The sequence below is a fragment of the Pan troglodytes genome, chromosome 3 (genome assembly GCF_028858775.2).
Source record: "Pan troglodytes isolate AG18354 chromosome 3, NHGRI_mPanTro3-v2.0_pri, whole genome shotgun sequence".
NCBI lineage: Eukaryota > Metazoa > Chordata > Mammalia > Primates > Hominidae > Pan > Pan troglodytes.
Genome location: NC_072401.2, coordinates 71268996 through 71341084, shown reverse-complemented (window position 1 = coordinate 71341084; position 72089 = coordinate 71268996). Strand labels below are relative to the sequence as shown.

The 72089-nt window shown below is 33.7% G+C and overlaps 1 long non-coding RNA gene across 1 annotated transcript; it reads right to left on the bottom strand.

The window, feature by feature from the left end:
* Positions 1-15393: 15393 nt before the first annotated feature.
* LOC107974089 (uncharacterized) lies at positions 15394-56063 on the bottom strand. The gene is made up of 3 exons (XR_001716636.2): positions 55913-56063; positions 54355-54565; positions 15394-15703 (listed from the first exon to the last, which is right to left on the bottom strand). It is a non-coding gene; the product is annotated as an uncharacterized LOC107974089 (long non-coding RNA).
* Positions 56064-72089: the final 16026 nt, after the last annotated feature.

Below are 72089 nucleotides of genomic sequence, written 5' to 3'. Positions count from 1 at the left end.
ATGTTTAATATATAGAGTACAGGTATACATTTCATACAAATATATACATACATAATAGTTATCCCATGAGGATTTTGTGGAATTTAATTAATTAATTTACCTAGCATGCTCATTACAGTCTATAACACGTAGTGTGTGCTCAACAGGTTTTCTCTCTTAAGGCCTGATGGCTTCCTAATCAAGAGAGAGAACAGAGAAAATATCATAGACTTGATTGTGAAAGGCACTATTGCTTTTAAATGGCATAGTCAAATTATTAAAGATAAGTAAAATGAAACTTTAAAGTAAGTAATTTTAAGTAAAGTGAGATAGATAAAGTAAAACTTATGAACAGCAAAGAACTTGACAAGGGGACAGTAAATGTTTGGCTGTTTATCCAGCATAGTTTAGGCAAGAGGTACAATGAAGCCAGGGATATGAATGTTTTGCTGCGGGGTAATGATAGCACATCTGGCTTTTCCAGTGGACTGGAAAAAGCTTACATCCACATGACATTATGACATCCTTGATTCCTCCGTTTCCCGCACATGCCACATGCAAACCATCAGCAATCCGGTTTTCATCCCTTCTACCTGCATTATTCTAGTCCAAGCCAGTAGTATCATCACAACTTCTAGATTGGCTCAGGTTATTCTCAATGCAGCCACCGGAGCTGTCCTTTTAAAATGTATGTTAGATCGTATCGTTCCTCTGCAATAACCCTTCAGTGTTTTCTCATCTTACTCAGTAAAAAGGCAACATTCTTTACAGTAGCATACAAGCCCCTTTTAAACCTGGCTGCTTTGTCACCAATGTTTCCTCATTCTCTACCAGTTTCTTGTCCATTTTGCTTCAGCTGTGATGGTCTCCCTGCACACTCTTGCCCTAGAGTTTCTGCACTCGCTGTTCCTTTCATCTAAAACATTCTTCCCTGAATACCTCGTGGCTTCTCATTTACTACAGGTCTGAACTGAGATGTCATTTTGATAAGTCTCTATAAATAGCATCCAGCCTGCCCTGTTAATAGACACTGTAATTTCCTCCTCTGACTTTTTCCCCTCTGTTGTATTTATCTTCTTCTGACATAATACATATTTATTTATTTATTTTTTTTGTTATATGTATCTCTACCTGTCCCCCATGCATGCCTTCACAAGGTAAGTTCTATTATGCCAGGGACTTTGCATTGTTTATGATTATATACTTAATACCCAAAAGAGTTTTGGCTAAACATAGGTGTTTACTAAATGTTTGTAAAATTAATGAATTGAGATTATACAACCCTCTTTATTCTGATGACACGTTCTAAGAGCAATATTACAATTATTTTTTCCTTCTTTCCAAATACCATAATGTAGGAAAGGGGCACAGTATACTCCTGGCGCAATTAATCACAGGAAAAGAACACATCTTTTTTAAAAATATAAATTAGTACATTAACAAAAAGATTGCAAGAGGAGGGAAAACAAATGCAAAACATCCATTTGATGAATTGGTGGAGGAATTTCAAGATCAAGATCTGATGATATTTGACTAATGAAATTTTTTTCTTAAAATATAAAAAGGAACATCCAACACTTTCCCGTAAAGTTACTTGAGTAGAAAGTTCATAAATCAGATTTTCATAATGAATTCAGTCTATCCTTTCAACCTTAGCAAGGTTATATCTAATTATTCCTAGAGTGATTAGTATGTATTATTTTTAGGATTCTCTTATGTATCTTTTATATCTTATATATCTTTTCTAAAAGATGTAACCATTAGAATTTTAAAATTACATGTATGACGTCAGTATCCTTAGGAGGACATGTATTTGGATGCACAATGACTTTCATAAATCACGTAATAATAATCACTAAATGTGTTTCAGTCTTACCAAAGTTCTTAAATGTTTATTATTAGCACTTCCGATACCATCTGGCTTATTAACTCCCTGCTATATACCTTGCTTAATTTGTTTTTTGGATTATAGATATAATACTAAGTAGATAAGATGAGAATAATTGAGAACTGGTTCTTAATTATTTTCATGAATGACAGAATTTACCTTTGGTATGCCTATTTCATACAGCGAAAACTGATGGGAAGGACTGGAAAAAAAAATCTCAGGGGAGCTTGGCTTTTGTGTCAACTTCCCCAAGGGGTGACTACATCTCGATTAATTTTGTTGCTGCTACACTTCTGTGGAGTTCAGGAAATTACTGCCCCTAGAAACGAATATCTGAGATCAGGTAAGATATTGGCTACAGGATTTTCTAAAGAATAAAGGCCAAACTTTCTAATTTACTCAGTGCACAGGATTCGCACTTTTCTAGGTATTTTGTAAGAAACAAGTCAAATACATAAGCTACTATTTAAAGACATCTTCACTGTATAAAATTAAAAGCATCTGCTATTTATATTAGCAGACTTTTCATTGTTAAGGGGGCTTCATTTTCTTCAAGATTCTCTAACTACCTTTCAAATATATATTAAACAGATTTGCAATGTTTTAGTACTGCATACTTGCATGCCAAATACAGAAATATATTAAATGTAACCCATGTACTAGATAGTAGTTTAGGAATTTTATATCTATTAGTTCATTGAAAATACACACACACACACACACGTACACACACAAAAAGTAAAGAAGAGGGATTGAAGCTCAGAAATTAAATAGTATGCTCAAGGTCACAGAATCAGTGTGTTCAGAGAAGGTATTTGTGCTTTGATCTTCTGGCTCAAAAAATCCTGTAGTATTTCTCCTATATCATATAGATTTAGATCTTTTGATGATCTAAAATGGAATAAATACATTCACACTTATATTTCAATATTATGTTAATCTTGCTAGTATTTTCAGTTATTATTTACCTATGTCCTATCATGTCCTTGCAAACAGTATCCTTGCTTTACCTGGGGAAAAGTAATTGTCAAAGTTAGTTGCTAATGATATCATTTCTTGCTTGTTCTACTTCTGAGTTATTTTTATCTTGTGGTTTCTTTATTTTGGCACAGCAAGATTCACAGCTTCCTCCACAATTTCATAAAATGTTTCTTGCTTCATAACCTTGTTGGCTGCCCTAATTGCAATGTTCCTTTAAAATAAAGTTAATTTGGACCTTTATTTAAGTACTCGTAAAGGTTTTTGTTTAATCTCATATGCTTTAACCACATATAAAATAGAGTATATTTCTGAGTGTAATGCACAATCATTTTCATGGAGACTACTATATCCTAAGGTTTTGGCTTCAGGTAATGTCTAGTACATATTTTTGATTAGTTTCTACATTGGATTGAAATAATTTATTTTTATAATAGCAGAAAACATTTCACTTTATGAATTTCAATTTTCATTGCTTGTGTGTGTGTGTGTATATATATATATATATATATATTTTTTTTTTTTTTTTGAGACAGAGTTTCACTATTGTTGCCCAGGCTGGAGTGCAATGGTGTGATCTCGGCTTACCACAACCTCTGTCTCCCGGATTCAGGCAATTCTCCTGCCTCAGCCTCCTGAGTAGCTGGGATTACAGGCTTGCACCACCATGCCCAGCCAATTTTGTATTTTTATTACAGACCGGGTTTCTCCATGTTGGTGAGGCTGGTCTTGAACTCCCGACCTCAGGTGATCCACTTGCCTTGGCCTCCCAAAATGATGGGATTACAGGCGTGAACCACCATGCCTGGCCCATTGCTCTATTTTTGAAAATGCTAGTTAAGCAGAATTTATTACAGCAGCTATATGGTCATACTTGACATACCTGTTTAACACTTGTATTTTATACAAATGACTATCCACCTTTGGAGGATACTGCTCCATCATCCATTCAGCAAATGTTTGTTGAGTGTCTGCAATAATGAAAATTGTGGGAAGTTTTGGGAAAGTAAAGATAAATAATAAAGATCTACCCTCTCAAGGCTTATGGTATAATGAAGATGGATGTATGTTAAATATTGCAATGCGGTGTTAAGTCCATTTCAGGTCATCATACAGGGTGTTGTGGGTTTACAGAACAATTGAGAAGAACAGCAAATGCAGGAGAAAATTGATGTGTAGAATGCCAGATGTCTGAAACAGAATTTTGATGTCAGGAATCTGCAATTTCCTTTCACTACAGTGAAAGTTGCATGTGCGTAAATGGGAGACTTGACTAGAGCTCCAGAACCTAAAGCATAAAATTTAAATTTTTATAAAAGATAGAAAAAGCTAAATATACTATCTGTGGGTTTACTTGAAAACTTTTCTATGTATGGTAGAAGGGCTGATTTCCCAGTGTGGTTAGCTTTTTGATGATTAATCTATAATAAATATCTGAACTTTCCAATTCTCCCACTGTACACTTGGCTAGCTCTATCAACTCCATTGAGGCCTAATTAGAAATACAAAATTTATTTTAATACTAACTGCTGCAATTGGGATTTAAAATAAAAAATTGGAGACTTGAGCTCCAATAATTTGCTACTACATGGATTAAGGAAAGGATATGTGTCAGACACCATCTTGGGAATTTATAAACATTTTTATTTCATTCTTACCACCGTTCAGGATACTGGCACTATTATCTTCATTGTGTGGATATGGAGGTTTTCTCAAGCAATTAAGTGTAAGTATCTTCACCAGGTTTGCAAAAGTAATAGGTGACAGACGAGTCTTAATCCAGGTGTGCTTGATTCAGAGTCTGCACTTTCTATCCCTCTTTCCTTCCATCCTCAGTAAGCCTAATTACTTCTGCAAAGTCATAAATTTTATTACATCAATAGTTCTTCAAAATGTAATTCCTAGATCAGCATCATTTGGGGACATTTAGACATAGAAATCCCTGGGCCATATCTCAGACCTACAGAATAAAAAACTCTGGAAGTGGAATCTATCAATGAGAGTTTTACAAATCCCTCTAGCTTACTCTCGTGCAAAACAAAATTTGAGAACTACTGTATCAGGGTTTTACATTGTGTTTCTCAACCCTGACTATACATTGGAATCATCTCAAAGGCCTGAAAAATACCAGTACCATGGCAACCACCTCAGCGATTATGATTTATAATTATTCGGAAATGAGAAATGTGTGTGTGTGTGTGTGTGTATGTGGATAAACACACACAATACAAACATACACATATACATACATTTTCCAAGGTGATCTTAAATGTGTATTTAAAATTGAGAAACACTATGGTATATCAGTGTTTCTCAAGTTTAGTGTGTATTTAAAGCACCTGGGGATCTTGTTAAAATGCGTATTCTGGTTCAATGCGTCTGGCTGAAGCTGATATTCTGTAATTTTGATGCTGAAATTCCACAATTCTAAAAACCTACCAGATAATGGTCATTCTGCTGGTCCACAGTACACACTGAATAGTAAAGTATTATATTTAACATGCCACTCACTGTAACTGAAATATATGATTTTTGAAATCTTTCAATTCATTGCCAAAAGGAGGCAATATTGCTTTGTCTATGAGTGTGGGCTGTGTTGTTAAAATGGGTTTGAGATTTTGCTTCACTGGGGATTAGTTGTATAACCATAAGCAAATTTTTTACTCTCTCCATTTCTCAGTTTCTTTATTTTTAAAGTAATTTTCAAAGTTAGTTTTTAATGATAATAATGGTAACTACCATAATAATTTTCTGAATATTTAATACATAAATCAATAAAAATGATTATTACAGTGTCTGCCATTTCATAAGTGGTTAATAATTCATTATTATTTTTATTAATAGTATCATTATAAACTTTTCATTTCTAGTTTGACCTTCATCAGAGCAATTCAATACTGACATATGTTCTTATGACTTATATTAAGAACAAGATTATACTGAAAAATTACAAACATAATTGAATTAAAAAAAGGAGAAAGCCACAGAACATTTATTTATTCTCAGCACCAAAATGTTAGACACTCAAGTGGAAGTATAACATTCAACAATGGATATTTTGCAAAACAATGTAATTTGCTACTAGGTACAGCAATTTTAATCACCCTACTAGAGCTTTAACAAATTTAATATAACTCTTGTGACCTGTTTAGATATGTAATCTGTTCTAAAACTACTTAAGTCTGGAGACACATGGCTTTTAGCAGAACTGTTCTTTGATCCAAGTGCTTCCCTATTATAAAGGATTTCTTAAGCATTTCTCCACAACCAGTGGTCCAAAACAATATTAATAAAAGTTTGTTGAATATAATAACTAATTAAATTCATAGTTTCTGATTTTAACAGACCCCAAATTGCTTTATATTTTCTATTAGAGAGTTTGACCTACTTAGTAGATTAGAGAACTTTGTGATCTGAATGATATTCCTGCCTGACAGCAGGAATTCACATTCCTTGAGGACTTACCTTAAGTAGGACTCATTAGTCCTCTGTAGTCCAGTGCCCCAGCTGCCTATGCTGAAGACAAAAGGGTAGCCAATTTAATTAACCACAGCCTCGAGGAGCATAATTCATTATCAATTTTTCCAAGTAATTTAAGACTGTATCAATGCTCCCAACGAAAGGATAGATGGAGCCAAGTGGTCTAATAAAGAAAGAAATCCCTTAAATCTAATTGCTCTTTTGACTATTTAATTGAAGGTAAAATTAGAGGCCATGACAAGACCACAAAACATATCATCAGAGTAGAGAGACCTATATTTCTTTTATGTGATAAGAAGTCAATAAAGTACACAACCAAGCTTTGTGGGGAGAATTGTCTGTGACTCATTGTACAAAATACTGTAGCCTTTCTACTGCCCTTAGCTTATGTAACTAATTTCGTAGCAAATGAACAACAGTTGAAAAAAAAAATAAATACATAAATAAATAAAAATGAATTCTAAAAAAAATTTGAAACATTTATTTTCATGTTATTTACAATAATTGACACAAATCAATAGCTAGAAATAGCTTCTCAATGACTAATTTAATTTACTTACTCGAATATTAAGTGCCTACCTCGTGCTGTGTTAAACAAAGAAAAGGCTAAGTAAAATATTTTTATGCCTTTGAAATGCTGACACTTTACTAAGTGATGAGAGGTAATCATATATAAAATGATATGGTTAAAAATAAGAGAAATGATAAAGTTATAAGGATTGTGAGAATTGTAGGGTAGACAACTTATATAAAGTGAAAATTATTTGAGTTGGGCCTGAAACAAATATTTATAATTTACAAGGGAGAAGATATGTAAAAGAGATGGCTGAACACAGGGAATACAATGCCCCTAACTTTTCTTGTTCGAACGGCTGGAGAATGAATGGGAGTAAGATAGATAGAAAATTAGACTGTTGACACCAACTACACCCTGATTTTATGGATCATGTGCTTGAATATGTTCTTTCCATCAGTTAGTTCATTCTATTCCCTCAACAGATATTAAGGTATGCAATCTTATCTTCACCTTGATGAACTGAGAATTAATTTGAGAAGGTATGTGGAATGCCCAATGCCATTTTCTTGATCAGTGGAATCCCAAGGCTTAACTCACAGGACTTTCTGCTTCAAGCCTGCAAATCTTTTTATATACCATACTAGCAAGAACTTGTATGTCATATTAGGTGGAATGGAATTCATTCCATAGACTACTATTAATACATTTTAATTAGGAGATCCATGATTATACTTGATTTTAACCAACACACACACACACACACATAACAAAAATGACAAAACTAGAAATCTAGCAACAGATTAAATATTGAATGGAAACGGTGTTGATTTTTAAAGGTGTATGGTTTTTAAAAAATACATTGCTCCTGTCATCATGAAACCAGCATTGAATAAGCAAGAAAGACATAAAACAAAGAGATGCTCTAGTCAGTACATTTTCATATAAGTCTCATTGACTTAAGAGAGCAGTAACAATAACATGCTGTGTGTTACTCAACTAAGTAGAAGTATAACAACAGCTTTTGGAAATTCAAGCACAATTTTCAAACACCTCAAAAGAAAGTGCTAGGAATACATCAGAAGAAGGAATTAAGTTTTGCTGCTTGTTTTCTAATAAATAACAAACTCTGTCATTTTCCTAAAGTAACTAGTAAGTAAGATTTGAGGGCCTATATTGATTTTCATCTACATTTCACTAACTCTTTGAAACTAGATGTGATTATTTCAGATTGGGGCATCAAATCTCAAAAATGTCTGCGTGCATGGTCTGACAGAAACGTAATAATATAAACGATTAGGAAAAACTAGTTCTGACAAGCTCCTCAACTCAAGAAGTTCCAGTTTATTTATACTGAGCTCTGCTTCCTCCTCAATCCATATGCCACTGAAATGTGTGTTATCTCTCTCAACTCTCCAACCTAATGTACAAGCATCTGTTTCTATAATTACAAAAATTTAGCGGTAATCGTATAGAGTTGTATAGTCAATAATATTAAATTCTTGCTACAGTAACTTGAAGATTGATTAGATAATTGTATTATTGAATATACAGTGGCTATGGCTTCACTAGATAAAAAGAGAAGAAAACATGGGTTTAGAATTATAAAAGTAGAGGAAAATATTTAAATAACGTAGTTGAGTGGAGAACACTAAACAAAGGTGGAAATTCTAAATATTTTCAAAGATGGAATCTGAATTTAAAGGGGCCTTAGTTATCTATCGTTATACAGTAAATTACACCAAACTTAGCAGCTTAAAACTACCCATCTTTATTGTCTCATAATTTCTGTGTGTCAGGAATCTGGGTACTGTTTACCTAGGTCCTCTAGCTCAGGGTCTCTCACAGGCTGCCATCAGGTGGAGGCCAGGCCATAGTCATCTCAAGTCTCAACTGGAAAGGGCTCTGCTTCCAAGCGCCTGTGGCAGGATTAAGTTCCTCATGTATCTCTTCAACATAGCAGCCTGCCTTATTAAAACATGCCATCCATGAGTGCAATAAAGTCTCCAGCATTACAGAAGTCAGTAACCTAACCATGAAAGTGATGTTCTATTATTTTTGCTGTATTCCTTTGTTTAAAAGGAAGTCACTAAGTTTATCCTATGCTCAAGGTATGAATAAAATTAAGGAAGGGAACCAGCTTATAGTCTACCTACTACAGTGCTTTTGTGTATATCTATGTTGTAAGAACTCTCTAGAGACTATAAATACCCACTGGTATAATTTTGGTATTGAAAAGCAGAAATACTGTAAATTACCACTTATCAATAAAAAATCCAAATTGTTGTTTGAACTTTTAAATGTAAAAATATTTGCGTGTGTGTGTATTTTATATATATATATATTTAATCTGATACTTATCAATTATAAGAATTTAGAGTTTTTTTCATTTTTGTAATTTTAACAGCAATGAAAACATAGAATTACCTTAAAGTTGTAGTTATTTGAAAATTGCAAGGCCAGACGTGGTGGCTCGTGCCTGTAATCCCAACATTTTGGGAGGCTGAGGTGGGTAGATCACGAGGTGAGGAGTTCGAGACCAGCCTGGCCAAAATAGTTAAACCCCATCTCTACTAAAAATACAAAAATTAGCTGGGTGTGTTGACGTGTGCCTGTGCTCCCAGCTACTTGGGAGGCTGAGGCAGGAGAATTGCTTGAACCCGGGAGGTGGAGGTTGTGGTGAGCCGAGATTGTGCCACTGCATTCCAGCCTGGGCAACAGAGTGAGACTGTGTCTTAAAAAATAAATTAAAAAAAAGTAAAAAAAAGAAAATTGCAGAGATGGATATTTGTGATTATTTATTACGCCTTTATGCATTGCTATAAAAAATCTGTGACTGGATAATTTATAAAGAAAAGAGGTTTAATAGGCTCAAGATTCTGCAGGTTGTACAAGTATGGCACTGACCTCACTTGGCTTCTGGGGAGGCCTCAGGGAGTTTTCACTCATGGCAGAAGGTGAAGTGGGGCAAGCACATCACATGATGAGAGCATGAGCGAGAGAGAGAGAGAGAGACGGGTTGGAGGTCCTGCCCACTCTTAAAGGACCAGATCTCACAGGAACTCACAATTACAAAGACAGCACCAAGCTATAAGGGATCTCCCTCCATGATCCAAACACCTTCTACCAGACTCCACTTTCAGCATTGGGGATAATAATTCAACAGATTTGGGCAGGCACAGATATCCAAACTATATCATTTATCATTTTATCAAAGCAACTGCAAATGGGATCAAATCTCTTTAAAATTTCATGCATAGGTTAATTAATATTACTTTAAAACTACATATATATGTGGATGTGAGAAATATTCAGGGATACATAGTTAAATGTTTGCATGTATTAAACAGAAAATAAATACCATTGCCTATTACTATGTACCAGAAACTGTTTTATGTGTCTATCAGTAAATAAAACAGAAAAGGTCCCTGTTCTCATTTTACTTGTATCCCAGAGTGGTAATAAGACAAGTATTGAACAAGTAAAAAGTCAATTGTAGATAGTGATATGAAGAAAGTAAAATAGTCGATGAGGGTGACAGTGGTGGGCAATGCTACTGAAGGAAGTCTGGGTATTGCAGGTCTCTGGGGATAATGGCATTTGAATGGAAATCTGAATGATAGCACTGTTAATATCTGGAGGCTGAGCTTTCTAGAGAGAGGGAAAAACAAGTCCAATGATCCTTAAAGCAGAAACGCTACGAGCCTGCTTAAGGACATGAAAGAAGAGTAGTGTGGCTGTACATAGTGATAAGTAAGGGATGTGGAGTAGTCAAAATGAATTTGGAGAAGCCCCAGGGTGTACTTTATAGAGGTTATTGTAGGCTGTGTAAGTATTTTGAAATTTATTCGAATTCAAAGCGGAAGCTATTAGAAAGTTCTTAGGAGGAGAATGGCAAGAACTGGAGACAGCCTTTTAGGAAAATCTTGTTAGCAGAGCACTTGTGTTTTGAAGAGCTGTGAAGTAAAGTAGATATTTGTGAAGACAGAAAAGTCTAGAGCATTTTGTTTAATGATAGAAATGACTCAAGAGAAAACGATGTTCCAGAAGAGAGGTGGCCAACTGCAATTTTGAAGGATGCAGAAAGTAATTTCCTATTACAAGTGGAGAAGTTGGGCTTTAGAGACCCTGAAGGTCAAATCAGTCATTGAAACAAGAAGACAAGTAGAGTGGTGAGGGTGGATATGAGATATTGTTGTAAAATGATAAAATGATAAAATAACTTCTTTTTTTTAGCAAGCAAGCAAGATATTAGATTTTCAATATTTCCTTATAGGTTGAGATTCTATGATTCTCAGGTGAACATTTCTTTAATTATGCATTCATTGAGATTCTATGACTTGTAAGATTAACATTCCATTATGCCATACATTTTAAAAGGGAGGAATAATCTAAACCAGCCATTTGCAAATCTTAGTATACAGCTAGATGCACTATGAGAAATATGAAAATACTCTTTGGTGAATTTTTCATGCAGCAAATTTTTCATTTATTCTGAGATTATGCTCTTTTCACTACTTGTGTCTTAATGCCTTGTTTTTATTAAATGATGATGATAAAAGACAGGAGATATGTTCAAATGTCGTTAATTTGGAAAGGCTTAATAAAGCTGATGTTCATAGACAGAGGGCACAACCCTTCTTTTCTTTTTTATTTCTGAGCATCAAACATTTTTTGCCATAGTGCTTTTTTATTTGGGTTTTAAAGAAAAATAAAATTAAATATTTAACTTCTTTTGTAGAAAATAAAACATTTTGAGATAATATAAATTAAACAGAAAATAATTACTTCATGAGAGAACAAATGAAAAGTAAAAAGTTTAGTTGACTAATTTCAGTACTTCCATTATAACTTGGTTGTTCAGAGAGGCCATTCTAGGTTCTCATTTTTAAGCATTTAAAGCATCAGTCATTGAAGAAATAAGACAACTGTCACACTTTAGCTACCTTTTCCAGCACATGAAATTTATTTTACTACCTAAAACTGATTACTTGTCAATAATGTAATTCATCTGTGTCTCTGTTTAAAAATCAAGAAATGGAAACATGCTATCTTAAAAGGAAATGTTTTATTTTCCTTTTCTATGAAAAAAAATGCAGGGTAAGTAAATACCCTAGAAACGATTAGTATGTGTCTATGTATATTAGAATAGAAAACTATCAACTCAGGGTGTCCCATGTATTTAAAACACCCCACTAAGAAAAAAAAGACGTATGATTATTGATATAGTTTGGATTTTTGTTCCTTCTAAATGTCATGTGGAAATGAGATCCCCAATGTTGGAGGTGGGGCCTAATGGAAAGTGTTTAGCTCATGGGACAGATCCCTCATGAATAGCTTGGTGCCTTCCCTGTGGTAGTAAGTTCTCCTTCTATTAGTTCACGTGACAGCTGGTTGTTTAAAAGAGCATGGCACCTCCCCTCTCTCTCCTGCTGCCTCCTTTCTCTCCATGTGATATCTGCTTCCCTTGCATTCCACCATGATTGGAAGCTCCCTGAGGTGTTCACCAAAAGCAGATGCTAATGCCCTGCTTCTTGTACAGTCTACAAAACTGTAAGCAAACAAACCTCTTTTCTCTATAAATTACCCAGCATCAGGTATTCCTGTACAGCAACACAAAACAGACAGACATTATCTTTCTACTCATTTATCTTTGCAGCTGGATACCTAACATGTGCTATGTATGTATACATGTGTAAATGTATCCTCTCTCTCTCCTTCTGTCCCCCATATGTGTGTGCGTGTTATGTGTTTGTGTGTGTGTATATATAATATTGTGTGTACCAGGCACCATTTTAAGCACTCTCCAAATAATAATTTTCCAAATATGTAGGTTAAAATCTATAGTAACTTTATTGTAATAATTTCTGAAATTGTAATTAAGGAAATAACAATAGAAAAATGAAATATAAAATAATTGTAATGTCATGCTGGTGCTTTCACTTATAATTTACACATCACTTTTAATGATTACTGTGAGTCAAACCTCCTTTTTGGGAAAACTAATGAGATTATGCTGTAATCTCTTTAATAGTCTCCTAAACGTAAATAACATTTTCTGCAATTAAATCCAAGAATGTCCAACTACTCACTTGCATCTCAAGTCCAAACCATTTATTTATATAGTGACATCTGAAATTTTATTGCTGCTTCTCTACTTTTGTGAAAGCATTGCATTGTGACCAATCAATTAGGCTCAAGATGTCAGATTTATTTTAATTAATAATGGCCAACATTTATTGGAAATCTGTTATATCTCAGTCATTTTCCCCATCCATTATTTTAGTCAATCTTTATAACATCAAAGGTAATTACCATTATTTATTTGCTTTACTCAATTGAGAAAGTAAGACTGCAGAAGTTCAGGGACTAGGTAGAGGCATAGGGCTACCCCATGATGGAGTCAGGAGTTGAACTAGGTTCTTTTGGTTCCTAAGCCCCAAATTCATTTCAAAATAATACATGCTGCAGCTGAAGAGAAAATGGTTACTGGTATTTCGGAAAGCAAATGTTTTATGTTGTTCCCTCTTTTGGAAGTCAATAAAAACTTCTGCTAAACAAGAGTCATTGAGAACATATTATGGATAAAGATCCATGGCTTCTGAGTAATATTAAAATAAACATTTCCAACAAATTAACAAATATCTCTCAAAACCAACATATTTTTCCTTCACTTTTGTTACCTATCAGATGTTTCTCAGGCTTCCTTGGGGTACATGCAGGAAGAGATTCAGATTTTTTTAATATGTCAAAGAAAATCAGTTAATTCATTTCAAAACAGGTATTGTAAAATTTATCCCAGCCATTCATAAACTTTTTAATTTCTATTTTAAAATTATGACTAATTATTGTATTCCAGATTTGTATATCTTAAGTTTGATTTTCAGAGATCATGAGTAGATGATATTAAAAATAAAAAAATTATTTGTTTCTAAAAAGTCAGGAAATCATTTGATCTGACACATTTGTTTTACTAGTATTTCATTATTTAATACTGACTAGATTTCCTTTTATTATTTTCCATCCTAACAGTATTTCTTTCAAACTTTCTCATTTTCTCCCTTCCCTTCCCTTCCCTTCCCTTCCCTTCCCTTCCGTTCCCTCCCCTCCCCTCCCCTCCCCTCCCCTTCCTGTCCTTTTTCTTTCTTTCTCTCAACGTGAGTGCTACCATAAATATATATTTTGCTTACACATTTCACATTATATTTCTTCACCTTTTCCAGCAGAGAAGGTGGGCACATGAAAAAATAGAAAGGACACCATACTGGAAACCAAAATATCTAGGTTCTACACTTGTGTTAAATAAACAGTGCAAATTAAATTATAATCTTTAGTATCTTGGCCTCCATTTGGTCATTTCCTCAATGAAATAGTAATCTGTCCTTACTTCTGGAATGGTAAGGATGAAATTGTACAAATAAAAGACAGAAAGGTGGAAATACTGGCATTTGTAAATGTTGGAAGTGCATATATTTTAGAGGTATTATTAAGAAAACATTTCGTATGTCTGAAATTATTCCATCTGCTTGAATCACTCTGTAGGAAATGGTATTATAACTACAAACAGTAAATTCCTCCTTGTCCTTGTCCTCTTTCATAGAATATACCTCTCTTCAACTAAAGGAAATTACTTAGAAACTACATTTTTTGTCATGGTTTTACTCAAAATCTCTTTTCAATGTAATAGACTTAACATTTAAAATTCTTTAGAAATGTACAGATTCTAGTGATTCTGGAATAAATATAAATTGCAGTAGTACTGGGATATAATTTTCCCTTTGAACACAGATATTAACAATTCTTTTTAAAATAGTGATTTTCTTCAACAATGCAAGATTTTTTTCTTTTCTTTTCAAGGAAGAAAAGTGGTAGATAAGCATAGTATAATTTTTAAGACATAATGATGTGGACCATTACTGCCAATTTCTGTGCTTAGATAGTACGGCGACACTGATCTAAAAAGAAAAACCACCTAATAAAAAATACATGAATACATTTTATAGGTTTTCTTCCTACTTTCATTAAGGTTTTAGTATATTCATATAAAGTATTGAATTTCAGCAGTTTGCATAAGATAGCATGATTCTTGTTTTTGTTTTGCATATTTTGGTTTGGTTTGGTAAAGAAATATTTAATTTTAGTAAAGTTAATAGCATCATTTTTCTTTGGAATAAGTTAGAGTCAGCCAATTTTTTATCAGTGTTATTGAGCAATTTTTCTATACAAAGAACTGATTTAGGTGATTGAGATAAATCGGTGAACAAAACAGACAAAGATTTCTATATTTGTGGAATATACATTGGTCAGGGGAAGCAGATAAGAAAAACAAACACTAAAAAATATAAATGTCAGAACCTCGAAGGCACTGTTGATTAAAGGTTGTTTAGAGCAAAATAGGGAGATCAGGGATACCTGAAAAAGGGTGGAAAGGTGAAGATTTACACTGGCCTAAATTTCCTATTCAATCTGGCTGTTGGTAAATCAATATAATCTTCATCTATATTAGCTATGGTAACAATAGCTACTCTAACAGAAACATCTCTAATTTCAATGATAATGTTAGCATAATTGGATTTATTTCTTACTCATGCAAATTCCAAAATATATTTCTTGGTAAATAAGAGCTTCTCTTTCAAGTAGTAATTCATTCCAAACTTCTGCCATCTTGTGCTCTGCCATCTTCAAGCCTGTGGCTTCTTAGGTTGTGAGTTCCTCTGCTTCAAGTCAGAAGCAACATATGAGTATTTCCGAGTAGGAGCATTGAGGGCTACCTTGGGAGCACACATATCACTATAACTGCATTCCACTGGCTCAGACTCGCTGTAAGATGACTTCTATAGAGGCTTGAAAACTGCTCTGTATGCCTAGAAAAGAAGAGGAAAATAGCTGGGTAATCAGGTTGCCCTGTTTAAAATGATTATCACCTATCACTCCCTCTCTCTTACTTGAGCCATACTAACTTCTTTGTTGTTTTTAGTGTACTCAGATGCATTCCTGCAAGAACTTTGCATTGAGAATTCTAAATGCCAGATTACTTTTCTGTAAATATATATGTACATGGCTCCCTCCCTTGCTTCATTCCTGCCATAGATCAAGGGCTACTATACTACAGAGGTCTTCCCTCACACGTTATCATTTTACTCTCTCCTTTTTCTGTTTTACTGTTTTCCAAATATGTATACACACACACACACACATATACACACATACACACACACTTATGATACATAAATTATATAATGTGTATGTAATACATACATAATTAACATATAGTATTTTTTTTTAAATAAATAATGTGTCTCTGTTTTTATTTCTATCCAGTAATTTCTGCTTTGGAAAGTTAAATATTAGATTGAAAGGTTATATTCTGCTTAATTTGCCTGAATATGTGTATCTTCCTAGAATATTTATTTTCTGTGTCCTTTACTTAGCAAAAAGCTATATGAGTTTGGATTTTTACATTATTTCATCACAGTATCACCAGCATAAAAAATAAATGTCTGTACCACATCATAGGTGCTCATTAAGTATGTGTTGAATGAATGAATGTGTGAATATCTCTATAATGAAATTTATTCTATTTGTGTTTTTATATCTATGTCTCTCAATAGGCTTCCTGAAGGCAAAAAATTTATCCAACTGTTTTCTCCTATACTTCCAGAATACAGCTGTTTTCCTAATATGTGGAAGGTGCATGCTAAACATTGGATGAAGTGATGAAGGAATTAAAAAAAAATCACACAAGGAAAGTGATGCTGGGAGAGTTGAATACATTTTCCATCACAGCAATGCATAGAAACCATGTCTTTACTCATGTTGGTCTCACTTTAAAACTCATATATTGTATTCTCTATCAGATTGTTTCCAAGCACTTACAAGTCTCTTATCTTCGTGTTGCTAAATGCAATAAGGCTTCGCTCTTCATCAGTACAATAACCATAATTTGACATTCTTACTTTATGTATAATACATTCAATTGAACAATATGTATTGAGTTATAAAGTATGAGTGTGGCATATATCCTAAATGAGGATTTGAATGAAACTAGAATATCTTTATCTTTGAAAAGAAAATGTATTCATGTAAACCAATAAGTCATTATTTTTAGCCAACAAGAGAGAATGTGCCCATATTTTATGATATTCAAAAATATGCTAGCATTTCTTATCCAGTCTCATTATTTCCTTTATGATAAGGCATTCCACTTTCATTTACTTTATTAGAGTATTTTAAATTATTGCATAAAATGCCTTAGCCAACTTGTAACATAAATAGAATAGTTACATTTGATTATCACTGTTTGGGATTGGATTTTCTGGAGAATTGGAAAAACATCTGTGTCTTAATTTTTATCCCTAATTTATGTCATTTTGACCTTCACTGAACTTTTAATATCATCTTATCTTTCTAAATTACAAAATGCTGTGACCTTTTATTACAAAAGAAAAAAATAAAGTAACTTATTTGAAATGAAACAGAGAACCTCAATTTGTTAAATTCAATACCAAGAGAGCACATATGACTCATTCAGGGCATAAGAACTTTAAATTGCCCAAGAACAGGAATCATAATATAATACTTAATACTAATGAAGAGGGTATGATTGTGACTGGCTTTTATAAGTAATTCAGGATACTTTTAGTGTAAGTTCTTGAAAATGATATCTATCTTTAGAAAAATTAGCCCTTAAAAATCGAGTGTCTTAATTTTCTAAAATAAAAAAAAATTAAACACAACCTGGAAATAATCAAGGCAGTAGACAGTCCTTTTAAGCTTTGTGGATTTGGTGTCCCTATTTCTGTAACCTAAATTATTTTATCCATTTTATACCATTGTTCTGAGACTAATTTAATATAGTCATGTGCGCTGGCTAATTTTGTGTGTCAATTTGGCTGGGCTATGGTGCCTACATATATGGTTATTCTGTATGTTTATGTGAGGGTGTTTTTGGATAATATTTACATTTAAATCAGGGGACTCTGAGTTAAGCAAATTGCCTTCCATAACATGGGTAGGTATCATTCATTCAGTTGGAGTCTGACCTACCCTGAGGGAGAGTATGGAATACCACTAGCAGACTACTTTTGGACTTCACCTGCAACACTGGCTTTTCCTGGTTTGCTATGGGTCTGTATATGGGTCTGTAGACTTGGAGTGCAACTCTATCTTTATTCTCCAGCCTGCCAGTCTCCTTCTCCCATCAGATTTTGCATTTGCCAAGACTTCATGATTGTGTGACTCCATTCCTTAGAACAAATCTCTTTACATATTTATATACACCCTATTGATTCTGTTTCTCTTAAGAAACCTTACAAATATACCACATAAAGTACTAATTTTGAAATTTGTTAACATAATCTTTTCTCAATACTTAAATAACTGTTTGAAAAATTTTTAAAAATACATCAAACTCATCTAATGGAATCAAGCCAGGAATGGCGGCTCATGCTTATTATCCCAGTACTTTGGGAGGCTGAGGCAAGAGGATTAATTGAGGCCAGGAGTTTGCAACCAGCTTGGGCAACATAGTGAGACCTAGTCCCATTTACTAGGGAAGCTGAAGTGGAAGAATTGCTTAAGCCCAGAAGTTAGAGGCTGTAGTGAGCTTATCATGGTGCCACTGCACTCCAGACTTGGTGACAGAGCAAGACTCTGTTTCTAAATATATACATAAATGGCTATAAAAATTATTCTCTATTATCCAGAAATTAAACATTTCTTAAATTTTAATTCTTTTTCATTGTAAGTAATAGAGAGGAAGTACATTGTTTGCTTACACTGTGCTAGGCAAAATTATAGCCACATCAACTCTTAGTTTTTTTGGGTTTTTTTTTGAGACGGAGTCTCGCACTGTCGGCCAGGCTGGAGTGCAGTGGAGTGATCTCTGTTCACTGCAAGTTTCACCTCCCCGATTCATGCCATTCTCCTGCCTCAGCCTCCCGAGTTGCTGGGACTACAGGTGCCCGCCACCACGCCCAGCTAATTTTTTGTGTTTTTAATAGAGACAAGGTTTCACGGTGTTAGCCAGGATGGTCTCCATCTCCTGACCTGACCTCATGATCTGCCCGCTTCGGCATCCCAAAGTGCTGGGATTACAAGCGTGAGCCACCGCGCCAGGCTGGACTCTCAGTTTTAGCTTATATTCTCATTTCCCATCATAGGTAACCTCTTTAAAAGACAGTCGTGTTATTTAGTTGTTTCAGAACTACTGATTGTACTGCCACTATTAAAATAATTTTGTAAAAACACCTTAACACCTTCTTCATACTTACAAGTTGAGGTTTAACATTTGTATTGTATATTCAATTAATGACAAAGGGTGTAATTTCTATTCAATTTAAAATGTTAATATTTTTAAATAAAATAATTATATTTGTTGTTTAACATATTTTATAGGTGTAATTATAATTAGTGATTATAATCTTTTTGAGCTATTTTTTCCATACTTGTTGACTTAGAATTTTATTCTAATGTAATAAATTGTGTGCTTCCATTTATACATTTTCTCCAACAAATACATTTTTTCTTATTCTAAGCCTCTCTATGTTAACATTTACTCTTTTTGGATTGAGTTAATATTATATTAATTATTAATATATAATTTATCATTATTATATAGTTAATAAAAATAATAATGTGAATGTACTTGTTAATTTGGAATATATTTTTAATTTGATGAGTTTTTTTTCAATTAGTTCATGTATCAAACTAGATTATAAAGGTTTCACTGTTATTTTACTTTATTTTTAAAAAATTCATATGGGTACAGCAATGCAAGTCAATTATTTTTGTCGCCATCTGAGTTATATACCAAAAATAACACTGTTCTATCATCAAAAATTATTTTGTGATTTTTTAGCTGAAAATTTGATTATTTTTCCTTCAATTTTCTTGAAAGGAAAGAGTTAGAAACCTCCTGCTTTATAAAGTGATTTGTTACTCACTCATTAAAGTCATTCACTTTCTCACTACTGACACCAATATTTCAAAGTGTTACATTTTTGGCACTCCTGATTGTTTTGCATCCTGGGTAAAATCAAAATTAGGGAATGTGTTAGAGGCATATCTTCCTTTTAGAATCTGAGAGAAGGAAATTTGTGACAGTCAGATGTAAAGGACACAATCACCAATGTTTTCTTAGGAGAACTAGCGTTAACAGAGAGGAGCATTGGAAGTGGATATCTCAAAAGCAATGAATGTCTCTTGGAAAATTATTACATACACCCAGTGGAACACTCACCCCATGTTGAAGATGGCAGCTTGTTGACTGAAGTACCCAAAACATCTTAACACTGCTTGTCACTGCTCAATTTGAGAAAAGAATGTGTGACTAATAAAAAAATAAAATATAAATGAATAAATGAACAAAAAAACTATTTGAGATTGGTATTACGATTATCCTCATATTTCCAAAGAGGAAAATTAAATTGAAGTTGGGAATTCATCATATTTATTACCGTAGATTAGCTGCTCTAAAATGTTTTGCCATTGTTGTACAAAACATACTTGATTACACATAAATGATGGTTCCTCTGAGACCTCATGAAAGTGACTCCTGCTCTGGAGCTATTCACATAGAATCAACTCCCAATTGATTTGGATAATTAAGGTTACTAGAGGAAATTTCAAATTATAAAAATGTGGTTATTCCTGCACCCCCAGCACACTTGGTGTGAAACTATGATTTATACATGATAGCTATATAGGCAGAAATCTGTACATTGCTTCCATATATATTTTTCCGGTGCACATACACACAAATCAAAAATTTTGTTTTCTTTTCTATTAAATATGATGACTACTCATAACTTACACATATATGAATACTGATGTTTATATATCTCAAAATAACATTATATACTATGCAATCATTATATAATATATACACTAAAAAGTATTATTTGAGCCATTCTCTCTAGAATGTTGCATAGTATTACCATCTACTTTGTCTTCAAATATAAAATTCTGGAAGAGATTATACAATCTTCTTCCCATGAGCTTCTTTACTAATGATAGTAATTATTTATGTACTTTCTTCATGTTTCATTAAAAAATGTATTGGAAAGTATGCATACCAATTCATAATAAGGCAGTTGACTTCTAGTCTTTATATGGAGTGTAATTTTGGCCCACATTACATATGGAACATAAATTTAGGAATAAATGCAAATATAGATATGTATAGATATGTACTATGCAGGTAGATACATAGTTAGAAACATCATCATTTTGTTGTTGCTGTTTAGAGACTGGGTCTCTCTCTGTCATCCAGGGTGGAGTGCAGTGGTACAATCATAACTCACTGCAGCCTCAAATTACTGGCCTCAAGCAATCCTTACACCTCAGCCTCATAAATAGCTGGGATTACAGGCATGAGCCACCGTGCCTGGCTATCATCAGAATTTTTATTTTAATGCAGGATTTTTATACTGAAAAGCAAACGGGTGGTTTATGCAATATCACAGAAATTAATAAGATAGATATGAGGTTGAGGTGGAGATGAGTGAAAAACATTCAATACTCATTGTAATTTTGAATTTCTTCGCCCAATATATTCACAAACAGTAACTACAGCTCTATGTGACCAAGTTTATACAGAGATTATAGGAAATATTACCACACATTTCAGAGAAGAGCAAGAATAGCAAGATAACTTTCTTAATGTAGAATTAAAAAGTAAAAACAGAAATATTTTATTCTTAATCTACACTTTAGTGTATCATTCTATTTCTTAGACTATGAACTTGAGATCCAAAATAATGGCTTTAAAAATTTTATTCCACACATATACTCAGTATGTGGTGTTTGAATGAATATATACTGGATATGGTTAATGACTTATTTGCACTATATGGTCGATATAGTATGATTTTATTAACTACATATCGATTTTATTCAGTTAATTTTTATTTAGTTTTACTTGGTGTTTCTCATAATGCTGGAGGTTTATTCAGAAACAAAATTTGATTTAAGTATTTCATTTTTGGGCTTGGTGATATCCAGTCAGTTACACATGTAAGTCATCAGACCAATTAAGTTAAATACATAATCACAGTCTATCCTGCATTATATAAATTGTTTGTTTTACAGTAATATATTTTTTCTCTTGATCGCTACTTCAACTATACCTTTATTTCTCCTAAAAAGACAAGTTTGGTATTTTTTTTTTTTCTGGTACTCATGGATGTGCTTTAGGGAGATATTAAGATTGAGTCTATAAATTTTAGTAATGAGTTTATGGTAATGAAGTTTAAAGGCTCACCTGTTCTATATGTGTGTGTGCATGTGATTATATATATACATAAATACATAAACATAAAATATAAAAATATATGTCTTTAAGTATAACCATTTACTTTATATAAATATATGATACATGTATATATAAATATAAAAAGTATGTAATTATCTGGTAAATGCCTTCCTAACAAATATTTACTACCTGTAATCATGTTCTTCTCTTAGCGACTATAATCCTAAAATTATAGAAGTTTATTTCTCTCTGTGTTAACATAGTCTAAAACAGAGCTATCAAAGGTCAAATACTTATATGGTAGCTCTATGATCACAAAATTCAGGCATCTTTCTGTGACTGCTTTAGTATTTGACATGTAAGAATTGTGCCTCATGTTTTCAGATGCCTTTCTAAGTTCCAAACATAATGTCCACATTCCATTATTAGAAAGAGAAATATATAAATACATGTGTAACTTCTTCGTTTAAGAATACATGTGTATAACATTTTTACTTATATTCCACACAGCAGATGGTTCTGCTTGGCCACAGTGAAGGTTGGGATATGAGGTCTTTATTCCATGTATCTCTGTGCCAAGCTAAAATGTGAAGATTTTATTAGAAGAGTTTGCATATTGGTAAAAATGATCAATTTATGGTACTGATTTATAAAAACCAAGTGATCAAAGAATTAAAAAGGAAAATATTTGATATGGATTATAATAGTAGTTTACCATATCTATAATATATACATATCTGTAAACCTACTGGTGTGAAAATGATATTGAATAAGAAACTGTATTTTTATCTTTATTTTTCTAAATTTTTTTATTTTTAATTTTTGGGCACATAGCAGGCATCTATATTTTTGAGGTACATGACATATTTTGATACAGGCATGAAATGCATAATAATCACATAGTGGAAAATTAGGTATCCATCCCTAAAAGAACGTCTCATTTCTGTTAGAAATAATACAATTATATTATTTTAGTTATTTAAAAATGTACAACTAAATTATTATTGACTATAATCCCCCCATTGTGCTATTAAATATTATTTCCTATTTATTCTTTCTAAGACTTTCTTTTGTACCCATTAACCAGCCCACCTCTTCCACACCCTACCTCTGCACTTTCCAGCTTTTTTGGTAACTATTCTTCTATTCTCTTATCTTCAATTGTTTTGATTTTTGGATCTCACAAATAAGTGAGAACATGTGATGTTTGTCTTTCTGTGACTGGCTTATTTTACTTAACATTATGACCCCCAGTTCCATCCATGTTGTTTTGCAAATGACAGAATCTCATTCTTTCTTAGGGCTGAATAGTACTTCGTTGTGTATAAATCCCATATTTTCTTTATCCATTCATCTGTTGATGGTCACTTAGGTTGTTTCCAAATCTTGTCTATTGTGTACAATGCTGCAACAAACACGAGAGTGCAGATATTGCTTTGATTTTTCACTTCCCTTCTTTTGGGTATATACCCAGCTGTGGGATTGCTGGATAGTATAGTGGCTCTATTTTTAGTTTTTGAGGAAACTCCAAGCTATTTTTCATAGTGGTTGCACTAATTTACTTTCCCACCAACAGTGTATAAGAGTTATTTTCTCCAGTATTTGTTATTGCTTGACTTTTGGATAAAAGCCAGTTTAACTGGGGTGAGGTAATATCTCATTGTAGTTTTGATTCACATTTCTCTGATGATCTATTATGTTGAGGACCTTTTCATGTGCCTGTTTTCCATTTGTATATCTTCTTTTGAGACATGTTTATTCAAATCTTTTGCCCATTTTTAATTGGATTATTAGACTTTTTTTCCAGAGAGTCATTTGAGCTAGTTACATATTCTTGTTATGAATCCCTTGTCAGAAGGGTAGTTTGCAAATATTTTCTCCATTCTGTGGGTTGTCTGTTCACTTTGTTGATTGTTTCCTTTGCTGTGCAGAAGCTTTTTAACTTCATGTGATACCATTTTTCCATTTTAGTGTTGCTCAAGAAATTTTTGCCCAGACCAATGTCTTAAGAGATTTCCCCCAATGTTTCTTGTAGTATCTCATAGCCTGAGGTCTTAGATTTAAGTCTTTAATTGATCGTGGTTTATTTTTTGTATATGGCAAGATATAGGAGTCTAGTTTCATTCTTTTGCATATGAATATCCAGTTTCCCAGCACCATTTATTGAAGAGACTGTCTTTTCCCCAATGTATGTCCTTGTCAAAAATGAGTTCACTCTAGGTGTGTAGATATGTTTCTGGGTTCTCTATTCTGTTCCATTTATCTATGTGTTTGTTTTTATGCCAATATCATACTGTTTTGATTTCTATAGCTCTGTAGTAAAATTTGAAGTCAGGTAATGTGATTCCTCCAGTGCTGTCCTTTTTGCTTAGTGTAGCTTTGGCTATCCTGGGTCTTTTACAGTTCTGTATAAATTTTAGGATTATTTTTTCTATTTCTGTGAAGAATGTCATTGGTATTTTGATAGAGATTGCATTGAATTTGTAGAATTTGTAGATAGCTTTGGATAGTATGAACTTTTTTTTTTTTTTTTTTTTTTTTTTTGAGACAGAGTCTCTCTCTGTCACCCAGGCTGGAGTGCAATGGCACAATAGCGGCTCACTGCAACCTCCACCTCCTGGATTCAAGTGATTCTCCTACCTCAGCCTCCTGAGTAACTGGGATTACAGGTATCTATTATTATACCTGGCTAAGTTTTGTATTTTTGTAGAGAAGGGGTTTCACCATGTTGGCCTGGCTGGTCTTGAACTCCTGACCTCAGGTGATCCACTCACCTCAGCTTCCCAAAGTGCTGGAATTACAGGAGTGAGCCACCGTGCCCAGCCAGTATGGACATTTTAACAACATTGAAACTTCAAATCCATAAACATGGAATATCTTTCAATTTTTCTGTGTCCTCTTCAATTCTTTTCATCAGTGTTTTATAATTTTCATTGTAGAAATCTCACTTCTGGCTGGGTTCAGTGGCTCATGCCTGTAATTCTGGCATTTTGAGAGGCCAAGGTGGGCAGATCACGAGATCAGGAGTTTGAGACCAGTCTGCCAACATGGTGAAACCCCATCTCTACTAAAAATACAAAAATTAGCCAGGCGTGGTAGTGTGCACCTGTAATCCCAGCTACTTTGGAGACTGAGGCAGAAGAATTGCTTAAACCCTGGAGGTGGAGGTTGCAGTGAGCCAAGATCACACCATTGCACTCCAGCCTAAGAAATTTGGTTATTTCCTAGGTGTTTATTTAATTTTTGGCTAATGTAAATGTGATTACTTTTTAAATTTATTTTTTACATTGTTCACTGTTGACATATAGAAATGCCACCAATTTTTGTGTGCTAATTTTGTATACTGCAACTTTGCTAAATTTATTTATCAGTTTGAATAGTTTTTTGGAGGAATACTTAGGTTTTTCCAAATATAAGTTCCTATCCTCTGCAAAGAAGAATAATTCTTCTTCCTTTCCAATTTTGATGTTCTTTATTTATTTTTCTTGTCTGGCTGCTCTAGCAAGGACTTCTAGTACTATGTTGAATGACAGTGGTGACAGTGAATATCCTGTCATGTTCCAGATCTTAGAGAAAAGGCTTTCAGTTTTCCCCCGATTCAGTAGGATACTAGCTGTAGTTTGTCATATATGGCTTTTATTATGTTGAGGTATGTTCCTTCTATCCACAGTTTTTTGAGGATGTTTATCATGAAGATGTTGACTTTTATCAAATGGCTTTCCAACATCAATTGAAATAATCATACTGATTTTGTTCTTCATTCTGTTGATATGTTTCCCATTGATTGATTTTCATATGTTGAACCATCCTTGAATTCCTGGGATAAATGTCAGTTGGTCATGATGAATAATATTTTTAATGTATTGTTGAATTTGATTTGCTAATATTTTGTTGAGAATTTTTGCATTAAAATTCATCACAGATATTAGCGTGTGATTTTGTTTTGTATCTTTTTGTGGCTTTGATATCAGGGTAATACTGGCCTCATGAATCTGGAAGTATTTCCTCCTCTTATTTTTTTTAACAGTTTAAGTAGGATTGGTATTAGTTCTTCATTAAATATTTGGTAGAATTCAGCAGTGAAGCCATCAGGTCCCAGGCTTTTCTTTACTGGGAGACTTTCTATTACACCTTTGACCTGGTTACCTGTTACTGATCTCTTCAGGTTTTGGTTTTCTTTATGGTTCAATTTTTATTGGTTGTGTGTTTCTAGGAATTTATCCACTTATTCTAGATTTTCCAATGTATTGGCATATAGTAGCTCATAGTAGACTCTAATGATCCTTTGAATTTCTGTGGTATCAGTTATAATGTCACCTTTTTAATCTCTAATTTTGCAGGTTCCCCTTTGGGTGTGTCTAGAAATGTCATCTGGGAGCTAGGGCCTGGAATGGGGGCCTAATGATTCTGCCCAGTGCTGTATCCTACTTTGGCAAGTAGGATGCAAGACAAAGTCCTCTTTATTCTTCACTATCATCTCCTTAAGCAGAAGAAAGGAGTCACTTTTGTTGCTGCAAGTTACATTGCCTGGGGGGATGTATGGCTAACACACTTCCTTAGCCACCTCAGCTGGTGTCTCCCTAGGTCATGTTCCACCCTAGTTTACTGGCTGTAAGCATAGCCTAGCACTAGGAGTGGCCCAGGAATTACAGTCCTTGTGTCCTAGACTGCCTTTAAAATTTACCTAGGACCCCACAGCACTTCAGCTCATGGTGGTGTGGCTTGCTGAGAAACTCAAGTTTTGACCACTGAAAAGGGCAATACCCCTCTGGCAAGGGCTGCTCCAAATGCTCTCTTCATGTATGGATGCTGGCTGATCCCGGCAGAGATTTTTTCTTTACTGTGACAGGGCAGCATAGAGTTTAATGTAAATTTCCTCAGTTGCTGTACGGTCCCTTCCAAAGGCACACAGATTATCTCTCTGCATCACTCTGCTGCTGCCATGGGGATCGGGGAGGGGTGGCATCAGTGATTCAAGACTTTCTCTTCTGCCCTCCTCAATACCTCTTTCAGTGATATAAAGTTAAAACCTGGTACTGTGATCGCTCACCTGATTTTTGGTTCCTGTGACAGTGCTTTTCTGTGTGCAGACAGTTAAGATTTGGTGTTCCAGCAGGGGAGATGAAAAGTGTAGGCTTCTATTTCACCATCTTGCTCTGCCCCCAAAAACATATTTTTAAAAGAGTAAATACATATGTCTAACTTACAATGCTTCCTGTCTTATTTCCATTGAAATGAAAAGTTCAAAAATAGTTTTTATAAATATTGGAGAGCAGGCAAATATGGCGTAATAGCTCTTGACTAAGCAGGGTTTCTTTTAAGACATAAAGTTTAGATAAATGTTGCAAAATGTAAGATAATATAGCCAATTAATAACAGTTAATGTCTCCCGTGGACACCCAGCTTTAAAATTTCTCTCTTTTGTACTCTGTCCCTTTATTTCTCAAGTCAGCCGACGGTTAAGGAAAATAGAAAAGAACCTACGTGACTATCAGGGCAGGTTCCCCGATACATGTTTAGGGTTACTATATTTTCTTAGAGAAGAATTGACCTACTTATCATTAATGACCCACTTTATCTCTAATTATCTTCCTTGTTTTGAAGTCTATTTTGTCCAAAATTAATATAGTTACTCCAGCTTTTTAAATTAGTATTTACATAGTTTATCATCCTTTATTCCTTTTCTTTGAGCTTATCTAAGTCTTTATAGTTAAAGTCAATTTATTTTTTTGACAGCATAGATTTGGGCTTGCTTTTTGTATAAAATCTGATGATATTTTTTAACTGGTCAGTTTAGAGCAATCCCATTTAAAGCGATTACTAATATTGTTGAATTAAAATCTACCATCTTGCTGTTTGCTCTTTTTTACATTTGCTCTATTTTCTTCTCTTTTTCTGCCCTCTGTTTTTTTATCATTTATAATTTATAATTTTTTAAAAGTTTTTGTTTATATATTTTTTCTATGACTACCATAACCAATTACCACAGACTGCATGGCTTATAATAACAAAAATTTCTTATCTCACATTTCTGGAGGCTAGAAGTCAAGGTGTTGGCAGGGTCACTCTCAGAACTCTCTAGATAAGGACACTTCCTTTTGTCTTTTAGCTTCTGGTGGTTGCTGGCAATTCTTGATGTTCCTTGACTTGTATCTGCATAACTATAATCTCTAACTTAAACTTTACATGGTTTCCTGCCCTGTACATCTGTATCTTAATTTTCCTTTTCTTAAAAGGTCACCAGTAATATTGAATTTTGGACCCATCATAATCAAGCATGACCTAATCTTAACTTGATTACATCTGAAAAGATCTTATTTTTAGATAAAGTCACATTCATAGATAATGAAATGGGTGGACATGAATTTTAAGGCAGTCACTATTCAACCCAGTAAATTGTTCAAGAATTTACAATATACATTTTGTAATAATATAGGATCATATACAAATAATACAATACTGCACCATGTGTACTGAAGTTACATTATAACATAATATTCTTGTCTTCTCCCTCCTGTCTATTTGACTAGTTTTCACTTATTACACTTTTACATTTTCTTCAAATATCCAATACAATATTGTAATTATTTCTTTAAACAATCAGTTATGTGTTAGAGCCATTAAAAATAAGGAAAAGAAGCTTTTATGCTTTTCTTTTATTCATTCCTTTCTGACACATTTTTCTTCACTATGTAGATTCAGCTTTCTAAACTACAATAGTTTTCTTCTGGCTGAAGAATATGTATTAATACTTATTGTAGGGTAGATCCGCTGACAATGAAATAAATACTTTTTTCAATTTTTGTTTGTATGTTTATTTCTTCTTTACTTCTGAAGAATATTTGTTGAATATAGAATTCTGACTTGGCAAGTTTATTCATTTCAGCACGGTAAAGATCTTACCCTATTGTCTTTCTGCTTGCATAGCTTCTATACTAGTCAGGGTTCTCTAGAGAGACAGGACTAACAGGATAGATGTACATATGTAAAAGAGTTTATTAAGGAATATTGACTCACAGGATCACAAGGTGAAGTTCCAAAATAGGCAATCTGCAAGCTGAGGAGGAGCAAGGAAGCCAGTCCAAGTTCCAAAACCTCAAAAGTAAGGAAGTCAACAGTGCGGGCTTCAGTCTGTGGCCAAAGGCCCGAGAACCCCTGGCAAACCATTGGTGTAGGTCCATGAGTCCAAAAGCTGAAGAACCTGGAGTCAGATGCTTGAGGTCTGTAAGCGGCCACCATGGAAGAAAGATGGAGGACAGAAGACTCAGCCAGTCTAGTCCTTCCACATTCCTCTGCCTGTTTTTATTCTAGCCATGCTGGCAGCTGATTAGATGATGCCCACTCAGATTGAGGGTAGGTCTGCTTCTCCCAGTCCACTGACTCAAATGTTAATCTCCTTTGACAATACCCTCACAGACACACCCAAGAACAATATTTTGCATCCTTCAATCCAATCAAGTTGACACTCAATTTTAACCATCAAAGCTTCTGATAAGAAAACTACATTTCTTATCTTTCTTATATCTAGGTAAAGTGTCCCCTCATTCCTTGTTTTGGGTGCCCGAAAGACACTCTCTTTGTTTTTTTTATTTTCTTTAGTTTGACTATAATATGATGAGCTGCAGGCTTTGTTGTTGTTGTTGTTGTTGTTTGTTTTGTTTTGTTTTAATATTTATCCCACTTGGTGTTCTGAACGTTTTGGATCTATGTTTTGATATTTGTTAGTATTTTTGGAAAAAAAATAGAGGCCTTTATTTCTTTAAATATTATGTTTTCCTTGTTGATTTATTTATTCTCTTTTTGATATTGTAATTAGGTGTATGTTATACTGTTCGGTATTATTCCATAGTTCTTGAATGTTCTGTTCTGTTCTTTTATTTTTTTTTTTGTCTGCATTTTAGCTTGAATCATTTCCATTCATTTATATTCAAGTTAAATTAATTCTTTCTTATCCATGCTAAATTTACTGATGAACCCGCAGAAGGCATTCTTCATTTCTCCGCTTTTTATTTCTAGCACTTTCATTGGATTTTGACATTATCTATCTGGTTTTGTTATGTTTTCTGTTCATTTCAACTAAAGGCTCAACATATTAACGGTATTTATTCTTATTGACCCAAAGGAAGAGGCTGAGGCACAAAATATAATTTTAAAGAGTTTACTTCAACCAAAGTGAAGATAGCTGCCCACGACACACTTCCAGGTTGCTTTGGGGAGTGCTCTTTTCAGCCTTTTTTGCAAGCAGGTTTTTAAAGGCAAAAAGAAACCAGGAGTGGGCCGATACAAAGTTGTTTGACAGGGATTCTCATTGGCTTACAGAGGTAATATTGATTAGTGATTGGCTATACCCTGTTTTACTATAGGGTATGAGTTATGGTGTCTAGCACATGGCATTTTATGACTGCTTGGTATCAGTTAGTCTAGAGCCCATGTAGCAAGGGGCTTCAAGAGGTAATTACTTAGCTCAAGGTGGTTGTAGGACATCACTGCTGTCACATTTCAATGCTCCTCTGGGATGGATAATTTAAAGGGGCTTGCATTCTCCAGATAAAAAGTTGTCTTTTTTTCTTATTCTAAACTCCTTGGTAATTCCAATATATGTGTCATATTTGAACCTGGTTTGGTTTATTGCTTTGTTTCTTCAGACTGTTTGGTTTTTACTTTTTGGTATGTTTTGTGTGTTTCTTTCATTGGAAGTCAGTTGTGTTGTAGATAATTAAATTAATAGGACTTTAGTATGAGGAAATATGCTCATCTGGCTGTGAGTTGTGTTGTGTTTGATCTTATAACAATGAGAACAAGCGGCTTCAAACTCCCCTTGTTATTTTGTTTTCCTTTGTACTATTTTCTTTGGAGCTTCCCTATGAGCTGCACTTCAGGAGAAGTCTCTTACAACTCTCTTCTCACTATAATTCACTGTGACTATTACTAGAGTTTTATTTTTATTAATGTGGTAGTATGGTGTGAGGGAGGGTTGTTCTCTAGTCTTTGAATTGTGTGGCAATCTTTAACGCACAATGGGCCCACATGTTGAGATTATGGCCTTTTCAAGTGTTCTGGGGCTCCTCAAGGTTGAGCTTTATTTCCCTGCTCCTTGGTCTCTTCCCATACTGCAGCGGGTATGCTCCAACATCCCTAGCCTGTGTTAGTAAAGCCCTGTCTCTTGCATATTAATATTTTCCCCGCTAGATGAGATAAAGTTGGAAGTGGGAAGAGCAGAGTTTTTTCCTACAATTGAGAGAAGTTTCTACTACTATCCTCTAGGGATGTCCGAACCCTACAGATTTAGTCTTCTGCTACATAAGAGAGAAAATATTCTGAGTTTTCACAATGGCTACACTTTCCTTCCTCTTGCCAGGACCATGACGGGGAGGGAGTACAGGCTTTCTCCATATTTTTCCCTATTATCCTTGGGAAAGCCTGGCAGAATTCCTACAAACAACAACAAAACAAAAACCAAACAAAAACCCTGCAAAACTGCCCCTTGCCCCACTGCCCTGTGACTGTAGCCCCGCAGAGACTTTTACTCTCACTCTAGCCCACACTTGTCCTCCAGTAATTAATTAAAATATGTAGTTTAATGTTCCTACTGGCTTATATGACTTCTGGCTGCCTCTCTCAATGTAAGGAATGGCCCAGATCTTGGGTTTCCTGGAGATATTTGCTTCACAAGATGTCAGGATGATGGTTTTCTCTGTGACTTCACTTCTCTAAAGAAAAGTTGTTGCTTTTCAGTGTGTCTATCTTCTTCTTCTTGTGAGAATGGGAATGAGGATTCCCAAGTTCTTTCCTCTCTACACCGAAACCAGAACCTCTGTGTGATATTTCAATTAAACACCACCAACAAATGGATAATGATGAACTGTTTGGGCATTATCATCAAAAAAGGAGTAATTCTATCATATAATTTAACAGCTTTTCACTTTAGTTAATGGAACAAGAAGTGGTATTATTTTCTTCTTTCTACTGTTGGCCATTCTTTCTTAATTTCCCATAACAAACAGATAATTTCTAATGAATTTCATACAGAACATTTGAAAGCATAAGTATGTTTAACTAAATTTCAAAACCTTGTTGAAAATACACTGTAAAAACAATATAGATATTTAGATGACCCGAAAATGAAGAAATGAAGAAAGTCACATAGGCATTCAAAGTATAATTGTCAACCTAATAAATGAGACTGAAGTTTGCATTTGTCTCTAAACTTCCAGAAGGCAAGAAAATAACAAGTGAGGTAAACATGATCAATTATCTAGTGTTCTTCAGAAAGTCTTCAGAGAAACAAAAACTTTTCAGTACTAAATTGCACAAGTTTCTCAGTTGTAAATATTTATAAGAAAGATGATAAAATAAAGTGTCCTCAACAATGTGACAATGAATTTTACAGTTCTATTAATTCTTAAAACCTTAGAGAAATGTCAAAAACCAAATATAAATGATATTCACAGTCATAGATAATAATGAAGATACCTCCAAGTAAACTAATATGGGCCAAGTATATACAATTTTCATTATTCATTTTGATCGCAGAATAGAATTGATAAAATCTACAGAAGGAGGTGTTGCATATTGAATATTGCGGTAGCCCAGTTCCAGGATAACTCCCAAAGATCCCCTGCTTTTGGTATGCACAACATTGTGTAGTCCTCTTTCACTTGTATTAGGTTTGGTCTGTATGATCAATAGACTATGGCAGAAGTGTTGGTATGTGGCCTCTGAGACCCAAATATAAAAGGCCTTGTGACTTTCTCAATGTTTCTTTTCTTTTGGATGATTTGCTCTGAGGAAAAGCAGCTGTCACATCATAGAGCACTCAAGCATTCCTATGAAGACAGCCACATGGCAAGGAACTGGGGACTTCTGGCAACGACCCATCTTGGAAGAGACTCTTTTATCCCCAAATAAGTGTTCAGATGACTTCAGTAGCAGCCAACATCTTGACAACAACCTCATTAGAGTATCTGAGACAGAACCACCCAGCTAAGCCACTGCCAAATTCCAAACCCTCAAAAACAGTGTTGTTTTCAGCTAAGTTTTGGAGTAATCGGATATACAGTGATAGATAACTAACTCATCTTCCTTTTAGCAAGTCTTTCCTAAATTTCATTTCCAAATCATCTAGATTTGGAACAGGAACTGAAGAACAGCATATGGTGGGACTTCTGAGAAACTGCTTTTTGGCATTGTTTTTATTCTAAAATGTTGGTTAAATGCAGTATATTTTGCTTTCAAAACAAGATCTTATAACAGTTTAAAAACTTCACTAACTCTTGCTGAAACTAAAGATTATCCAAACAACCACACAAAGGTGAATTATGTTCATTAATTTAATATATATTTATTTATACCCTGCTCTTTCCAAGGCGTTGTGTAGGTCATATGGGCCTACAGACTTACCTTCCTCTTGTGTGGAATAGATCTGTGCCTGTTGTACCTTATATATACGTTCTCAGTTGAATAATTAGAGGCATTACTTCCAAAATATGGACAATAAAATATTGGGCTTAGAAATTTTTAGTTGCTTTTACAACATTGGAAAAACAAAATCAATACATCTTTCATGGAATATCTGATTTTAAATAACTTGGTTTCTTAGTGTTCCTGCCAGGATTAATTATGAACAAACTATTCCTCTTTATACCTGAATTAATTGACTTGTTATGAAGTAATTTGATATAAACCTGCTGATCTTAAAGAAGTACCTATCATGTTTATTTAAGAATAAAAATTCATTGATTAAGTCCCTATTGTTGGTCATGTAATTTATATAAAAATTTCAATTAAAAAAATGAGGAAGAGAGGCCAGGCGCGGTGGCTCATGCCTGTAATCCCAGCACTTTGGGAGGCCGAGGCAGGCGGATCACGAGGTCAGGAGATAGAGACCATCCTGGCTAACATGGTGAAACCCCGTCTTTACTAAAATTACAAAAAATTAGCCAGGCGTGGTGGCGGGCGCCTGTAGTCCCAGCTACTCGGGAGGCTGAGGCGGGAGAATGGCGTGAACCCAGGAGGCGGAGCTTGCAGTGAGCCGAGATCGCGCCACTGCCCTACAGCCTGGGCGACAAAGCGAGACTCCATCTCAAAAAAAAAAAAGAGGAAGAGAAAGAAAATGTGTTTGGAGACTTTTTAATGAACAAAAGTTAGCTATGTTCTGATTCTCAGAAATAGTTTATCAAATGAAAATGTGTAGTGGTAGTTTCTGATAGCCTCTATTATTTTTCAGGTAGAAGATATTACCTAATGGACGGGAATAAGTCATTATTTATTTTGAAAATCCATGTCAATATAGTCAAATATGCAAAGTCACACATTTTCAAAATTAAACACTGAAATTTCTGATATAATCATTGTTCTCCCAGTGTGCCCATGTGATTACATCCACACACTCATCTGCCCTAGCACCATCTCTAATGTCTGAAGCTGACTGAAAATTATTCATAATTACTTTGTCAAATCTGCCATGCTTCACCCAGATAGATGATAGCTACTTAAAAGGAACAGCATCAATGCAGAGAAAACTCAAAAGCACTTCCATAATTTGCCATTACTGGGGCATATGATGTTTTAGGTAAGCAAAATTTTTCTGATTATGGAAAATTGGCTTGTTTATCACTGAAAGGGCTACCACTATTTTTTTTTTCTTTGGAGGAGAACAGGGAAAAAGTAAAAATGGTGGCTCCCAAACTATTAAATAAAATACATTATATTATTTGCCCGAGAGTTAACTCGATAATTACAATTTGAAAAAAAAAATACTTCATGATTTTCTATCATTGAAAGTTGGCAGAATAACAAAGATTACTGAAGGTTATCATTGCACATGTCATGAGGGTTCTATTAATACTTCAGTAATGTTTGGACGAATACTAAAGATACATATGTAAGGAAATATTCCATATTTATCTTATAAAATGCACTTTCCTTGGTTTCGGTTTATCAAAATTGCTAATAATGTTTTTATACTCATTGTTTAGTCTTGAAGCTTTTTATTAGTTTTAATTTTTACAAATTTTGCTTTGTGGAGGCAATAGCAATCAGAATTCTTTTAAAATTTCTAAAGCATTCCTTAATTCATGGAAGTAAAGCATGGATTTTATAATCAATGTTAACATATTGCAATGTAGTTGCATAAATTACATTTTTAAAAAAATCACAGACAATAATGCTGTGAACATCTCAAAACACCATCATAAAAGTTGGCTTAATAGGCAAAGCAGATTATTAGAGTAATTAAATAAAGAAGAATATCACCTTGACTGAATTTTTGTGTCTCAAAAAGAGTTTAAGAAATATGTATTTATACTTATGTCCATATATAAATACATATTTTATCAAATATATATTTACATATTTTATGTAATACATATTTTATATGTGAATATATAAATACATATCTATATATGCACAGACGTAGGTATATATAGAGAGAGAAAAAATGAAAGAGAGAGAGAGACAGAGAGACAGAGAAAGAAACAGAGAATTTAGGACTGAACTCAATAGTGTAGAGAAAGTCAGTCAGGAGACTGATTCAGAAATTAGGCTGCTTTGTGACATGATAGATTCATATTTGTGGACATTGCAATGTCATAAGAGTAAACTGTCTATCTCAAAAATAGTTTGAACAGCAAAATTATGCACTAATTTACAGTTTTATCCTGTTAAAGAACATATTAGAATAAATAATCACATTGTGTTGCCATAGATGGTTGTTGGTATCATTACAAAATGTTTCAATGTAATTATATGTGACTATCACATAGATCATAAATCTCACCGTCTTATAAAAAATCTATCTATCTATCTATCTATCTATCTAGTCTATCTATCTATCATCTATCTATCTATCTATCTCTACTGGTTCTTCAATTATACTCTTAACATTTTTATTGCCAATTTTTTACAGCGAAAACTAATTTCTAGAATAAAACTATTGCAGAGTAATTTTGTGATTATTTTTACAGGAATCTTCCTCTTCATAGTCATGCAGATTGTTTTAGTGTTCTTGTAAATTATCACTTTTGTTGCATATATGTTATGCTCAGAGTTTTTTAATTAAGGGAAATGTCTTTAAATGTTTTAAAATTATGTTTTAATCATTTAAAGTTAAATAATAACTTTATTTATTCACAAATTTTCTAATAAACAGTGTGAGTAGAAAGTAAGTGTTGATACCAAACAACTACAACAGAGAAAATGTTAAATTAATTTCATGTTTTGGCGAAATACCACAATTAGGGTTAGCTCTTTGAGGATTTTCTGTGGGATTTGAATGGGATCTTCCCTCTCAACTTGTCTCGTGCATCTTATATCTAGTCTAAATGAAGCCTAATTGCTTGAACAGAATTTAGATAGGACTACCATAATGTTTCCAAGAATGATTATTATGTCAGATTCAATGCATGTTTTTTCAAGTTGTCTCACTTTTAAATACAAAGATGCAAGTTGAAATTAAAATTTGCAGTCTCTAAATAGTAAACAATTTTATTACTAAGTATAGATGAAGTACAAAAAAGTACTCTAGATTTTTTAGCAAACTTTGATGCTTATTGTTTTGTTTTGTTTTCTTTCTATTTTTCCTAGAACAACCACAGTAGTAACATTTTTATAAGTTTACTCTCAAAAACTTTTGTATTAATTTCAAAAATTAAGCGTTCTTGTTTCAGTTCTTCACTTGAGTCAAAACTTATACATTTTAAAACCTTATTTTCATATTTTCTTTTAATAGTTCAACAATCTACAAAATAAATATTTGCTGTTCAACAGGTTTTTACCCTGATATCATCTAATTAAAGTGAATAATATTATGTTTAAATTCTTATGGTTGACTTTTATCTTAGTATATGGACTGATAAATTAATAATATCATTTTGGTTTCAGCCTAGAAAGTGATTGTATTAAAATTTTCATGTTTATTCCATGTGTTCATTTATTCTAGTATCAATTTCAAAATTATTTTAAGTAAAGCCAATTTTTCTATTGTTTCTGTATACGTATATTGCTTCTAGTAACACAAAATATAAATATAAAAGAAACTGTATTTTAAAATAAAGTTACAATTATAATTTATAAGGGTACCACTCTGTCTTTGATAAATTCTGTTAATGGTTTGGAGTTTACATTAGCATTTTTTCAAACCTACAATTTCATGACTGCTGATTTGTATACAAGTAACATTTCATAATTAACAATTAAATCTTTTATAATTTGAAGTTACAGAAATTACATCTGACCTGTTTAAGTTGTGAATTTGATGAGAATAATTTTCTTACTAATTTTCTTTGTTTTGATCCATAATTAAATCTTCATTAAATCAAGGATTTATAATATCTTGATTGCAAATTTTATGTGAGTGATGTTGGAGAGAAATCTGCTCACTTTGTCTCCAGATTTTAAAATGTAAGCATACTGTGTTTCAAAGTTTCCTTTTTTAGCTTTGCAGTTTTTAAAAATAAACTAAATTTCTATCTTTCATTCCTTATCTTATTCTAACTTACACTAGCTCTGAATAACAATCTAAATAAAGTAAAAAATAAAAAAAATTGTATTCAGAGTACATAAAATTTAAATATCCACGTATCACTAAGGCAGTGCAAAATTAAATAGTAAAATCATTTTTCATACATTTCTAAAGCAACTTATTTCTTTTCTAAAATGTTAAAAATTTCTAAGATATCCAAATTTATACAAATTATGATTAATATCAAAACATTAAATAAAACTTTAAAAATCAGAAAATTCTAATTTACATAATAAAAAAATTAATGAAAATATATTATTTTTAGAAATTAAAATTATTGGGTTAATCTGCCACTAAATGGTACTTCATGAACTAAAAAAAAATGTAGTGCATTCTATATGTTATATCTAGCCTTCTATTATAAAAACTTCAAAGAAATATTAATTATTTATTAGAAAATGTTTCTTAGCTGCTATGTTCATCTAATATCAGTGTGGTGTGAATTCATGATCACCTCTCTTAGGACAAAGTGGAACAAAAAAAAGAAGCAAGAAAATGGACACAGCACCACTGACAAAAGATTCTTTCCTGTGCAAAAGTCCATTGCACTAACACATATCTGAAAAAAATTGATATGATAAAGAATTTTCTATAAATAAGTGCTTGTGCTGCTTAAGTCCTCCCTACGCTTCAAAGCAATGCTATCTCCAGCACCGGCAGTGCCACTGCACTCAGACTTTCATTCACTCTGTTGCTTTTAGTCCTAGGGAAGTTGAAGAAAACAAGCCTTTCCCTGAGGCTTGAACCTTGCTAATCACGAAAGTGAATGTCTAGGATGGGGGCTACAAGTGTCAGTGTTGAGACAGATGTCAAGGGACAGAAGTGCCAGAAGTTCCATAAAGGATTTTGTAGTAAGTCACATTGGAATTTGTAAAACCTGGGCCCAGGACGAGGGCTTTCTTGATGGAATCATACTGTGTCCTGCTACTAAAACTGCATTTAATTGTCAATAATATGCATTTTCATGGGAAAATATTTTAGAATATTTACTATAAAAATTCTTGTTAAGACACTTTTTTTTTGTGGCTGAAGTCTGGCTATGTATAAACCAGTTGAAATGAGTAAATTAATATAATTTTTCTTAAATTAAATATAATAAGATATATCAAGTGTAGAGAGACATGTGTTATAATAAAACAAAAATTGAAGATCTAAAATTAGATTTTTCTGAGTTTGTGTTTCCATACCAGCATTTCAGGACACTTGTACTTTTCCCTTCAACTAGACTGTCATGCTGGGCACACCTCCAGTGGGGGGCCACTGGGTTGCCTGTGGCGTTCTTCTCTTCTTCTCTCACTGACCTGAACTCCTGGGTTTGGGGACCTGTTCTTTTCTTCCCCCAGGAATCCTTTTCTTCATCTTGGCTTCTGGTTCAAGTTTTCAGACAACAGATTTAATCTAATGTTTTCTTCAAGAAACCTGGAGTACAGCAGCAAAAGATGCAGGAAAATCTCTTTTGGTTTAGCCCCACAGTAAAACAACTCCTGGCTGTTTATTTTTATTGCACTGAAGCAATACATATTATTTCAAATTTCTATTATTATTTGTAAAGGGTTGCATTATAAAGACTCCTTAAAGAGTCTTCAATTCTTCTGTGATATCGAAGAATCTTTCCTATTATCTTGGCTGATTTTAGACCAGAGTCCTTGGAAACTAATGGTGAAATGCCATACCTCAGAAAGGAGTTAGGGCTGGGGGAAAAATGTATTTATTTAGATACACCCCCGCCAACACACACATATATATGAAGTTTAGTTACACTTACCTAGCAGAGTTGTTGAGAACAATAGAAACAATGTCTGCTAAACACCTTGCATAAAGTACGTATTTAACAATTTGTGGCTATGATTCTATGTGAAGAGAAGTTTTACTTTAAGAAGCAGAATCACACTAATGAACATTAATTATTACACTGTAGTATCTTAAAGTTTAGGTTTTCTTTCACAAAGTAATATTTATAAAATACTGTGTCTAATTTGATATGGTTCCTTTCTTCTGCTGCCAACTATCAGTTTCATTTTTCCAGCTTCCAATCTATATTTTTTAATGTGATGAAAATTGAAACAAATATAATCAAAATTTCACTTTGTATAACATCTAATTAAATTGAGCTTTAAAGAAAATATCAGGTCCAGACTAAATTTATTTGATGTGGTAAGCTAACATTGATGACAGCAATCTTGAAAGTTGATGAGGAGATTCATGGTTATATATAGGTTTAGACTGAGAGCGTGACAAGGAATTCACACGTCCACCAAGGGCTCAAAGAAAGGAAATTCTGGCAAAGTTACATTTGTTAGGTATATAACCTAAATTTACACCCCATTGGGCTACATGATTGATATTTTGGACTTTGTATCAATCACAAATCTCAATGACTAAAAGCAATGCATTATTTCTTTCTTTGATACATGATAATTGTGAGTTGGTGAGGTGTCATGGCCGTCTCTGTTCAAGTTTAATCAGGAACTGATGTCTCTGTGGCAGGAGTAAGAGTGTATTATCACGTGCTTTCTCTCAAAGACTTCTACCTAAAAATGACAAGTTACTTTTTCCCTCATACTTCATTGGCTCAACTGATAGGGATTAACTTGAAGGAGTTGGGGAGCTCATCATATGCCAAAAGAGAGGAGGAAGGGGAATATGGGCAAATGACTTCTAATATCTACATTATGGCATAACGGCATCCTGACATCATCGTGGCTTTTCAAATAAATTTTTTTTGAACTTTTATCAGGTGGCTGTGGTTATCAGAAGTTTGTTATTTAGAACATTTTTATATTTTATTTTTATATTGTATTGTTAAACAGTGAACCATTTTTGTATTTCATTGTTAAATAAAATTATTAAAAATTAAAGTAAAATTTTAGATTGATTTTTCCATTTTCCAACTCATTAAAAAGTCAGACGTATGAAATTATTGAATCTATTTTCAGCATTTCAGCAAGTATAGGAAAAATAATACCTTCATACCCAGAAAATAACTATTAGTATTAGTGTAATTTTTTCTAACTGCCACTTCTTCCATGCCATGTTTCAATAACAATAATCTATTTCAATTGTCTTATTTTTTTCATTTAGATTAAAATTGGAACTGCCAAAAAGATAGTCAAATGAATTTATCTTACAAAAGAAAAAATAAAATAATGTTTGGAAATCATAGCAGTAGAAGGAAAAACATTTTGTTCTTACATAGTTTTAAATAGTGTATTATTTTTCCAATCAAACTTCAAGAGAAAATCAAAGTTATATTAACTTATAATTATATAATCAATATAATGTTTTATAGAATAATTTTATAAACTTGAAGATTTATTTTCTCCTTTGAAACCAGTAAGAAGGGAGTTAATAATATATTAAATGTACACAGGAAATGGTACTTCTAGTAAACATAGGTAGGTCACAGAACTGAAAATTACTTTCGTATTTGACTTTTTGCTGTTTTGAATCTCAATGTGGCTTTCTGTGTGTGAGTGGGGGATGAGGAATGTGGAAAGATGGATATATCATCAAAAACAAGGTTTCTTAATAATTTCATACATTGCATATTACCATAGTAAATAACAGATTGATTTGGGCATTTTAATTACTGAATATTACCAACTTTTGAATATTGCATATATCATTAGATAATGATGTTTCTAGACTCTTTCATAGAGGATTGGCAGATAAAGTGAAGGTGACTACAATGAGCTATTCAATTTATCATTCAGGGTTTTTGACCTGTCCAGATCCATCGTAATTGTGAATTAACAGTAGTTATGCAAACAAAAGTATTTTAAACCATTTGTGTGATAGGTGTTTTTTTCTTTTTTCCTTTCTTAGAAAAATCAGAAATATTTAGATAAAATATCTTTCATCCTCTGACAGTATGAGATAGATAGACACTTGGCGAATCAGGATATAGGAAACCAGAAGTAATGCAGATTGAAATTAAACTAACACCTATCTTCTGAATGTCTGTGTGTCCCCAAAATTCCTATGTTGAAACCTAATCCTCAATGTGGTGGTATTACAAGTTGGGCCTTCAGGAGGTCATGAGGGTGGAGACCTCATTAATGAAATTTGTTTTCATATGAGGGGCTGAAGAGACTGGGGTCCTTTCCTTTCATCATGTGAGAACACAGAGAAAAGGTGACTATTTATGAACCAGGAAGCAGGTGCAGTGCTCATCAGACACCAAACCTGCTGGTACCTTGGTCTTGGACTTCCCAACCTCCAGAATTATGAGAAATTAATTTCTATTTTTCATAAGCTACTTACTTTATGGTACTGTGTTATAGTAGTCCAAATAGACTAAGACACTAACCCAATATGAATCAACCTGTAGGCATCTCTGCTGTATATTATCAAAGTTATTAAGATATACTGGGGTCATTTTTGGCACTACTTAGTTGCATATAAAATTATGTCTTCTTCTCATTTGATAACTACACAGTGCCATTAAACATATTTGCTTTAGACAAAAATTAATAGTTTTTATGTGCAGAGTTGTTTATATTGTCACATCATTTACTCTTCATTGTAAATGTCCCTGCAAAGTAGTTGTCAATATACCTAATTATAATGATGAATAGTAAATTACTCAGGGAGCTTATATGGCTTTCTTAGAACCTCCAAGCTAGTCATCATGAATTTAGATTAAATTACTAGACTACAAAACACATTCTTTTTCTGCTATACCCTACTGAATATTTGGTAGATTAGACTAAAGACAAACAAATTAAAGAGTTTAAAAAGAATTTCTTTTCTTGTTACTCCAAGTAAATGGAATGCATTTCTTATTTTAACATTGTGGTCATGGATATATTTCTATTTTATTATAATTATTCCGACAGATTTTATATTCCAATAATGTCCACAATATCTTGTATCCCACATGCTCTTCTACCAGCATGACTTAAACACTTTTCTCATTGACAGGTAGGGTCTAGCTTTCCTCCTATCGAATCTGGGAGGGGTTGTGACTTTGAATAAAGTGATGCTATGTCATTTCCACATTTAAGTCAGGAAAGGCAATACAGCTTCCACTTGATTGTCATGAGATGCTTGCTCTTGAAATTTGGCCACTAAGCACTTTCTGGGTAAGCCAAGCCATGGGGAGGAGCCAGAGCCCACAGCCCCTGCTAAGCTCCCAACTGAGAGCCAACCCCAGCTTGCCAGCCACATCAAGGAGCCACTTTGGAAGTGATTCCTCCAGCCTCTAGTTTAGCCACAGTGACTGACACCTTTTAGAGAAGAGATAATTGTCATTTTTGAACTCTGCTGATATTGAATATTTGTGAGAAGAATAAATTATTTTTTCAGACACTAAGCTATGGGATGATTTGTTATGCAGCCGTAGATAGGAAGTTATCTAAGGTACAATTTTCTCTAAGGAAGGTTTAACAATTTCTATCTTTAAGGTAAAACAACAAAATTATTTAATGAGTATTCATAAGGGTTTTTTATTTGCTTGCACTCATAACTATTCATCTGATGGGACTGCCTTTTGTCTAAACTACTGTAAAATAAAATATATCTAACAATGGATCATTACCCCATTACCTCATTAAAAGTAGCTCTCTTATTGAAGAAGAATACATTTTAAAAGACAGCATTTTCATAAGAGAAATGTTTTTAAACCTCTGATTTGGCAGGAAAATTCAAAGCTTAAAAGCATTGGTTGTATTTTTGAAGCACTTTTTATATTAATTGTTAGAAAATGCCAAAGTCCCTTCTGGTACACAAGGCAAAACAAGCTGATTAAGAGGCTTAGTATTATTTTTAAATTACTTAATTGCCATTTAATGAAATAGGGAGCTCCAACTTCCACGCTACCTAATAAAATGGTTACCCTGCAAGGAATGAATTGCTGGTTGCATTGACCTTGCAGAGCAAGCTGGGCTTAGAAAAGCCACATAATACATTTCTACAATGATGGTATAGGGACTGAAAGCCATATTACTGGAAATGTGCATGTTAGCATTTATATCCCTTTTATAATTGCGGAAATAATGGCCAATATACATTAAGAAATGTCTGGGTATTCCACTGGGTGCCCTGACTGCAGTCAAACCACACATATGAACACCTCTTAATTGCCAAAGTAATTTCTAAAGAACTAAAAACACAGTTCATTTGCTTTTCCACCCTGCCCTTGGGAACCTGCAATTTTGCTTCATTACAACCACTCAACCTTTAGCCCTCATCCACTTCAGAAAGGTTTGCAGTGTTTTATGTACAATAAACCAGCATCCTTATGCAGCCATGCACAATTCCATTATGTTTGTTAGCACCACTATTTTTAACTTTAGAATTAGCTAAGGTCAAAGACAGAAATTTAGTTATATCGATGCATGTTTATAAGATGTGCCTACTTGGAATACAAGTGTGTCCCCTTTCACTTAGCAAGACAACTGCATATTTGGGAAGAAAGACTAAGTTACCATCTGTTTTGTTTACTGCTTCATCTCATGACACCAATTAGCTGGATAAGAAAAAGGAATTTGAGGAATGCACACTGTATATCAGATTTCCTGTAACTACTCCCAAACACTAATTTGTATGGTAAATTTACTTATCTTTATCCATACCTACACACACATACACCATCATGTGTATATGTAGCTATATATGAATATACACATACATACACACAAACCATTAGTAAATTATTAGTGTGTGTGTATATTTATCATACATATAACAATTATATACACATCTTTTGCTTGTGATCAGTTTTTGTATCGTTTTTTATGTTCATCTTATATTTACTTTCTTTCTTCACTTTTCTCACATTATCCACATTGTTTACTTTTTGCTTTTGTCTTGTAGCCTGATATCTGTCACTGTCTAAATCACCTCCTACCTGTATATATTATGTGTCTTACTTGTTGGCGACTGATCAAAATTAACTCCCCTATTCTCAGACACTAGTACCCAGATTTTCCTGTCCTTATCCACTCTTAGTTCATGAACTTCAGGTGAAGGAGACAGTCTCTACAGTTGGCTTCCCACTTTAGCTTGTTTAGTCAATGCAATCCACTGTCATAACTACTGTGATTGCCTCGGGTTGGGTTTGTGACATACAAATGGCCAGTGAAAAGAATCTGGAAAAGCTTGTAGCTTTTCTAGGAAAGACATATTCACTTTCTAAAAATGTGCTAAGCTGGTTGTATTAGTCTTGAATACCGTGTGGTCATCTTTTTCATAGCCTGAGATAAGCATGACTAAGAATGAATACAAAGAGAGATATGAAAACAGATTTTTAATAGTGTGCTTAAATATTTGGATCCAACATGCTTTAGGTTATAGATGTTCCAGTTATATAAGACAACAGTACCTCCTCCCTCCTCTACCCCACAAATGGGGTATTGTTATTATTAAGTCAGTTGGATTTCTCTTACTTGCAATGAAAACTAAATTCTAAGTATGAAATTCTTGATTATTTCCTGTTTCTATACTTATGTCCCTTTGGATTTCTATTTGTTGTCTAAAGTATCCTTATTCAACCAATGTTCTATTTTATTTCGTTCAGGCTGCTTCACTTTTTCTCTTTTCTTTCAAGTTTATGTGGCATTACCTTTCCCATTTCCTTTAGTCTTCTGCCCATTACTCTGTTACTAGCTCTATTTTATTTTATTTTTCTGCTGCAGCCACATCTGATGAAAATTGTTTCTTCTCTAAGATATATTTTCTGACTTATGAGCAGGGTATACAGCTTTAGTAAACTTGGCATATTTAGAGAAATTCTAGTCACAAAATAGAGAAACTCTATGTTTTCCTTAAACCACTCAAGGGTAACAGCCGTCATTGCTTTCTATCTCCTGTGACATTTTCCTTCAGTATCATTGTCGCCTGATTTTAGCAACTAGCCCATTTCAGAAGTAGTAAAGTCCAAAATCCTTTGGAACCGACAAATTATTCCCAAATATATATGTGAATTCAGTATAATTAGAAGTTTAGGTATATAATGATAATGCATAATAAGCAAATAATAAAATTGTATTTCATAGATTACACACATGAAATATAGAGGAGCTACAGTAACAATATATAATGTGTGGTATTTCTTACATTAGATTGTATCTGTTCACATTCAAAACTCTTAAAAATTTTCTTCCAAAATGTCAATGAAAATGAACTATATTTATAAAATTAAATTAAGTGTAAAATAAAGAATGATAGATAAATGGCAATAGAGATGTTGTCATCATGTCTATGATTGTCTGTGACAATCAAAATTCATTATCCTTCAAATAGTAGTTGACCTTCCTTTTCTTTTGGTTTTTGGCCCAAAACATTAATTTATATTCAAAGATTGCTTAGAAATAAATAAATAATTATGGCTGATACTGAAAAGTTTCACAGATTTGGGTGATATCCAAAATTACAAATGATGTTTGAGGGTTATCCAACTGCAGTAGATCAAGAAAGTACAATTTGACAAACCTTTCAGAGCTTCTTGTTATGATGTGGGAAGTAAATGTTGAATATGAAATAATCCTATTCCTTAGCTAGAGTCTATTGCAGGAGAAGATTAATCCACATATCGGCATGTAATGGGATTGGCAAAAGTTGTTTTGGGAAGGCAAGACTAAGGATATTTCACTATTTCTGACAAAGTTAATGAAAGATGACACAGAAAGAAATTATGTTTAAATAAGAGCAAGAGGATATATCAAATACTGGGTGGAGGTAAAGAATCTATTTCAAGTACATGAACAAGAATATTCAAATAAATGAAAATCTAAGGGCATATTGACAAAGTCTCTCTCTTTGACAAAACTTGGGCAGTCTCCTCTGAGCCCTCTTTTCAAGCAGGCATAAAACAAATAAATAAGTTGTGGTGTTACCAAGAATGAAATATTATGTAGCATGACATGAATGAATCTTGTGTACATTATACTGAGCAAAGCCAAGCCAATACCAAATGATTCATATTGTGTGATTCCAGTTATATAAGTTCAAAAATGTTATAAACTATTTTATAGCAATAGCAATCAGAATACAGTTCATGTGGAGTAGACATTGACTAGAAGTGGGCTATAGAGGATGTCCTAGACTGACTAAAATATTCTGAATCTTGGTTGAGTTTATGAAAACATTTACATTGGTGAAATTTATTAAATTTTAAATGTAGAATTTGTATATTTAACTGTTTTACTCAATTAAAAATTTAACCAAAAAGTAAATGCAATTAAAATCACAGAAAATGTTATAAACAACCAGATATTTACAAAGTGTGAGAAAAAGACATTTTAACATCTACAAGATGTCAAAAATGTATTTCCATAAACCTTTGTTATAAAGCTTCTTGAAGTTGTGCTCTATCAAATTAAGTGAATATTTCAATACATACTAAGACACAGAATACAGAAAACTGAGACTACAACTCAGATATTAGGTATAGTGAATCCCCAGGGTTATGATAAAAAAGATTCCAGGTCAAAAAGTATGCATCAATATTAGAGAACAGGTAATTCAAATTGGTTGGGTTTACAGTCTTCTAGAGAAATTTCTTTAGGTAAATGAAATGGTAACACCATCAGTAGGAGAGCCAGGAGACTCCAACTACAGAAAATATAATTGACCAGAGGTCCCAGCAGCAGTGTTCAGAAATCTTTAGTTGGATTTACAATTGGGCCACCTCAGGACATTACTTGTTTTTAATATTTTTAAAAAGTATACAGCAGGAATGTATACTAATTATAACTGTATAGCTCAGTGAATAATCACAAAGTGAACACACTCATCTTACTGATAGCATACTCAAATGCCCCAGCCTCTGCACAATCCCAATATCCTCTCTCCTCTCAAAGTTAACCATTTAACTTCTAACACCACAGAGTGACTCTTTTAGTGTCTTTGAATATCATATAAATGGAATATAGCATTATATTCTGTTTGGTTATGCTGGCTGCATTAATAGTGTTCTTTCTATTCTCTTGAAGAGCTTAAGATACTTTTTTTTTTACTTCCTTAAATGTAGAGAAGTAAGTGGAGAAGACATCTGGTTCGCAGCAGGATAAAGTTCCAAGTATCCAGGAAGCTTGCTTGATCAAGTAGATCAAGTATATTTTGTTTCCTTTCTTCTTTTCCCTGTTTCATTTCCTCATTCTCCAAAGAGCCTTTTCTGGGATCATCATTTAAATTAACTCTTTGCACTTGAGATCTTGACTCAGAGTCAGTTTTTATGGGAAAACACACCAAGGCAATTTTAGTGGATGTTGTTGGTTCTACCTTCAGATGTTCTTGCATTCCTTCCCCTGGTTCTTTGCCTTCCTCCTCTATTATATGTTTTTTTCTTTCTATGTCTACACCTGTTTTTCTCCTCAGGGACCTTACTTGGGCTATTAAACATGTTTTTATGGAAGTGTCTTAATAAATCACTTACATAGAAATCTCTCACTACTTACTTTGAGGCCTAAGACAGCAATCTTCTCCATATTTCCCCTACTCAACCATCTCTTCCACTATTTATTATAACTATTATTTGTATGTTTTTAACCAAGTATTCCAAGTTATATAATTTCTCTGATAGCATAGGAAAATAATAATCTATACAATTTTTTTCAGAATGAATTTTTTTGGTTATTTTCCATCTTGATATGGGCCATTCAATCTTTACTTTTGTAGTATTTTTGCATAAAACTTAGTTTAATTCTTTTCTATTTAATATTCATTTTTAAAGAGAGCCCGTTGTAGATTAATTTATCATATATAGGGTGGGAAAATAGCTAAGAAAATGAAATGGGGCAGTTAACCACTCCAGTTTACAAGTTTGTCTTAGAAAATGTCATTCCTGAATCAGGTAGTCATCTTTGAAATGCTTTTATGTGGCTTAACATTAGGATTTAAATAGTTGTTATCCAACTTGCAGAAATGTTCTGTAGGCAAGACATTCTCTTTTTTCGTATGTTTTCATGTTTATGGTCAAAACCTGCAAAACTGATTTATTTTCCTCTTTCCATGTTTCTTGCCTTTCAAAGAGTATATGATTTTTTTCTTAACTGAGATCAATATTTTTTAAAATAATTAAATATGAGAATAACATTACCTCTACTTATTTATTTATGATGGAGTCTCGCTCTCTTGCCAGGCTGGAGTGCAGTGGTGAGATCTTGGCTCACTGCCATCTCTGCCTCTTAGGTTCAAGTGATTCTCCTGCCTCAGTCTCCCGAGTAGCTGGGACTACAAGTGTGCACCACCACACCCAGCTAATTTTTGTATTTTTGGAGATGGGGTTTCACCATGTTGGCCAGTATGGTCTCCATCTCTTGACCGCATGATCCGCCCACCTCAGCCTCGCAAAGTGCTGAGATTACAGGCATGAGCCACCATGCCCGGCCCATTACCTCTATTTAAAGAATAATTTAAATTCTGTTTAATCCTACGTAAAGGCCAAGTTTAGAATCATAAAGTAACTCCTAGTGTTCCCCATTTTTCATATTCTCTGATTTATCTAAAATTTTACAATGAAATCTTACTTTGCTCATCAGCTAAAACTGGATTATCATTCTTTGTTTTAAAAAAATAATAGGATAATTTTTAGGTCTCTGTGTTTATGATTTCTAAAATTCAACTTTATAAAAATATGTTAGTGTAGCAAGAGCTAAGTTAAAGCTACGAAGTTTCTCTACTTTTATGAAGTTACAGTTTAAAAGTTAAAAAATGTTTTTTTTAAAGAAATTTTATGAGAAGCTCAAGATTTAGATAATTACAAATTTCTAGGTGTTTGGGAAAAAAATGTAATTTCCACTAACCTACTTAAACACACTCTATGGAAGTTTATTCAAATGGGAAATTCAGATAAATATATTATACAAGGACATAGCTTGAGGTGACTTAGAATAATGACAATGAAATTATCATCATTAAACTCTGTCACACCTGAATTAATAGCAAAGCAGTGATAGTTCTAAGGTAGCCTATTTAATTCTAAATGCCACTTTTTAAACTGCCTACTTTGATAAGACTTCTTTCAAACAATAGAATTTATTTAAAGGAGCATAAGTAGTGGCTAGTCCAACCAATTGATATTACAAATGACAAATTGTAGCAGGAAAGGCCCAGTCTTGTTCACTGTCATACAACATAGAATTTCCAGGGTTAAATTTAGAGTCCACATTTGGGATTACATACACAGCTTTTTTCTTTTATTACAAACTTAGGTTTATTTGGAAGTCTTGCTATGTTGTTCCTGATTATTCACTCTAAAAAAATTGTAGGATTGAATTTTGGATTAAAATATATGTAAAGCTAATGAATAAGTATTTTTGGACATTTTAAATGTACACAGGAATTTCTGAGAAAAAAATACTGACAATAATTTAAATCAGTTATTTTTTGGAATAACTATATGACTTAGGCCAGGAAATCTGACATGAGGAAATAATAAATAAGTGACCTTAGCTTCTGCCTGTAATTTATCAGATTTCAATCAACCTCTTCTCATTATTTTGAGGAGAAGTATAATCAGATTAAAGAAAAAAAAAAAAAAACTATGGTGTCAACAATTATGTTAACATCCAGTACTAGATTTTGGGTTCCATATTCATATCTGATGTTAAGGATGGAAAATTATATGCATCTGTCATAGCATCTGTTGTAAAAAGTTATTTACCAAATTCCAAATTATTTGCAAGAAGGCAATAAGGAAATTCCAATTTACGTAAATAATTATGCATACGCTGTTCCTGAAGTATAATACTAGAATGTGAAGAAAGAGAAAAAATGTTTTTTTTTTTGGTTGTTTGTTTTTGCGTCTCACTCTGTTGGCTAGGCTGGAGTGCAGTGGCACTACCTGGGCTCACTGCAAACTTCGTTCCCCAGAGCTCAAGCAGTTCTTCTGCCTCAGCCTCCTGAGTAGCTGGGATTACAGGCATGCACCACGCCCGGCTAATTTTTGTATTTTTAGTAGAGACGGGGTTTCACCATGTTGGCTAGGCTGGTCTTGAACTCTTGACCTCAGTTAATCCACCCTCCTTGACCTCCCAAAGTGCTGGGATTACAGGTGTGAGCCACTGCGAGCCACCAAAAAGTGTTTTTTAAAAAGCAAATTACAAAATGGGAATACCATTCCAAGCTTTTAGTTGTTTTTGCATAAGAATTAGCAAAAGAAAAAAAAAGGTATGAAATTTCGTTGTTGTTATGTTGTTGTTTTAATGCCCATTGAGGGCTCCTGAAGCAAATTCAGGCCTCAGATAGGCTGGGCATTAGCAATGGCTTAGCATTTCATCCAATTATACTTCCCAAAGGTAATCTCAGTTGAAGCATAACTTTCTCAGATTTTGTTCTCAATTTGAACCTAAGAAAATGGTATAATATTTAAAGGAAAAAGATCTTACATCTGTCATGTATATATAATAGTGAGAATCTAATCAAGATCTTGCTATCAAATAGTAACAAGAATAAAAATATATTATCACTTTTTTTTTAACTTTTTACTCTTACTTGAGACATTTAAGAAAAAATTAGACTTTTTTTATGTGGGGAAGTGGTGGGTAGTTGGAGAATGAATTAAAAAAAAGAAAAGAAAAAACTACATTACTCTGGATGACAAAGGGACAGGAGTGGCCAGAGGGGTTTTTAATGCAATGATAGATGTGAATGTTTTTAGTCACTTTAAATTATGTCCAGCATCAGAAAGAAATGGCAAAATCTATTGACTACCAAACTTGTCAATTTTGGGCTACCAGAAACAATATTTCTGAATTCTCTAAGTATTCTTAAGGAGAAAGAATTGGTTGCATCTAGTCAGTGTTGAAATGCTGTTTACTGTTGTAACACTATAATAAACAGTATTTTAAAAAGCTACATTTCAACAGATGTCAAATTCTTGCTCCCATTATAAGAATAAGCCTATTTTGAAGTCCAATTATAGATATTGTTGGAGAACTTCTGGGTGCCGCCTAATTCCGAGCCTCGACATTCTTCCTGTCTCTGAAAGGATACTAAATCCTACATACAGATCCAGCTCTGCTTCCTTCTTAAAATCACTTTCAACCTCAGCCAGAGGGATTTTCAAAGCTGCTGCCTAACCTAGTAATACTCTGAATCATGTTGCTCTTGACTGCAAGTCAGTCTTCATCATGTGGTTTGTCTCTTCAAACACGGTTTCTGTCTTTTTCTCTGAAGACTCTTTGCTAATTTGTTATAGTAACAGGCTTACTAACTTGCTCTGAATACCCAAGTCTCTGTGTTAGTAACCCATGTAAGATCCCATTTCTTTAGGATTCAGTTCCTGTTTTGCTTGGTTTTTCAGTGCCTTTTTTACTCAGAACACATTTGTGGCTGGGATGTAGCTATTCTAATAGTATTCCAGAGCATAAGGATTTCAGAGTGTGCCTCAGGGCTGGAAGTATGGAGAAGTCCCATGCTTGGAACTTCAGAATGCCCACACCCTACTTCATTTATTACAAATTTACTTAATTCATTTTATATGTTAGGAACTATTCTAGAAAGTACATTCATTCAAAATAGTTGCATTTTTAAATTCTGTAGTTTCACTATTTGAAAATATTTTCAAAATCATTGTGAGAGTATAAAATGCTAATATTTCAAATTAGTAAGAAAAGGAGCAGAGATTTTTGTGATGTATGCAGTTTCACACAGCAAATAATGACATCATTTATGAGTTATTCATATGTGCCTAACATTGTACTGGGTACTTTAGATGTGATCATTCTTTTCATCTTCTCAATGAATGAATTGGGTTAGTACAATTATCATTCCCATTATAAACATGAGGAAAAGCAGCACGTCTATTAGGTGATGTATCCAGGCTTTGCATTCTGGAATTTGCCTCCACCTCCTTCAGAAGTCTTTTACCATTGTGTTAGAAACTCTGACTCCTGATTCAGAGACATTTTTATGGTCACCAACTCTTCCTGCCTACTCTAATTATTGTTTTGCATTAGAAATATTCCCAAAGTTTATTTCTCAAAAATTAAATTATTCATTAAATTATTTACATATCCTTGCTTGAGTAAATATTTATGGCCTAAATGTCACTATCAACAGAGACTCATTGTTTCTTCTTAAATCATTCTGCAAATGATTGTACAAATCTTCTGCAAGTTAAGAGACTTCAATCTTCATGCGTAATTTTGTTAGAGATGAATTATAGCTGAATTTAATAAAACATTTTTGACATATTAGGTTATTAAATCTTACTTGGAAATGCTTAAATTGATTTTCACATGATCCCTATTTCATAGACTAGAGGAGATTGAATGGTATTGAAATACATATATATGTATAAATACATATAGTATTGATTTCTCTTTATTGGATTCCATCAAAATGTATTTAACAAGAATTTTTGTAAAGTAAATTAAGTTTCCAAATGAATTCCATCGTAAAATTAGAGACACAATCTTTTGGAATAATGTTTCCAAAAGAGCAAGTGAAAAACAGTTATTTCAAAAAGTAATTTTTATTAGAGACATTTCATGGCATAATCACAGCTACTGGAGATGTATTAGTACCCTTCGAGACATGTGTAACAAAAAACTCTGAGCTCCCAGAACATGCCTTTCTTTTCCTTCTGTCTATGTTCAATTTAGTAGAGCCTGGAACCAATAGATGTCAGTTAATCCACTATAGAAGATATGCTTACTGATAATATCATAAAATTATGTCTGAGATAAAGGTAAATATTAGTAGAGAAATATATGTAGAGGAGATAAAAAGGTTTAGTGTCCAAGTGTTTGCTGAAAATGATAATGGAAACATTTTAGTTTATATCTTCAAATACACATACACATTTTAATAGTTCACTTATCTCTAGTGTTAAAGGGAAAGAAGCTATTAACACATGTAGATTTTTGAGATATTTAAAATGTAATTTATAGAACTATGTAATAAACCCAGATAAGAATTGCAGTAACAGGATTGAGAGTTAATATAGCTCTAGTTTATTAAATTAGGATTACATCCATTTTATTTTGTTCATTCACAGGATTACATTTTATAGAAATATTTAGAGATAAGAGCTCATCAAAGTGATAATGTTTGGAGTGAGATCTGAAAACCATTCACATTTTAAGAATCGCTAAAAAAGGAGAAAGTACTGATATCTGTTTCAAATAAGTGAATGCCCATCACATAAAACAAACAAACAAAAAAGACAATAAAAGTTGACCAAGTCCTAAGAGTTGAAAGTATAGTAGATATTCGGTCACTTTAAGAAGCAATTTTCTAATGATTATAATTGCTCCTAAATGAATCCTTGTGTTACAAGTTTAACCAGAGGACAGAAAACATTTTTTATTACAGACCATTTTCCTTTAGAGAAACTCCATACCACTTTTTAGTAAGTTTTGTTTTCAAGTAGGGATATATATATTGGAGAAAATTTAGAAAGCACTAAAGTTTAAATAATATGTAAATTTAACATGAGTTCCAGGACACAAATAATAAAGAAATCTTTACTTATACCCAGAGTTGAAGATGATGGTGTTTGAAATAGCTCAAAATGCTAAAGAAAACTTAGTAGGTTGGAGAAGATTCCTGGAGACTTGATGTATAAGGAAGGGATAAATATACCAAAAATAGCTGAGAGAGTGTGCAAGGCAGAAGAAGCAGAATAAATAAATATATGAGAGAGAAACACATGGAGAATTGAGGGAGTGCATGGTATGAGGAAGATCAAAATGTGAGACAAATCCAAACTTTGAAGAGTTTGTTTCCTGGCTAAAGTACACACCTATGGATGGTTTTTGATACTCAACCAATGGCAATTAAAAAGGCCTTACCTGGCAAGCTGGATGAGAAAAGCTGCCCTCTCCACATATGACTTGGGGCATAGCCAGTGTGTCGCAGTCTCTGAGGTGAGTTGCAGTCAAGGTTTCAGGTTGGGCGTGGCACAGTGACTCACACGTGTAGTCACAGCACTTTGGGAGATTGAGATGGGAGGATCACTTGAAGCCAGGAGTTCGAGACCAGCCCAAGTAACATAGTGAGATCCTGGATGCAAAAACAAATAAATATATAAAAACTAGCCATGTGCTGTGGCACATGCCTCCCAGCTACTCAGGAAGTACTGAATAACTATAGGCAATTATAACACAATAGTATTTGTGTATCTAAAAGTATTCAAACATAGAAAAGGTAGAGTAAAAATACAATATAAAAGATAAATAATGGTACACAGGTACAGAGCGCTCACCATGAATGGAGCTTGCAGGACTGGAAGTTGTTCTGGGTGAGTCAGTGAGTGAAGAATTTGGAGGCCTAAGACATTATAGTACACTACTGTAGGCTTTATCCATTCTTATTCTTTATTATTCTTAGGCTTCACTTTATTTTTTAAAAATATTCTTTCTTCAATAATAAATTAATCTTATTTACTATACCATTTTTACTTTATAAACTTTTAAATTTGTTTAACTTCTCTGATTCATTTGTAATAACACTTCTTAAAACACAAACACATTGTACAGTGGTCCAAAAGTATTCTTTCTTTACATTCTTATTTTATAATTTTTTTCTATCTTTAAAGTTTATTTTTGTTTTTACTTTTTAAACTTTTTGTTAAAAATGAAGACACAAACACAAACATTAACTTAGGCCTACACAGTGTCAGGATCACCAATATCACTGTCTTCCACCCTCCATATCTTGACCCACTGGAGGGTCTTCAGGAGCAGTAACTGGTGTGGAGCTGTCATCTCCTATGATAACAACACCTTCTTCTGGAATACCCGCGAAAGATCAGCCTGAGGCTGTTTTACAGTAACTTTTTTTTTTTCTAAGTAGAAGTACAACTCTAAAAACAACAATTAAAATCATAGTATAGTAAATACATAAGCCAATAACCTAGTCATTTATTATCATTATCAGGTATCATAATTGTGTGTACTATATTTTCATATTACTCACAGTAGGTTTGTTTATACCAGCATCACCACAAACATGAGTAATGTGCTAAAATTTTATGACAGGGAGAATGTCATTAGGTGACAGGAATTTTTAAGGTTTATTATAATAAGACCACCATCATATACGTGGTCTGTCATTTACCAAAATGTCATTATGTGGTGCGTGACTGTACTATCACATCACAGTCAATATTGAAATCTTGACTGTTACTTTCATTTTGCCTTGTTATCTTGATTGCCTACTATGACACCTGGCAGCTCAGCTCTCTCCAGCTGAGCTTGTCAGCTCCTGACAAAAGGAAGAAACTTGTGACAGTAAATTTTAAGTGTCAGGTGCACTGGATTACAGGATATCCAGATAGTTGATAAGGCATTATTTCTGAGTATGCCTGTGAGGGTGTCAGTGGCCTGAATAAGGAAGATCTGCCCTCACCCAATGGGAGCAGGTATCATCCAATCAGCTGAGCACCTGTATACAATAAAAAGGCAGAGACAATGTGAAATAGTTTGCTCTCTGTCTTCCGGAGCTGGGATACCATTTTTCTCTGCCCTTGGATATTAGAACTCAATGTTCTCCAGACTTCGGATTCTGGAACTTGCACCAGCAATCCGTCAGGTTCTCAGGCCTCTGACCTCATACTGAGAGTTACTCTGTAAGCTCCGTTGGTTCTGATGCCTTTGGACTTTGATTAATAGTTACACCACCAGTTTCACTGCAAGTTTCTCCAGCTTGCAGATGGCCTATTGTGGAACTTTTCAGCCTTTATAATCATCAGATGAGTCAATTCACCTAATAAATCTTCTATCTATCATCCATCTATCTATTCATCTATTGTTTCTGTCTGTCTCTGGGGAACTCTGATTAATACAGAACTGATAAATCAGAATCTAGAAAGTGTGGAGTTCTGATTGAAAATAATCCTGTGAGTAATAATGGGTGTCAATACTCTAGGCTCAGGCAGAAGTTATGGCAATGCCAGATGGATTTATTGGCTGTCTAGGAGGCAGATTCTGTATGATTTGTCCACTGATGATGTGAGGGCATGTTAAGTCATGAAGAATCATCAAGATTGACGTTTTGATTTATTTCTGGGGAGATTTGGTGGCTTTTGTTTTTCACTCACATAATAAGTAGAATCAGAGATGAATGCGAGAGAGGGGAGAAAGACAGAGAGAGATAGGATGGGGGAAAGAGAAATAGGCTAGCTATTTAGAATAATCAGGGAGATTTTAGAAATAATTTTGATATCTATGGTAATTAAATCATGGCAGTGTTTAATTCAAGGAAAAATGTGTAGAAAGAAAAGAGAAATAAGAAAATAACTCTGGACATACCAATATTTGAGGCCGTGGCCTAAAGTGTACAGCTGGTGAAGTACACTAAAGGTGAAGTGGTAGAAGGAACATTTATTGATTAATTTTTGCCTCACGTAGTTTTAGTCTCACCATATAAGTCTTTCCAGTTCCCCAAGTTCTTTCCTACTTCAGGGTCTGTGAAAAAGTTTATTTCTCTACTTAGAGAATTCTTACTTCCTGTGTCTCCCTACATCTGCTCTGCTATCTGCTATTCACTTACTGGCTTGAATTTAAAAATTTCTTCCTCCCTAAGATGAGTAGAAAAAAATCAGGAGGGTGGAACTAGACAAGCTGTGTTCAAATACCAGCTGTCTCACCTAATAACTCCATGAATTGGAAATCTCTTAACCTCTCTGCACTTCAGCCTCCTCATCTGTAAAATACATAATGAGGATTAAATACTGAGAGCATACAGAACAGTGCTGGTCCAGAGCAAGTGCTCAATCAACATTAGCAATTGTTATGTCACTGTGTTGCTCTCTTAGCATCCTGTCCCTTTTCTACAGGAGCTCTGAAAGCTTGTAAGAAGGATCCTGACTGTCTTCTCACTTCTGTGTCTCCAGGGCTTAGCACAGAGTGGGCACTTAGTAAATGTGGCCCTTTGGGTGTTTTTTTTTCTTTAGTTTACACTTGTGTAGGAATCTTCATCATCACTGAAAATGTCAAATGCCCAAAGAATATAGCCCATGAATCTGGTTATACCTGGTTTTATCTGATTAACTCCTTCACTCAAAAAGGACTATAACACATATCTCCAAGCTCAGTTATTTTTCTAATGGTTTCCAAGCCCAGAATTTCCCTTTTTTTATACTGCAACATTTCTTCTGATTCATTGGCAGCACTTTCTCCTTTTAGTATAATTTAGCTGAATCTCCTACTGTTCTAGATTGTTGATGTACATTACATCCTCTGGTTTAAGGAATATTTTTAACAGTGACTTCCAACTCTTAATTTAATTTCTTCAGAGGCAAATCTTACTTTTATTTTTTCTGGAGTGCACTTAATTCTGTTGCATTTATGTATGTAAGTATGTATTTATGTAGTTTGCTAGTTTTCATCTTATTTTTTCTTATTAGTTGTCAGATGTATTGTTATTATAACCTACGTTATCCCTGTCTTTTTCTCTTCTTTTACAGAGACAATATTCTCTTGCATCTCACTTTGGATTATTATGCAGATATTGCATAAGTTTTTTTTTGGTCTTTTTTAATTGAGTAAGTCACATATAAAGTACAATTTTTTCTCACTTGATGTAGGGTTAGTTACTTCCTATCTTTTTTCCTTTTTCCTTCCTTCTTTTTTGTTTTGTCTATTTTTTCTTGATTGAAGATTGAGTTATCCAAGCCTACATGACAAGTCATGATTTACCTTTATATTTGTTTAAAGATTTCACATATGGCACCATTTTTTGCCACTAAGTCTTAAACTCAGAAAACACTCTGAGACACTTGGATAATTTCTAGATAAAGCTGTTGCTCAATGAATGCCACTTTTAAAATTCAAAATATATTCTAATTTCTGCAGTAGGCCAAAGGAATAATAAGTGTGGGGCCAGAGGCACTTTCTATGGAGTATTGACTAAGAGAACAAGAATGAAATTGAAAGACGGGGAAGCTATCAGTGAAAATACACTGTTCCTGGGCCCAAAACTAACTGGATATATGGATGCAAGCAAAATCTTTGGCCAAGGTAACTTTCTGCCTTTCCTCACACACTCTAGAGACTTGTAGCTCTCTCACAGGCCATTTATCTTCTCAATAATTGTTTCCTTTATGGTGCTATCTCCCCAGCCATATATCTTGATGATGGCAGACAGGTCCAAGTAACCTGATAAATTACAGATAGCAGTCTAGTCAATGAATGGCCTAGACCCCAAAATTTATTTTACCATGCCTGCAATAAAATGACTGATAAATACAAATAAGGAAGCCTGAAACTGTCTTATGACACAAGAGGGAGGTACCAGTTGAGGTACATAATCTGCTGGATGAGAACCAAAACTACATGGTTCACAGGATAGGTGATCACAAATTGGGGGAAAAAAGACAAATCAAATATATATTTTGTAAATAAAAATCATCATATGTACACTTGTTTACATAATGTTAAGACATAACTTAATGACAACACACATTGATTAACCTAAAATGTAGGATTTCATGACCAATAATGCACTAAAATTTTAAAATTAAAAATAAAACCTCTGATCAAATGTATAAATTAACTCCATAAAACAACAAAACAAAGAGCAGAATTAGTCACTAAACAACTATGCAATTTAGCATGTCAGCTAAATGGAGATGTGGGGAATAAACAATGAGCCTGCAACTGAAAACTTTATTTTTATTTTATTATTTTCCTGCGTGGCTTCTATAACTGTTAATTTTTATCACCCTCAAGTCTAGGGCTAATTCACTTCGCCTGAATAACCCCAATTTATTACATATTTAGAACCTGGAAAGGAAGACTATTTTCTTTCTTACAAAATAATGCCATTTAATTGTATCTGGGAACTATCACTGTAAAGCTGCCTGGAAAAGCCTGAACATACGCTGGCCTTCTATTCAAGCATCACTAAGTAGAGTGATCAGTCATAGACTCAGTTCACTTTTGTTCTCATAACCCAGTTTATATTATTAACTGTCCCACATATCAGTACTAATTCTCTATGCATCACAAGTCTACAGTGGCCACATTTAATGGCTCAGATTGGAAGGACTTGAATTCCATTTAACGTGCATTTATTAAAAATACCAGGCTTTGCTCAAGGGTATATGGGTACCATAATAACACTCTTTTGATATTAGGACTTTTCTAATTCTTGATTGACAAATTATATAGTTCAATGATGCCTTATTCCTTATCCTATTGATAACCATGTAAGATGTGGCCCTCAAGGTATCAGTAATAATAACACTATCTTACTCAGAAAAAAAATGGCAATTTGACAAACAATATATACATTTCATAGAAATTTCAGAATTTAGGTCTACATGACTGTATAGATTATCTTAATCTGAGTCAAAATATAATAAAAATCCTAGTATCTGCCACTATAAAATAAGTTAACATAAGATAAGGAGTCCATAGGGCTAGAAAATAAATCCAAAAAAGAACATCCACTATTTTAAATTTAGTAAATATTTACTGGACATCTAATATGAGATCACTTAATGATATCTTCTAAGTACTGAATAGTAGTTTTAAACATTTACTGCCTTCATAGATGTTATATTCAATAGTTCATAAATCAGAGTCAATTTAGACCTTGCAAATGTTCCTATGACAATTAGCCTTGAAATCTTATCATCATCAAGGTTTGTATCACTATTTTATTATGTTCATACTGTTGTCAGACCAGTTAGTTATCTGCACATTTATTTTACCTTGCAGAATGGCCTATAGTAGGATTTAGTCAGCCTTTGGAAGCCCAGGCCCATTATGAGATTGGAAATAATAATAGATGCATGTGTCAGTGAATTTGTGGATTTCCTGCCTAAACAAGAGCAACTTATTATTATTATTTTTATTTGACTATCACCCTTCACAAGGCTACTTGTCACAGGTTCATTTGCAAGGTCTAAATTGACTCTAATTCATGTAGTATTGACTATAACACCTAAGAGGGCAGTAACTTTTCATAACTACTCAGTACTTACAAAAAAGCAGAACAATCTGAAAATCAACAATTCTACTTACATTACTCAGAAAATTGAGGTCACAGGGAAGACCACCATAATGAAAACTGCAAAGAGAAGCAAATACAGATAATCAAAGCTTACTGGGAGCAGAATCTTCTTGTTGAGTCAGCATGGAATTGGAATACATGAAATTTAATTGACCAAGTACCAGAGACTAAGAGTGGACTAGATGAAAAAATAACCCCCCAGGAGGCTGAGCCTTCAGAGAGTCTCCACATTTTTGTGAGCTTTACCTGCAGTATCAAGTTCTCAGAGTGAAGATCAGAGAAAATTCCCCTCATGCTTCCTTCAAGGGGTGGGAAAAAGTTACCATTTGAAATAAACCCAGAACAGTCTATCTCTTTAACAAAATCCTGCTATTTTACCAGAGCTAAGCAATGTGCACTTAACCAAAGCCTAAGCTATGTGTAGAAAAGGAAGTACCCAACGCAAATACCTTCTAGCCTTTAAAGTGGGGAAAGAGAAATACCCAACTCCAATTGCCTCTTAGCTGAGGATTGGGGAAGAGAGTAAGCTGACAAGTACTAATAAATATCACAGCTCAGGGGCACAAGCTCACAGAGCCTAAGACCTAATCATAAAATTATAGAACAGTGCCCATCCCCATACATCTTACTATCATATCAGTAGGGCTTCTGTATAGTAATAAGGGATTATAGCTGAAAATAACTGCAAGGCTCAGACTTTATAGGAAGGAGTCTCTAGGGAAACCCAAAGCATGGTTTGGCTCTGTGCCCCCACTCAAATCTCATGTAGAATTGTAATTCCCAATGTTGGGGGAGGGACCTTGTGGGTGGTGATTGAATTGTGAGGGCAGATCTCCCTTTTGCTATTCTCATGATTGTGAGTTTGTTCTCACGAGATCTGGCTGTATACAAGTGTGTAGCACTTCCCCCTTTGTGCTTGCTCTCTCTCTGTCTCATTCTCTCTCTCTCACTTCACCATGTGAAGAAGGTACTTGCTTCCCCTTCACCCTTCTATGATTGTTGTTTCCTGAGGTCTCCCCAACCATGCTTCCTGTACAGCCTGTGGAACTGTGAGTCAATTAAACCTCTTTTCTTCATAAATTACCCAGTCTCAGATAGTTCTTTCTAGCAGTGTGACAACAGACTAACACTGCACCTTAGGAGGCAAAACAAGGATATCATAGATAATAGTAGTTACTGACACCTACCTCTAGAGGATACTTGGACAATTTCAGGATGCCAAATCTTATTCATTTTTTGCAATTGCCATGTGGGCCTGTATCATTAAAGTTGTATAAAGATTTAGGGTCTTCTGCCTACATACATTTTACAGATATATTTTTGGATTAGGGACATTCAATGATTAATATTTTTAAAAAGTATTTCTATCCCAACTAGGAGCTAATCTGAAATATTACTTGTTTGTGTCTCTCTGTGTGTGGTGTGTGAATGTATTTTTCCATTGTCGTCATTAGTAAACTGTATGGATTTTAGAAAAAAATTTTGGTCATGATATGGGAAACACCATTACTGAGGCTTCTTTTTCCAAAAACTTATTTTCTAAGCACATACCTATACGTAAATACAATGCTCACTCAAATCACTTATCTGAATTTTTTATTGTAACCTACCATGAAGAAGTGTGTTAGTTTTCTGCTGCTGCACAAAAAAAAGAATCCAAAACATTGTGGCTTCAAACAACACATAATTATCTCACAGTTTTCAAAACTCAGAAGTCTGAACGGGTCTTAGCTAGGTCCTCTGCAATCAAGGAATCATCTGGAGCCAGAGTCTCAAGTGAGGATTTGGATTCTTTTCCAAGATCACTGACTGTTGACAGAATTTATTTTCCCATAGTTCCTCTCAGATTCTAGTAGCCTTCTGCCTCTCCACTTTATAGGAAGATGCAATTTTCTTTTTCAAGACCAGCAACAGAGTGCCTCCTCAGTCTGTTAATATAGTTTTATATAATATAACATGATAATGGGGGTGGCATTCCATTCCCTTTGCCATGTAATGTAACATAAACAAATAAGTGATAACCCATCTCCTTTGCAATCTTCTATTAATTAGAAGCAAGTGCTTCTTCCACTCAAATGAAGGAAATTTAAAGGTCATGAACATGGGATAACCTGAGAGTGTGTCAGGTTGACAGGAAGACAGAGTTGTGCTGAGCCAAGTTAATGACTAGAAAATTAAGAAAAAAAAATCAAAGCACTTGCATGGATTTTAGCAGAACACAGAGTATCCACAACATACTATCCAATATGTCTAGTTTGCAGTAAATATTTCCTTGAGACATGCATTAAAATATGAAAGTTATATTCAAAATAAAGCACTCAGTTGAAACTAACCTGAGATTAAATTGAACTTGGACTTAACTGACTAAAGAGAAATAAGAGCCAAATGCAATGAGTGACAAAGGAGTTGATTCTGGGCAGGAAAATAAAATAGTTGTAAAGGACAACAAATAAAATTTTAATAATGTATTACAGATTACATAATAACACGCTATTAATATTTTTATTTTAATAATTACACTGCAGCTATATAATAGAATTCAATTGTTCTCAGTAACTTAACACTGGAGTACTTAAGATAAAGAAGTATGATATCGTAATTTACTCTCAAATGGCTCAACAAGAAAATTATGTATATCCATATATCTATGTCTCTGTCTTTACGTCTCTATCTATCTGTCTATCTATCTATCTATCTATCTATCTATCTATCTATCTAAAGAAGAGGGCAAGAAAAAGAGAGGAGGGATGATGATAAAGTGAATATGCTAAATTATAGCAACACATGAGTCTTAATTAAGGATATGCAACATTTCCTTAAAACATTATTACAATTCCTCTGCAAATTTGAAATTATGTGATTATAAAATTTTATATTTTTAAATATTTGTTATATTTAATTGATATTTAATCTTTTTTTTTTTTTTTTTTTGAGATGGACTTTCACTCTTGTTGCCCAGGCTGGAGTGCAATGGCGCCATCTCAGCTCATTGCAACCTCTGCCTCCTGGGTTCAAGTGATTCTCCTGCCTCAGTCCTCCGAGTAGCAGGGATTACAGGCATGTGCCACCATGCCCGGCTAATTTTGTGTTTTTAGTAGAGACGGGGTTTCTCCCTGTTGGTCAGGCTGGTCTCGAACTCCTGACCTCAGGTGATCCACCCTCCTGGACCTCCCAAAGTGCTGAGATTACAGGTGTTAGTTAGTCACTGCGCCTGGACAATATTTAATCTTCTATATTTCGCTTTTTAAAAATATATAGTATATAAATTGAAAATTAAAATACATATAATATTGAAAGATGAAACAGAGACTGGAAAAAATATTATAAAAGTAAACTCTAGGTGTTGTGATGACAGGTAGTTATTTATGTTTTTTCCCTTTAATTTTATACAGTTTCTACTATATGCACATGTACATATGCAAAACTGCAAGTTAAAGAACATGTAATGTTGAAATGTTAGTAGACTCAAATTAACATATGTGATATTTTTCCTCCTGAAGCTCCTACAATAAAGTTACATTTTCATTTATAACACAACTATATACTGATAATTTTTTAAAGTGAAAAATAATTCATTGAATTATATTAGCTTCATTATTTTACCAAAAATATGTAAAACTCCTTTGGGTTCCTTGAGTAACTTTAAAAATTTTACGTACAGGGAAAATATTATATTTTATAGTAAATTAAATGAGGAAAATAAATATTTGGAAATAGAGAAAATATAAAATGCATATTTTAATTATATTTACATATTTTAAAATTTTCTGGGTATCTCACAGTTTAATTAGAAATTGATAATTTTATATGAATAAAAAACAATAATGAGTTAAAAAGGACATCATGGAAGAAGAGTACATGAGTTTGTATTTTCAAAGAAAAATAGTGGATGAAATTTTGTTAGAAGAAATATTTAAGTTAATTTTCTAATAATTATATGGAAAATTTCCAAATATTGTAAGTTTCATAGCAAATATCAAGATTACTTTGCAAATATTTTTGTTAGTATAATATAAAATGTGAAAATGTGGAAAGATTGGCATTAGATCATTTCTGGTTGTCCTGAAACATGGACTTGAATATATATAGTATTGGTAGTCTTGAACTAGCTACTTCAAGTGGGCTGAATTTTAGTTTCTGGACCCATGTCAGATTGTATTCAATTAAACTCATTTCAGATTCATATGCCATATTCCATTTGAGGAAAAGTAGAGATTGTACTTGAAATTGCACCAAAGTCTAAAAGGCAATGTCAGTTTTACACATATCAGTTTTTACTGTCCTTCTTGAAATAAAAGCCATGGCATTATTTTGTCTACCAAGTAAATGCTTACAGACAAGTATGTTCATTAAAGCTAGACTGCCCAAAATCAACAAGTACATGAGTATTGGGGCCTACATAATGCAATGAGAATCATTCTAAATGATTCAATTTAAATTAAAATTATCCCCTAACATGGGATCTATATTTTATTATGTGATTGTGGCTGAAGCAATTGACATTGGAAAAAACCTAGTTAAATTAAGTTATTCAACTCAGAGACATATCCAAAAAGGAAACGAAAGAAAATACTTGAAAACTCTACTCTACCTCACTCTTTAACTCATTCATTTCTCATGAACAAATATGTGTTGACTTTTACTAGGATTTGTAATAGGCTGAATGAAGGCACTTTATGAACAAATCTGTCCTAGAATGAACATTAATCTATGACAATTTTAAATGCTCAAAATTTACAAATATATACATGGATGATTTGATGTGAATAGATAGATATCTCCTGGAATGCTGAAATAATGTGTTAATTATGAAGATAGACTCTTAGTGTATTTCTGTCTAGTGCACAGGACGTATCATGAATCAGTAATGAATGAATTGGTTTTATAATTCTGGGTACAATATGAGAAGAAGGACACTCAGTATTAGAGTTGAATTTTAGATTTAGCAAAAATGAAGTGGCTCATGAATTTGAATAAATCTTCAATGGTCGCAGTACTTTAGAAAATAATCTGCCACCTCACAACTTTAAGTTCACCAGCTGACAGGTCTAAACAAAATAAGGTTTTGTCTAAAAAATGTATTTTCTTATGTTAAATGTTCTTTGATAATTTTTTTGCTTTTATAGAAGCTTAATTTGTTTCACTGTTATTTCATTATTTCAGTGCATAGTTATGTTTTAGAAAAACCATATCACTAGTCATTTCAAATTAGAGAACTTCTATATCTAAATATATGTCATCAAAAAAACCTTTATGGTTATTTGATATGTTTACAGATTCTATTACATATGCTTCAGTGTTTTCCTTTTTGAAACAAAAAAGCATGGAGCAATATAAAATTTATCTTGCCCACCAAATATTTGTATAATGTACCAAAATAAAATAATGAATAAAAAGATAATTCTGAATGTTGAAGCACAGAGGGGTGAAAAGAACCTAACATCTGTTATCAAACTATATGAAATCATAAATGTGAATATGCTATTATTTCTCAAAAAGAAAAATGTTGAGTATCCACAGTTGATCTTTCTTCTCTCTCTGTCCTATTCCTGCCTTTGTCAGAGAAAACATTCTTTTCTCATATACTCAGTCCCCATTTATCATGAACGTTAGCTATCTTTTATATCTTTTATTCTGCTGACAGGAAAAAATGAAAATATAACTTCTATTTATCTGCAGGCTAACATTACTGATCGTACTTCATATGTAGTAATGATCAGTTTACTGCCTCATAAAACCAAAAATAATTAACTTCTAAAAGTATAGAATGGACAGATGACTCCAGGCAAAATTAAAATGATTTGTGCATATACGGAATATTAAATTACTTCATAAAATATTTAACCATAATTTGTTTAAAAAAAGAAAGAAACATCAAGGCCAATGTCTTAGCTTGTGTTGCAGCTGGGAAGCAGAACCTGGAATCAATACTAGTATTCAGATAGTTTATTTTGGGACATGACACCAAAGGAAGTGAATTACAAGTATAAAAGAGGCAAGCAGATAAAGGCAATACAAGGCTATACAATTAAGGTGATCTCCACTGTAAACATTTGGCACTTGATGTTCCTGGAACCCCCTGGGTTTTGCTGTATAGAAAGAAAATCAAAATTGTCCTTTGAAGGGAGGAAAAAAGTGACCATTTCCCCCCACACCCCATTCCCAGTGGACAAGAGTTGCTCTAGAGTGTTCTAACACTGTCACTTCCAGGTTGTCTAATTCTCCCACGCATCCTGCATAGGTTCATTTGAAAAGCCTTGTAGCAAAAGTGAGGCAATAGGTGTTGTGGCTAAGGAGAGTGAGAGGTCAGAATGCCAGGTTATACCTATATCAATCTGGTTGACTGAGCAATGGCTGCAGGTGCACAAGAATATGTTAGGCAGATACACAACTACTAAAAGAGAACTAAAGTATTGCATTCCTAAATTAGAACTTGGATTTTAATTAAATATAGAGGAATGGTTATATAATTTTAGCCAAGCTCTTTGTTCCTGCCATGATATTTGATTTGTCATATAGTCTCCTGCAGAATATAAAGTGAATGAAATCTTTCAATGTCTATGCTGCCATAATGGCATATGTTTTTGTTATCTCTAACTTGATTGGTTTTCGTTAGACAGAATCAGACTGAATTTCTGAAATGTATAATCCCCAGTAAATAAAGATATTTATTCATAGGCTGGAATGATATTCAAAGGATTCCTAGGTGGCTATGATATATGGCTAAGTGACTTTTGGTTCATTTACATCCCTAAAAATTCATTTACAGGCCAACCTCACAAGTATTGCAGGTTGGGTTCCAGACCACTGCAATAAAGTGAATATTGCAATAAAACGAGTCACACTATATTTTTTGTTCCCTAGTTCATATAAAAATTATGTTTATACTATAGTGTAGTCTATTAGGTGTGCAGTAGCATCATGTCTTAAAAACTAATGCACATACTTTAATTTAAAAATATTGCTAAAATTTGTAACAAAGTGAGCACATGCTGTTGGAAAAATGGCTTCAATAGACTTGCTTGATGCAGGATTGTCACAAACCTTCAATGTATAAAAACCACATTATCTGCAAAGGGTAATAAAGCAAAACTTAATAAAATGAGGTATGTCTGTACTCACGAATAAGTTAGCATCCTTACAGTATTGAAAAAAACAAGTCTTTAAGTACAAATTCATACCGATTTTTTTTCTGTGTTCCAATACTTTACTCCATAACTTTTTTTAAATGAAGGAAATACACTATTAGAAAATAAACTGTGGAAAAGTGAATTCAATTGATTCATTTTCAAACTATTGCCACAAGTGGAAAGTTTATTTAAAGGCTTACCAACATCCAATTTATGGATCAATAAAGTCATTTTCAAATACGAAGGGAATATCTCGCCTGTATGATCACAATTTTCTCTAAGTCCTACATGGTGCATATCCAGTCTACTTCTCTTGGTATAGTCAGCAAGTGCAGGCGACCCTCTCTGTCTGTGGGTTCCGCATCTGCAGATTCAACGAAATGCAGATGGAAAATATGTTTAAAAATACGATAAAAATCACAATACAACATTAAAACTAATACAAATTTTAAATCAATACAGTATAACAGCTATTTACATAGTATTTACATGTGATTAGAAATTATAACTAATCTAGAGATGACTTAAGGTAGGTGGCAGAATGTGCATGAGCTATATGCAAATACTACCCTATTTTAAATAAGGACCTTAGCATCAGGGGATTTTGGTATCCACAGTTGTTCTGGAACTAATAGCTGGTGGATGCTGAGGAACAATTGTTAATATTAAATTGTTACTTACTTTTCTATGTGTAAGAGTTATCTCTTCAACAAGATTAATATTTCCTCAAAAATAGGCATTTTTAAAATTCTTAATATACCTAACACCCAAAATGATCTCTGTGAATAGTAAATGACCAATAAATGTCTTATTTATTTATTTAATTTTTTATTATATTTTAAGTTCTGAGATACATGTGCAAAACATGCAGATTTGTTACATAGGTATACGTGTGCCATGGGGTTTGCTGCACCAATCAACCTGTCATCTACATTAGGTATTTCTCCTAATGCTATCCGTCCCCCTGCCCCCAACTCCCTGACAGACCCTGGTGTGTGATGTTCCCCTACCTGTGTCCATGTGTTCTCATTGTTCAACTCCCACTTATGAGTGAGAACATGTGGTGTTTGGATTTCTGTTCTTGTGTTAGTTTGCTGAGAATGATGGTTTTCAGCTTCATCCATGTCCTTGCAAAGGACATGAACTCATCCTTTTTTATGGCTGCATTGTATTCCATGGTGTGCCACATTTTCTTTATCCAGTCTATAATTGATGAGCATATGGATTGGTTCCAAGTCTTTGCTATTGTGAACAGTGCTGCAATAAACATACTTGTGCATGAGTCTTTATAGTAGAATAATTTATCATCTGTTGGGTAAATACCCAATAATAGGATTGCTGGGTCAAATGGTATTACTGGTCCTAGATCCTTGAGGAATTGCCACATTGTCTTCCACCATGGTTGAACTAATTCACACTCCCATCAACAGTATAAAAGCATTCTTATTTCTCCATATCCTCTCAAGCATCTGTTGTTTTCTGACTTTTTAATGATCGTCATTCTAACTGCCATGAGATGACGTCTCACTGTGGTTTTGATTTGCGTTTCCTTAATGACCTGTGATGATGAGCATTTTTTCATGTTTTTTGGCCGCATACATGTCTTCTTTTGAGAAGCGTCTATTCATATCCTTTGCCCACTTTTTGATGGTTTTTTTTTTTCTTGTAAATTTGTTTAAGTTCTTTGTGGATTCTGGATATTAGCCCTCTGTCAGATGGATGGATTGCAAAAACTTTTCCCCATTCTGTAAGTTGCCTGTTCACTCTGATGATAGTTTTTTTTTTTTTTTTTTTTTTTTTTTGCTGTGCAGAAGCTCTTTAGTTTAATTAGATCCCATTTGTCTATTTTGTCTTTTGTTGTCATTGCTTTTGGTGTTTTAGTCATGAAGTCTTTGCCAATGCCTATGTCCTGAATGGTATTGCCTAGATTTTCTTCTAAAATTTTTATGGCTTTTGGTCTTACATTTAAAGCTTTAATGCATCTTGAGTTAATTTTTGTATGTAAGGAATAGATCTAGTTTCAGCTTTTTGCATATGGCTAGCCAGTTTTCCTGACACCATTTATTAAATAGGGAATCATTTCCCCATTGCTTCTTTTTGTCAGGTTTGTCAAAGATCAGATGGTTGTAGATGTGTGGTGTTATTTCTGAGGGCTCTATTCTGCTCTGTTCCATTGGTCTGTATATCTGTTTTGGTACCAGTACCATGCTGTTTTGGTGACTTTAGGCTTGTAGTATAGTTTTAAAGTCAGCTTTGTTCTTTTTGCTTAGGATTTGCTTGGCTATGTGGGCTCTTTTTGGTTCCATATGAAATGTAAAGTAGCTTATTCCAATTCTGTGAAGAAAGTCAATGGTAGCTTGATGGGGATGGCATTGAATCTATAAATTACTTTAGGCAGTGTGGCCATTTTCAAGATATTGATTCTTCCTACCCATGAGCATGGAACGTTTTTCCATTTGTTTATGTCCTCTCTTATTTCCTTGAGCAGTGGTTTGTAGTTCTCCTTGAAGAGGTCATTCATATCCATTGTAAGTTGTATTCCTAGGTATTTTATTATCTTAGTAGCAATTGTGAATGGGAGTTCACTCATGATTTGGCTCTGTTTGTCTGTTATTGGTGTATAGGAATGTTTGAGATTTTTGCACATTGATTTTGTATCCTGAGACTTTGCTGATATTGCTTATCAGCTTAAGGAGATTTTGGGCTGAGACAATGGGGTTTTCTAAATATACAATCATGTTATCTGCAAACAGAGACAATTTGACTTCCTTTTTTCCTAATTGAATACCCTTTATGTCTTTCTCTTGCCTGACTGCCCTGGCCAGAACTTCCAATACTATGTTGAATAGGAGTGGTAAGAGAAAGCATCCTTGTCTTGTGCCAGTTTTCAAAGGGAATGCTTCCAGTTTTTGCCCATTCAGTATGATATTGGCTGTGGGTTTGTCATAAATAGCTCTTATTATTTTTATATACATTCCATCAATACCTAGTTTATTGAGAGTTTTTTGCATTAATAGGTGTTGAATTTTGTCAAAGGCCTTTTCTGCATCTATTGAGATAATCACGTGGGTTTTGTCATTGGTTCCGTTTATGTGATGGATTACGTTTATTGATTTGCATATGTTGAACCAGCCTTGCATCCCAGGGATGAAGCCAACTTGATCGTGGTGGACGAGCTTTTTGATGTGCTACTGGATTCGGTTTGTGAGTATTTTATTGATGAGATTTACATTGATGTTCATCATGGATATTGGCCTAAAATTTTCTTCTTTTTGTTGTGTCTCTGCCAGGTTTTGGTATCAGGATGATGCTGGCCCCATAAAATGAGTTAGGGAAGATTCCCTGTTTTTCTATTGTTTGGAATAATTTTGGAAGTAATGGTACCAGCTCCTCTTTGTACCTCTGGTAGAATTCAGCTGGGAATTCATCTGGTCCTGGACGTTTTTTGGTTGGTAGGCTGTTAATTACTACCTCAATTTCAGAACTTGTTATTGGACTATTCAGGGATTCTACTTCTTCCTGGTTTAGTCTCGGGAGTGTTTATGTGTCCAGGAATTTGTCCATTTCTTCTAGATTTTCTAGTTTATTTGCATAGAAGTGTTTATAGTATTCTCTGATGGTAGTTTGTATTTCTGTGGGATTGGTAGTGATACCCCCTTTATTATTTTTTATTGCATCTATTTGATCCTTCTCTTCTTTATTAGCCTGGCTAGTGGTCTATTTTGTTAATCTTTTCAAAAAACCAGCTCCTGGATTCATTGATTTTTTTTTAATGCTTTTTCATGTCCCGATTTCCTCCATTTCTTCTCTGATCTTAGTTGTTTCTTGTCTTCTGCTAGTTTTTGAATTTCTTTGCTCTCACTTCTCTAGTTCTTTTAATTGTGATGTTAGGGTGTCAATTTTAGATCTTTCCTGCTTTCTCTTGTGGGCATTTAGTGCTATAAATTTCCCTCTACACACTGCTTTAAATGTGTCCCAGAGAGTTTGGTATGTTGTGTCTTTGTTCTTATTGGTTTCAAAAAACATCTTTATTTCTGCCTTAATTTCGTTATTTACCCAGTAGCTTTTCAAGAGCAAGTTGTTCACTTTCCATGTAGTTGTGCGGTTTTCAGTGATTTCTTAATCCTGAGTTCTAATTTGATTGCACTGTGGTCTGAGAGACTGTTTCTTTCGATTTTCTTTCTTTTGCATTTACTGAGGAGTGTTATACTTCAAATTATGTCATCAATTTTAGAATAAATGCAATGTGTTGCTGGGAAGAATGTATATTCTGTTGATTTTGGGTGGAGAGTTCTGTAGATGTCTATTAGGTCTGCTTGGTCCACAGCTGAGTTCAAGTCCTGAATATCCTTGTTAATTTTCTGTCTCATTGATTTGTCTAATATTGACAGCGGGGTGTTAAAGTCTCCCATTATTATTGTGTGGGAGTCTAAGTC